This window comes from Ipomoea nil, unplaced genomic scaffold (genome assembly GCF_001879475.1).
Source record: "Ipomoea nil cultivar Tokyo-kokei standard unplaced genomic scaffold, Asagao_1.1 scaffold0865, whole genome shotgun sequence".
Classification (NCBI taxonomy): domain Eukaryota; kingdom Viridiplantae; phylum Streptophyta; class Magnoliopsida; order Solanales; family Convolvulaceae; genus Ipomoea; species Ipomoea nil.
In genome coordinates, this window is record NW_017617293.1 from 1,394,201 (window position 1) to 1,455,148 (window position 60,948).

Below are 60,948 nucleotides of genomic sequence, written 5' to 3' on the forward strand. Positions count from 1 at the left end.
CGCCTGAATCCGTCCCACCTTGGTTTCCATCAAGAACACAAACTCGGGCTTCTTACAGGACACAAAGTCCACCACCTGTCGAACTGTGCGTGGATTACCCAAGCCACGACAGTTCCAGCTTAATGTACTCATGAGGATGGGCGGGGCTGGACACCAGTTCCCGCCATAGGCAAGTTTTTTGAACTCTCGGTCATTGCAACATCTCCTCCTCCCACCCCACTCCCACTCTCCATTCCTTGCCTCCAGCGTTTCGCCGAAGCCACTAGTGCTTCCTCCTCCGACAAGCGATCCGGCCATGTCTCATTCGCCCCAACCACACTATCATCCACCCTTTCGGCCACCACTGCTCTAGTATCCATTGGACGTGGCTTCCCGCCAACCGGCACGAGCCAGCTATCCCCAACCGCTCTAGGAGCGCTCCGAGATCCACCAGCTCGCATATCCGGCCCATACGGGTACCTTTCCAACGGGATTCCAGCTTCCCTAGCTCTTAGGCAGAAAGTGTGCAAATGCCCCATAAAACCACAGAAATAGCAAAACCTATGCAACCGCTCATACCTGAAATTAACCCATGTCGTGGTTTTGTCCCTTTTCATCAACTTCATCCTTCTCCTTAGCGGCCTATCAATCGGAACCGATACTCTAATACGATGAAAAGTCAGCTAAGGTGCCCCTTCGAACCTATCATCATGCTTAATGAATGAGCCCAGAAAATTTCCAGCCTGCTCCAGAATCGCCTGAGATGTATATCCTTTGGGCATATCATGTAGTTGTACCCACATATCAATCGTATCAAGCTTCACATCCCCCGGGTTCACCCCATCCACAACCTCACGACATACTAGAGCATTGTTCTCAAACGCCCATGGACCACCATTCAAGACATACTCCATATCCGTTTTGTGAAAGAAAACAAATAGGAATAAGTCTCTCTGGATCTCCGTTACCTGCACCCCGCGTACCGGCTGCCATACAGAAGCCAACACCTGACGCATAAAATCAAGTTTAACCATCTTTTGCGCCAGGAATCGGCCCACGACCCTCCATGTTTCCTCCTCCTCCATAGCACCGTCGGCCTCCACACCCCCTGCCGGCAGAAACGCCGCCTCCTCCTCCTCCTGCAGTGCCCAATCCGCCCACCGGTCTGTCAGCGTTGCCACCTCAACCTCGGCCTCCACCGACTGGTCAACCATCGGCTCATCGCTCCGACGCCGTCCCCCTCCATCGCCGTCTCGACTCTCCATTCGCAGCAACCCATCTATTCGACGGCGTCCCCAACCACCAGCGTCCCCGGCCTCCTCTCGCAAAACAGTGGACGTTCGATGCTGCAAAGCGTCGCTTGCATCGCCATCCTCACCATTCGTAACCCCAGCCATTGACCGGATAAACAAGAACCTTCGTTGTTGAAAACCTAGGAAAATCCTAGTAGTAATGGCGAAAACCCTAGAGAGAAAATTCTGCTTAATATTATCATAGGGGGTGTATTCAATCATAACTTTCATAAACAATATATAATTAGTTAAGAATATATTGCACTATTTTATTTCTTACCGTAAAAAGGGGATTTTGTATTGAGCCAGTACAATGCATGTATAACGTATTCAAACATTCCAAAAGTAAAAAGGATTTTCTTTCCTTCTTTTTTTTTGGCGTGTCCGACAAGAAACACTCTTCCCTTCACTCTTTTCACTACGTTGGCTTACAAAACTGATTCAATATAAAGTATGTCCGGAATTGCGACTGTGTTTGATCTGTTTCTGAAAAACCCAAGCTTCAGTGGCCAGACCGTCTACTCTTATGGCGTCTTCTCAGCTAAACTCGTCACCTCTGCTTCCGCCGCTTCTATTGCCATAACCACTCCCTTTGCTTATAGGGCCTTTTTGGGGTAAAAAATTCACTGTTCCGCACATATATATGTCCATATCTAACATAGATAATCTAATTGTATTAGTATTGTGTTATTTGTATGCATTGAATCCAAACTTCTGAGTATTTTTTCTGTTTGAATACGGACACATGCAAATTGGGCTAGTCATGTTCATACGAACTAGTCCTTCTTAGTGTGATATGTCATACTATATTTCGTGAACCAAATTATAGATTAGTGTGTGCTATCTGGATCAAAGGAAGCAACTATATTTCCAAAGCCACTGCCCTAAGGTGAACAATCGCCTTGTGGCTCCAGTCGAGAAAGAGATAAACTAGTCTAGGTTGCTCATAGTTGATTGCATGGGGCGGAGCCACCTACTGCTCTTAGGGGGCCTCTCCCAATTTTTTTTTCTTATTAGTATTGTAATATGATTTTTGTGGCCCCCTCATCAAAATCAGACAGCAATAGACCACAGTTCAAGAGGTTTGAGAAGCAAGAGCAATAGTTGGTTTCAGTTTGGCTTTTAATCCCTTCTGTTTTCGGTAGAAAAGAGAGACAAGGAAACCATTTTTCATGGCTTTTTATCCCCTTTTCTTTTTCAGCTGAAAAAAAAAAAAAAAAAAAAAAAGGAAACTTTTGTTTTTAGCTTTCCTAGTTTCCTTTGCCATTATTGCTTTTGGTTTCGGCGGAAAGAGAAACCAAACAAATTATATTTTATCTTTGCTTTCTCTTTCCGGCAGAATAAAAACTCAACCAAAAAAAACCCATTTCATAGCCTTGGTTTTTCCTTCATTTGTTGCAGTGTGAGAGTCAAAGAGAAAACAAGGAAACCTATTTTGCTTTCCTTCATTTTAGTTCGGCAAGGAGGGAGAAAGATCATTTCCTTTAGTTTTTCATCCCACTCTTCTTCTTTGACTTTCTTAAACTCTGTTTAAGATTTTTTAATCTCCATATCATCCGGGATGATTGGTATACCGATTAAAGAGGTGAAGCATTTTGTTGCTCATTTGAATTTGAGAATACATCTTTGATAAAATCAAGTAAGGTTTGTCTTTATTTTGTTTTAATTAAAAATCTATGATCATGAATATTTTTTAGTTGGTTATGAAATTAATATAGATGTTTGAATTCGGTAACGTTAAAACAGACGTAGTGACACAAATATTTATAACGCAGTTTCGGGCAAGCAGCCCTAATCTGCGAGGCACTTCTCAAATTGAGAATTTGCCTAAATCCACTAAAAGCTCAATATTTAAAGTACACTTGGTTTAGCGAACGGGGATTACACAATATGATTTCCTATCAAGCTATTGAGACCTAAACACTTGTACTACTTTTCAAGGGGATTTGGGTATCTCTCTCAATTACTCTCGTGCTCACGATTAGGTGCTGAAAGCATAAGAAGAGGAATTGTGATGCATCTTCTTTTATAAGCCGAGAGTTATTGATTGAATGGGAATAGGGTTGCTAATCCTATTTAGATTAGGAATTGAATTCCTAATCCTTGTTTGACTTGATGATCCCCTTTTGTCTAGAATTTGACAAACTTGTCAACAATCTCCCCCTTTATCAAATTTTAGCAAAAACATTGATCCATCTGGAATCTTCTCAAGAGTTGCCACGTGTGATTTGTCTCCCCCTTAATTTGTGGATCTCTTCTTCAATTTTGATTATTCTCATGGGTTGTCTAAGCAATTTTTCTCCCCCTTAATTTGTGGGGTTATTTTGGTTGATGGTTTTGGATTCTTGTCTTCAGGGAAATGATTTGAGTTGATGCCAAAGACTGGGGTTGCATAAATAATATGCTAGGCTTTCATAAAAGAAGTTTGCCTTTTTTTTTTTCATAGTGTCATTTGTCTGAACCAAACAGAAATAGAGATAAAAGGACTTGTTCTGTTTCAGCTGCTGTCTGCCTGCCTGCTTTACAAAAAAAAAAAACTTCCTTGTGTTTCATAGTAACAGATTTGCCTGAACCAAGGAGAAACAAAAATAAAAGACCAAAAATAAGGGGATTGTTCACAAAAATAAGGGGACTGTTCAGTCTGCTGATGCCATTGCTTCCACATTGTCTCCCCCCTTTTTGCTAAAAGGTTTAAGGTCTGTTTTCTGATGTTTGCTTCAACATCCTTGTCTTGAGAGTGTTCCTGGCTTCCTTCTTCTGATCTTTGTTCTTCTTCTTGTTTTTCTTCATCATGCTCTTTTAGAACTGTTAGCCATTCTGATATCTCTACTTTTTCTTCCTTGATGTTCATATGTTTTCTTAAGAGTTCTTTTTCTGAGATTTCTAACTCTGTTAGTCTTCTTTCAAAATATTTGATCAATGTCTTGGAGGCTAGTGGATTTTCCTTTGGAGCTGTGGTTTTTAGATCATTTTGATGGTTCCCCTTTCTCAGCTTGATAGTGGTGTTGATGTTCTTGACACTGATTTTTGGACCATGTGTTTTGAGACCTTGTTCTGTCAGGATGGCAAAGATGAGGTTTGGAAAAATCAGGGAGGTGTTGGATTTGGTGTCCTCTGCTAGGTTTATGATTTGAGAGTGAATAATGTTACCCATATTTGATTGAATCCCTTTCCCTATCTTGTACAGTAACTCAGCTAGGGTCCATTTCACAGTAGATTCATGTAGAGAGGGCATCCAGTTGGCAAGTGCTATTTTCTGGAGGACTGCATATTTGCTTGTAAGAGATGCTGCCTTGATCTTGTTCTTTTCAAAGATGACATTTCCAGCTGTGAGTTCTTGTGCAATTTCCTCACTATTTATCTCCATGTTTTGTTCTGCTTCTGGGGTTCCTAGGTACTTGTTGATAGTGTCTGGTGTGAATTTATAAAATTTACCTCTCAAGTATGCCTTTCCATACATAGGACTGCTAGGTGTAGAGATGGTTTTTGTAAGATTGCAGTAGAACTCTTGTACTATCTTTGCTTCATAGGGCTCAATATTAGTCACTGTTCCAAGAAGCTGGTTTGTGACTAAGATATCTTGAATCTGTTCTTGGTTTTCTAGCTTACTTATGTCAAGCAGTTTTTGGCTTATAATCTTTCTTCCCACTATTCTTTTCAGTAGACTTGCTGATTCTTTTTTCAAAAAGACTGTACTGTGGGGTTTTGGCAGGTTTGACATGTCAGCATTAGTAACTGCCTTCTGTTTCCCTTTTTCCTTTTTAGATAGTTTAGGTGTTTTCTTTTGTTGTTTATCTTTTCTGGTAGGTACCTGGGATTTCATTTGGGCTTGGGTCTTTACTCTAATAAGGCTTTCATTTTCTTCATGTGGTGACCAGTCCGGTTCATCCTTTGTTGCTATCCTTCTTGATTTCTTGCTTGTTGAGGGCATAGATGGGATGTTTGGCTTTCGTTGAGGAGGACCTACCCGTATTGGGAAGTCGTTTGGCCTTTTTGCCCTAGGATCAGCTCCTTCAAACGGGTCGGGTTTCTTCCTTTTTCTAGGGTTTTCATTTACTGGAGAAATTGGAACAGGGGATTCAATGGGTGATTCAATGGGTGTGGTGTGTTCTTCGTTCTGTGGTGTGGGGGAACGGTTTGTCTCCTCGGAGTTTGCCTCTTCTACGAAGCTGACATAAGATCCTAAATCGGGTTCCCAACCGCGATTTATGGCAAACCTAAGTTGCACTACAAGGTCGTTTGGGTCGACAATTCGATTGTCCCCAAAGTCAGCCGCAATGGGCATGCATTCAGGTTGTTCAACAGGATCAATTAGGGGAAGATTTTGGTTACCTGGTGAATTGGCGTTCTGTTCTTGTGGTTTTTCGAACGGTACTCTGGCTATCGGAACAGGGTCCATCGCAATGTTGGCGGAATCCTCTTCTTCGACACACACAGGGTTCGATGATTCTCCAGTGCCGGTGTGTTTTGAGGTGCTGTTGGTTGTTCCTCTTCGAGGTAACTTTCCCATTCTCTGATTTCTGGTTCTCACCATGGTTACTGTTGTATGAAGGTTGAGGATGGGTGGTGATTTCTTAGGTGGAGGTTGAGTGGAATCGGGTGAGAGTGATGACTCTGTTTTGGATTTGGGGCTTTTGAGGTATGGATCCGGGTTTGAGCTTTTGTGAAGGGGCGGAGTGATGGTAAGACATGGGCCGGTTATGGGTTGATGGACTTGTTTTGTGGATTGGGCTCATGTGTTATTTGTTTTAATTGGTGAGTATTATAGGATACACAGGCCCATTTCAGCCCTTAATTTTGTGTATCTATTCCCATCTAGCGCTTTGGTTAAAATATCTGCTAGTTGTCTTTCTGTACTTATGTGAGTAAGACTGATGATTTCATCTTCAACTAATTCCCTTATGAAATGATGTCTGATGTCTATGTGTTTTGTCCTTGAGTGTTGGACTGGATTTTTTGAAATGTCTATTGCGCTCTTATTGTCACAGTGGATTGTCATGGTTGACTGTTGCATTCCATAGTCTTCTAGCATCTGTTTCATCCAAAGTAGTTGTGTGCAACAGCTTCCTGCTGCAATATATTCGGCCTCTGCTGTTGATAGGGAAATAGAGCTTTGTTTCTTGCTGATCCAAGATACTAGATTAGTACCTAGGAAAAAACATCCTCCTGACGTACTTTTTCTATCATCTATGTTACCTGCCCAATCAGCATCACAATAAGCTGAGAGATGATGATTGGTGTCAAATGAATACCATATTCCTAGATCAGATGTCCCTTTTACGTATTTAATGATTCTTTTGACCGCTTTTAAATGTTGCTCGGTTGGATTTGCTTGGTATCTTGCACAAATTCCTACTGCAAAGCTTAGATCTGGTCTGCTAGCGGTTAGATACAGTAACCCTCCTATCATGCTTCGATACAGGGTTTGTTCAACCGGTTTTCCCTCTGTATCCCTTGATATTCTCTCTGTTGTTGGAACAGGTGTTCTGACAATTTTGCTTTCTTCTAGACCGAATCTCTTGACTAAATTTTTGGCATATTTGCTTTGAGAAATAAAGATTCCATTGTCTAGTTGTCTGATTTGTAGACCAAGAAAGTAGGTTAATTCCCCAACCATGCTCATCTCAAATTCTCCTTCCATGTTGATGATGAATTGGTCTTTGTGGTCCTCGAGTGTTGAGCCAAATACTATGTCATCAACATAGATTTGGGCAATGACTATATTTTGACCAAGTTGTTTGACGAATAGGGTTTTGTCCACGCTGCCTCTTGTGTAACCCTTTTTGACTAGGAAATCAGTGAGGCGTTCGTACCAAGCCCGTGGTGCTTGTTTTAGACCGTATAGTGCTTTGTTGAGTTTAAAAACACTTTGTGAAAAATGGGGGGCTTCAAATCCTTTTGGTTGGGCAACATAAACCTCTTCTTTTAGATATCCATTCAGAAATGCAGTTTTCACATCCATTTGGTAGAGTTTTATTTTGAGTATGCAAGCTACTGCTATGAGTAGCCGAATTGATTCAATTCTGGCTACTGGGGCGAATGTTTCCTTGAAGTCTGTTCCTTCTACTTGAGTGTATCCTTGAGCTACTAGTCGGGCTTTGTTACGTATGATGTTTCCTTGTTCATCCGTTTTATTTTTGTAAATCCATTTTGTCCCTATGATATTAGCATGTTCCGGTTTGGGGACTAGCTCCCAGACATTGTGTCTGTTGAATTGCTGTAATTCTTCTTGCATGGCTTCTACCCAAAATTCATCTTTTAGGGCTTCCGTGATGTTTTTGGGTTCAATTTTTGAGGTGTAGCAATAGTCATAGTCTCCTTCTTCCATTTTTTGATAGTCTCGTTTCTTTCCTCTGGTCCTGATTCCTTCATTTAGTCCTCCTATGATGTTCTCTATTGGATGATTCTTCTGTACCCTGGTTTCATCAGTGGTATGGATTTCTTCTTTTTCTTCAAGGTCTACAGCTTCTTCTTTTTCTAATGTTTCTGGTTCTGATTTCTGATTGTGTGATGTTGGAACTGCTGTTTCAACACCAGTTATCTCTTCATCATCTTTGGGAAAATCTTCTGTTGTGTCATTGACCACAACATTGATGGACTCCATGACAGTGTTTGTCCTAAGGTTATATACTCGGTATGCCCGGCTGTTTGAGGAGTATCCTAGAAAGATCCCTTCATCTCCTTTGATATCAAACTTTCCCAATGGTTCTCTATCTTTTAGAATATAGCATTTGCTTCCAAACACATGTGTGTGTTTTAAATTTGGTGTTCTTCCTTTCTAGATTTGATATGGTGTCATGTTGATTTCTTTTCGAATGAATACTCGGTTTATCAGGTAGCATGCTGTGTTAACTGCTTCTGCCCAGAATTTTGATGGAAGCCTTTTGTGATTTAAGAGGACTCTTGCCATTTCTTGGATGGTTCGATTCTTTCGTTCAACTACCCCATTTTGTTGGGGTGTTTTTGGTGCGGAGAACTCATGATGAATTCCATTTTCTGTACAGTATTCTTTGAATTTTGAATTCTCGAACTCTCTTCCATGATCACTTCTTAGGCGAATAATTTTTCCTATTCTTCCTTCTTTTTCATTCTGAATTTTGATGATGAGGGTTTTGAATGTTTCAAATGCTTCTGATTTTTCTCTAAGAAAGTTTACCCATGTGAATCTTGAGTAGTCATCAACTGTTACATAGACATATCTTTTTTCCCCCTATGCTTTCTGTCTGAGTTGGTCCAAACAAGTCCATGTGAAGTAGTTCTAAGATTCTAGAAGTGTATAATCCTGAGGTCTTCTTATGGGCTGTTCGGGTTATCTTGTTTTCAAGGCATGCATCACATTTTTTGCTATCATCTATGTCAAGTGTTGGAACTCCTCGATAGACTCCCTTCTTTAAACCCTTTTTCATGTCATGAAAGTTTATGTGGCCCATCCGTTGGTGCCATAGTTGTGTTTGATTGATAGTTGTTTGTAGGCAAGATAGATCATCGTCCCATGTGTAGCATTTATTTGTGGATTTTCTTCCGATCATAACACATTCATGATTATGATTGAGAACATTGCAACTATTTTTTGTGAATTCCACTTTAAGTTCATCTTCACATAGTTGACTTATACTAATCAGGTTTGCTTTTAACCCCTGCACTAGGAAGACTTTTGACAGTTTTGGTAGTCCATGTACATTCAGGATTCCATTTGCAACGATTTTCCCTTTTCCTCCATCTCCGAAGGTAACATATCCTTCATCTTTATAGTGTATGTTCTCTAAATTTTCTGGATTTCCAGTCATATGCCTGGAACATCCACTATCAAAATACCATATATCTTGCTCCTTGTTTGTTTTGGAAGTGTATGCAACATTTTGGTCTTTTCTTACCCAGATTTTCTTGCTATTATTTCTGTTGTGTGGTGATCATACCCTGTTGTTTTGTCTGTAGTAATAGTCGTTTTGTCTTTTGTAGCAATGTGCTTTGATGTGTCCTAGTTTGTGACAATATTAGCACCTTATTCTTCTTCGATGTCGGAAGTGCTGTTGCGACACCTCCTGTATTTCAGGTTGGTTATTCTCACTGGTGTCCGTGCTTGGAGTCCCGGGTCTTTTGGGTAAGCTCCTTAATTTCTTGTAGCAGTTTTGTTTCTCTGTTCTTGAGGTCTAGGAGTTCGTTCTGGGCTTCTTTGTACTGTTTCTCTATTCGCTCTTTTTCATTCTTTAAATAGTGATTATCTTCCATGAGTTCCAAGTTTTTCTTGATGATTTGCTCCCATTTGGCATTTAGTTGAGAGTATGCCTCTAGTAACTCTTGCATGTCATCACTATTGTTGTCTTCATGACTAGCAGTGAATGCTACGAAGTTCGTGTTGTTATCATCTTCTTCACTATCTGAGTCATCGCTCAGAGTTGTTATATATGTTTTATTTTTCCTTTTCAAGTATGTAGCACATTCTGATTGAATGTGTCCAAAGCCTTTGCATTCATAGCATTGTATTCCTTCAGTAATTGTATTATCTCTTCTTTTTGGATTGGATGGTTTTTGATTTGTAGAATTTACCGGGTTGTTTGAGAAGTTTTTATTTCTGGACTTGTTAAACTTCTTGAGAACTCGGTTAAAATTCTTTGTTAGTAGTGCAATTGACTGTTCCATGGTTTCTGAATCAGTTTCTGAGTTCTCTTCTTGTCTGGACTGTAATGCTATTCCTTTACCATTGTTTTTCTGACCTTGTAGCATCTCTAGTTCATAGGTTTGAAGATTTCCGATTAGGTCACTTAGTCTGTATATATTCAGATCTTTATGCTCTTGAATAGCGGTGACTTTCATTTGGAATCTTCCCGGTAGTGAGCGTAGAACCTTTTTGACGATCCTATGTTCGGGTATAGGTTCGCCTAAGTTGAATGCGTCTCCAGATATACTTAAGACTCTGGCACTGAATTGGGTGATGCTTTCTTCCTCCCCCATTTTCAGGTTTTCAAATTCGGTTTGTATCATCTGAAGCTTCGATTGTCTTACAGTTGTGTTTCCTTCATGATGATCGCACAATATACTCCACGCAATTTTGGCTATGCGTGTTGATGCAATTAGTTTAAAAGTGTCTTCGCTTACTGCCCCATATATTGCATTCATAGCTTTTGAGTTGAAGTCATATTCGGTTTTCTCTTCTTCGCTCCAATCAGTTCTAGGTTTTGCATTCCGTTTATCATCAACTGGAGTTTTCCATTCGTTTTCTATTGCATTCCAGACGCCTTCTCCTTGTGCTAGAATGTATATCTGCATTCGAGCTTTCCAGTAGGAGAAGTTTGTGCCGAGTAGAGCTGGGGGTCTATTGTTTGAAAGACCTTCTCTTGGGAACTCCATTTGGATCCTGCTGGTAACTTGAGCAGACCCGCTCTGATACCAATTGAAATTAATATAGATGTTTGAATTCGGTAACGTTGAAACAGACGTAGTGACACAAATATTTATAACGCAGTTTCGGGCAAGCAGCCCTAATCTGCGAGGCACTTCTCAAATTGAGAATTTGCCTAAATCCACTAAAAGCTCAATATTTAAAGTACACTTGGTTTAGGGAACGGGGATTACACAATATGATTTCCTATCAAGCTATTGAGACCTAAACACTTGTACTACTTTTCAAGGGGATTTGGGTATCTCTCTCAATTACTCTCGTGCTCACGATTAGGTGCTGAAAGCGTAAGAAGAGGAATTGTGATGCATCTTCTTTTATAAGCCGAGAGTTATTGATTGAATGGGAATAGGGTTGCTAATCCTATTTAGATTAGGAATTGAATTTCTAATCCTTGTTTGACTTGATGATCCCCTTTTGTCTAGAATTTGACAAACTTGTCAACTGGTTAATTTGATTTACATGAGATCAAATGTTAATTGTGCTTCTGCATTTATGTTATTGCGCATTTCGTAATGATTGTTTGTTAGTATAAATTGAAAAACAATTTAGTATAGATGTTTTTTGTGACATGTAAGAGATACGTTCTAAATTTTAGTAGATTTGTAATATAATGATAGTTGTGAAATATGTTAGATGTTTTTTGTGACATGTAAGAGAGACATTCTAAATTTTAATAGATTTGTAATATAATGATAGTATTTTGAAATATGCTAAATGAATATATATTAATGTATTTTATTATTATCTTGAATTGTGGTTGGCCCCTGCACTAACAAATCCTGGTTCCGCCCCTGGTTTATTGGTAATAGGCCGCTCCGGTGGCAGTGGAACTTGTAACTTTGTGATTACTAAGTCAACGTTCTGACCAACTTGGCTAAGGTTGCCCCCAAAGTACTACCCTTGTTTTGAATATTGCTGGTCGAAATGTGGTTTTGCTCATGTCATGCATTGATTAGATTTTATAATTTTACTACAATAAATTGTAGCTCAATTGACTGGAATCCCCTTTAGCAAGTTAGGTTTAATTTATAGGCATGTTTCATGTTTGATCCTCTTCCCCATTGTTCTGTTTTTCCTTTTTAAATTTATTTTTGGTCGAACTAGTGTATAAAATATTGATACCTAATGGTCTGATACAGTAACAGTGGGACAAGAGTTACACTTTGCGATGCTGGCACTAGACCCTCTGAAGATTACATATCTAGCTGCTTAAAAATTGGTTGAATAGTTAACCTGGAACCATATAGTTCCAAAGTATACTTGATTGAGAAAAAACCATTGCTTTCGGCATTTTATTGGAGAAATTTTGCCTTACATCCTTGAAGTCTCTCCTATATTTTTACTTGCCTCTTTTGAAGAAGCACCATGCAAAGATTCTTCCGAAGCCCCATGCAAAGATGGAGGGTGATGACGAAGACCACAAAGACTTTCTACAAGACTCTCAGGAAGAGCAGCGTGTTGATTTGATTACTCCTTTAAAGAAGTCACTTAAACAAATTTGTCGTGAGGTAACCTTTCCCAACTATATTATATTGTGATATTATAAATTAATTGAGTTGTGTTGATTTGATTACTACACTCATTTTAGATGTTTTTTGCTTAGTTAATGTGAACTTAAATAATTCTTTCATTGCATTAATCTTGTATATATCGACTTGAGTTTTGAATTATGCTTGAAATTCTCTGACTTGTTATCCAGTTTTATTTTATATACAATATAGTTTTATTATAGTATAACAGTTGCCATTTTTTTTCATTAAAAGAAACAACGCCGTTTTAGACTATGATCCACACAACTGTGGACCATGGTTCACTGTATAACGATGACAAAGTTTGTGGTGTGCTCACGCTTGATTCAATAAAATATTCTCAAACATTATTACATGGACCATGGTCCGTACAACTGTATGGACCATAAATTAAAAAAAAAAAAAAGTACATTTTTAGTATACATAAAATACATTATTTATGTACATAAAGTACATTATTTTCGGATTGAAAGTACATTATTTTATATACTATTAAATAATGTATATTCAGTACAAAAATAATATACTTTTAATATACTAAAAATGTATTTTGTATTTATGATCCACACAACTATATAGACCATGGTCTACACAATAATTTGTCAAAAATTCTCTTATGGGCTCAATCCTTAATCTCAACTCTCACATATCAAGCCTAAGCATATTTAGCCAAAGTCGAACCCAACTCGACTCATTTCTACCCATAAGTTTAGGCATGGAAAAAGTTCGTAGAGTTTTCGGAAAAAAAAAAAAAAAAATTTACATAGTTTAAGCATGAAAAAAAAGTACGTGATAGTTTAGACATGAGTCGAGTTTATGAAAAAAAAAAAAAGTACGGAAAAACTTTTTGTAGAGTTTAGGGAAAAAAAGGGTTTGCAGAGTTTAGGTAAGAGAAAAAAAAAAAAAGTTTGTAGAATTAAAAGCAAGAACAAATGGGAAATGAATTTGCAGAATTAAAGACAAGAATAAACAAATTTTCGAGTTTAGACATGATAAAAAGTTTGTAGAATTAAAGGCAATACTATATTACTATCAAATAATATATATTCAGTACCTAAATTATGTATCTTTAATATATTAAAAATGTACCCTATATTCATGGTCCACACAATAATTTGTTATTTTTGTATATCCATGTTGCTCTAAGCCCATCCGATTATGCAGCCCATTTATTAGAAGAGAACTTTTGCAATGTCTTATGTCACAATACTTCATATTTGGTGAAATAAAAATACTGTTTTTCTTATAATTGAAATCGCCCCACTCTAATACAACATTGTCTATAAAGCTTAAAAAATATATGTATTTTCATTAGTTAGTTACAAATTGGTCAATCCCTTCATAAATTAATAAAACGTCCATGCACCCTAAAAGGAGTAGCAAGTTAGTAGAACGTGATTTTCATACATAGAGGTCACAAATTTGATTCTTTTCAACCTAACATCCTTTTACCTCTTTGATTTTCCTCATCATCCAAGAATAAAATGTCCACGGTGTTGTAATTTGGCCTATCAACTAGCTCAGTTTTCGCGTGATGTTTGCACGGTACTGCTTCTTGATTGTATGTATATGAGTATATAGAATAGATAAGTAAAAGGGAGATGAAGAACACAATGTATAGAACACAATTTCATAAGACTATCTTTTCATTAAGCCTTCACCCTCAATTTATAGGGACCATTACAACCTTTCACATACTTATCATAAACAAGATATTAAGTAGAAGGCAAATGAAGAGTCTCAAGATTAATGGCCACTAATTGAAATATTTATAACACTCCCCCTTGGCCATTAAATAACTATACTCATGCCTCGTTAAAAACCTCGCTAGAAAACCCAATGGGAAAAACTAGACGAGGAAAAGAGTACACGAAGTATATTAAACCATTTTGTTGCACCGGTTGCCTCATTAAAAACCTTAGCCTAAGAAAACCCAGTGGGAAAAAAACTTAGCTAAGGAAAAGAGTACAACCATAAGCCTTCCGGGCATAATCTTCAAGATTTCAAGGGCCTTCAGGACTATCCACTCAAGTGCACCAACATCGATTGCCTCATTAAAAACCTTAGCCTAAGAAAACCCTGTGGGGAAAAACTTAGCTAGGGAAAAAAGAGTACAACCATATGCTTTCAGAGCATAATCTTCAGGATTTCAAAAGCCTTCTAGATTGTCCATTCCAGTGCAATTAGGGGTTGTCGCTCCCCATGAAGATAACAATCTTCTAAGCCCACGCATCCCAATTTTATGAACATATTACTCCAAAGTGGATGTAGGCAGAGACTTAGTGAACATATCTGCAAGATTGTTCAGTGGGGAAAACATTCTCAACAAGAATTTTACAACTCTTCTAGAGTTCATGTGTGTAGAAGGATTTAGGTGCAACATGTTTTGTAAGGTTCTCCTTAACAAAATTATTACTTGCTTGTGCAACACAATCTTATTTGTCCTCATATGGGACATTGGGGGTAAAAATATAGCATAACCAGATTGGGACTTGGCATCATAGGGATCAAATAAAAGAGCCAGTACCCAAGTAGCCATCAAAACCACATGTTGGTTTCTCACATAAACGTCAAAATCTTTATACCTCGAAAATGCTGGAGGATATGTTAAACACAATTTCAATATTTCATTGTAGAGAGAGCACTAAACTTTGCTAGCAATTTCATCGCAAATTCAATATCAGGCCTGATGCGACTATAGAACTTCTAGTTCTATAATAGTGCTCCAATAAAAATATCAAGTAATGGACTTCCAGTCCCAAAATATCCTCATTATCATCTTCGAGTCTAAATTGTCCTTTATCTACTTCAAGAGATTATTGGACAACCGTTAGTGTGATAAGTAAATAATACTTATCCATATAAAACATCTTCAAGACATTTTTCAAATAGGCTAACTGGTGTATAAAACTTCTTCAAGGAGAAGCTCGATCTTCAGGTCGAGACAATACTTGGGTTTCCAAGTCTTTTATTTCAAAACTCCGTCTTTCGGCATGAGCTGATATCACCAAGCTCTCTATGTGTTTCAATGATATTTAAACCATCAATATCGACTATGATAATAAACAAATAACTCCATTAGCAATTCTTTAACGAACACGTAATGGTACATATTTGCATATTCCTTCTTCGGGAGGAAAAATACATAGTCAACTCAATCATTCAACATGCATTCCTTCTTTAGGAGGAAAAACACTCAGTAAATAATATTCAATTCTTACAAAGAATTTTGTAATTTAATGATACACGTTGCGATTTTCACTTTCCACATCCAAAAGTGTTGAATCCATCGGGGATTTACAAATAAATATTAGCGTCTAATGACCAGTAAATTACAGTCATGACGTTCATCAACTGCATATCTAAATTCATAATTCACTGCCAATAATGTTAATTTGCGGAACGTAATGCCATATGTTATGGGAGAGAATATTTGATCAAAATTAATTCAGGGTCTCTGCGAAAACCCTTAAGCTACCAGTCTCGCTTTATGTCATACCACCATATTGTTTGTATTTCTCTTTCGTACAAACACCCATTTGTAACCTACAGGGTTAACATTAAATGGTGTACGTGTTAAAAAGAGAATACAGTTTTAGCGAGCTGAGCTGTACATGCCTTAATTGCTCTGTTATACATAAAAAATACCAAGGCACAACTGGTGCCTAGCTCTGGATCCAGATTCTCATATAACGAGAACAATTTGTAAAGGCAATTCTGTAGTCGACAACTATAACATTTTTCATAATTTTCTCCCATATATATAAAATAATGACAATTTCTAATTCAACCAGACTCTAGACATTTCCCAAAGATATTTTTATCTGGTCGTTCCGCATCCCCAGTATTATGATTTTCGGTGCACCTAAAATTTTACTGGGATTTTCGCCTTCTGGACGAATGTCTTCAGGACATACTTCTTTAAGCGATTTCAAGAGTGACACCATTTTCTACTAGATTTAGCTTTCCGCGGATTATACCAACATGTCTCCATGCTTCTGGCGTCAAGGAGCATTGGTAGATACATATGGTCCAAGTTTTGGGGAAAATATGTAGGACCTAGTCACTCTTTTTATGATCAATATATATATTGACAGATTAATTATCTTCTGAACTTCTAGTTCAGTTTACTTCTTCTGAACTTCTAGTTCAGTCTACCTAGTACGTGGATTTAAATATTGAAGATCTTTTTCATCAATCATCCATAGAATTTCTCGGCATTCTATTAAATTTGAGCTCTTATCTCCCCCTAATGCCGTGAAATGATCTTCATAAAGTGTGCAATCAGCGTACCTAATTTATATTGATCCCTTATCATGGGCTCTAAGAATTTAAATAATAGACGGAGGTTTATAATCAATATATACATGCCCACAAAGGTACGCTATGGTGGTGATATAGGAAAAAGACTGCACACTGTGAATAAAACGCAGATGGGAAATGTTTGGTTTTATACCACGTACTAGGTTCTAGGGGAATAATTATGATATGCAGTAAGTGAGATTGTGATAACCACAATAGCATATAAAACTGATGTCCCCAACAAGAAAATATATAATCAGATATGAAAGCATACATATCAAATGATATTATAAGGGTACACAACAATCATAGGGAAGCTATGAAGCTTGTCAAATAAAATAGATCTTCAAGATCTCCCAAAAATCCTTATCCTCAACTTTACATTAGTTCACTCACTGGTTTGGAAATTGCTTTGTGCAAATTCACATGATATAATTCACTCCCCCATTTGCTTCGAGCAAACTAACATGAAATGATTTATTCCTTCGTTTGCTTCGGGCAAACTGATATGATATCATTTTCTTCTATCTTTCAAATTAATAACATATAAATCAATCATATCATGTAAGGCATAAGTCAAGGATCATTTTTATAAAGGGGTATAGTATACTACCCCTTAAATAACACAAAATTGTACTAAGCCATACTCGGAGATGGATTCGACATTTTGACATCTTAAATTTAGTCAAAAGATTATTATCATAATTTATTGATAATAGTAATCCTTCTGGGATTGATAATAATTCAATTTTGAATTAGCAACCAGTCAATTTCATACGAAAATCATGTTGCATGCATGAGAAAAAATTTTCATAAATAAGCATGCAAACTAAGAGGAGTAACTCCAAGAAGTAAACTTCCTCCGAAAAATAAAGTTCCAGAAAGTAAAAAACATTCGAAAAGTTAAATTTCAAGAAGTAAGATTAGAAAGTTAAGCTTATAGAAGTAAACTTTCCGAATAGTCACTTCGAGTAGTAAAATTAGCAGGGAAAAAGTGAAAAACAGCAAAGTAAAATAACTTTGCATTCATAATAATTTGCGTCAAAAAATAACTTAACTTTCCGAATATTGCGGTCATGAATTAACTTTTCGGATGCTTCAGGCATAAACTAACTTCTCGGATGCTTCAAGCATAAGCTAACTTCTCGGATGCTTTAAGCATGAGCTAACTACTCGGATACTTCATGCTTCAGGCATGAACTAACTTTTTTTTTGGCCATGAATATATTTTCATGCATTGTTCAAAACATTATCATGACACCAATCATTTCTTCATCAATACCTCGTCATTTCATTATCTTCGTTTATCGCAATATTTGCTTCAGGCAAATTAGCTAGAATCATCAAGATGAGGTTCATTCTCCGATGACCAAATGCTTTGATGCGTGACACGTAGGGATCAATGCCCTTCAGACCCAATTGTTAGCAAACCTGCTTCTGGCTAGGATTTTGCCTCGATGGGTTTGGTCGTCCTTGAATATCTTGATCACTTTGTTTCTTATTCTAAGCTCGAAACTCATACCACACCGATTATAATCTCGACTGCAACCCCTTATAAAGTTACTCAACTAGGTAACATTATGTGCTTCAAGCACCTGTGCAAAATCAACCAGACATGCACTTTTGATCCTTCATCAACAACTAGTTATGATTCTTAGCCACAAGGAGTGCTAAAATCAGCTTAGGATACTTCGCATAATTTGTTGTCTTGTACTACTGCTGGAGTACAAATTACTCGCATGAAAAGTTGGCAATGTCTTTCCAATTAAATATTTATCTGAAACTTCTTGTTTAGAGTTTCAATTGCGAGATTATTTTGTGCATAGCTGAATTATAGTTAATCATTGACTTACATTATAATCTCAAAATTAAACATGAGATTAAACTAGTCAAAATGTGTCTTGGGGAAGAACATTTGATGACTTTTGGTCGGAATAGTCCTTCAGGGACTTCCATTAATGCAAGGGGTTCTTTTTCAATCAGATACTCATTTTTAAGATCGTGGTTCAAGTGGTGACATATGAAAATGAGAGTTTGTGCCTTCTGGGCATCTGTGCTCTGTGACTTAGCAACAAAAGCTTGGCTCAATTCTTTGGATGCCAAATAAATTTCAATATCTAGGACCCAGCAATTGCTTCCTTCATAAGCGAGTTCAATAAATTCACATTTGACAATTGAATACATAATCTACAAAACATATATCATATGTTCTCATATACATTCATAATATCACATGTTTATAGCAAAATAAGGAATTTAATATCTTCTAGATGCAAAATGAACTTTCCGAGATGAAGTCAAAAGATAAAATCAGAAAACAAATTGATCTTTCGAATATACACAAAAACCGAAATGGTGCAACACGAATTGGTGAGGCAAACACCAAATTGATGCAACAAGCATCGACTCGTGTTTATATCATCAACTCGTGCTACAAGCAACAAGGCACGAATCGGTGCGAAAACACCGAATTGATGCAGCAAGCATCGACTCGTTTTATAGCATCAACTCGCGCTACAAGCAACGAGTGGTGTTTCATTCTCCAATACACCGAATTGATGCTCCCAAGTCATCAATTAAACTTTAAAGTCTTACTCACTCTTAAGCTTCCACAAAATAAACTTTAACAATCTTAATTAAAAATCATTCACAATTTTCTATGAAAGGCATGATCTACAAGATCATCATTTGATGCAACTTTAGGAAGCAATATGACAACTTGGAAAAAAAATCAATATTTTGAATACATGTTCAAGCAATGGATGAAGAAACATCTTTTACATAAATATGCATACATGTTTCTTAGCATTCTAATACAAACACAGCAATCCGATGCAAACATATAATAAGGACCGATTATGCATTCGATATCCATAGTCATAGAACATACATGGATACATATACATACAATTTGGCATATAACTACATGTATTTACCATCTCAAAGCACCATGGATTCGTGGTTCATATAGAGCCTAACTCATATACAAGAATTGAGAGAATAAATAAAAATAATATGTATTTACAAATTCATGTATTTACCCAAATTCTTAACAATGTCTTGATGAGGGGTTCATCACTCAAAAGTTGTTAACAAACCAGAAGAATAATCACTCATTTTATAGAAACAATAATTGAAGGTTCCAAACCAAACTCATAGCCATATATATACATAATATTTGTATATAAACAATGGCATATGATTAAAAAAAAAAAAAACAAAACAAAATGCACGGGAAAATGAACCAATAGTACCGTTCACCGGAGATTACAATAGAGACTCGTGCTGATAACGTGTTGTAATTTGGCCTATCAACTAGCTCAGTTCTCGCGTGATGTTTGCACGGTACTGCTTCTTGATTGTATGTATATGAGTATATAGAATAGATAAGTAAAAGGGAGATGAAGAACACAATGTATAGAACACAATTTCATAAGACTATCTTTTCATTAAGCCTTCACCCTCAATTTATAGGGACCATTACAACCTTTCACATACTTATTATAAACAAGATATTAAGTAGAAGGCAAATGAAGAGTCTCAAGATTAATGGCCACTAATTGAAATATTTATAACACACGGAATAATAAATCAAATACTATCTCTATCATATTAATTATTCATTTGATAAACTATTATTCACTTGTATTCTTTCTATCATATTAATGTTCTAAACCTTGTAGTCCAATGTGACCAAGTTACTCTCTCATAAGGGAGGTTGTGGATCGAGGCTTTGCATTGTAATAGAGTCAGTAGTATTCATCATAGCAAGACAACCCGCAACATAAATGAGCGCAAATTATACTGTGGAAACGTGTTCATCATGCGCATGATGAACATAGGGGTAGATTCATAATTTCTATGTTGTAGATCTATAATTTTTATGATGTAGAAATTATAAATCTACAATATAAAAATTATGAATCTACAGCTTAAAATTATGAATCTATCTCGTGTTCACCATGTGCATGGTGAACATGGTTGCACATCATAACTATTGATAAATGAGCTGGTAACATTCACAAGCCCAATTTGGCTTAATAACGGGCTTTCAAAATATATACTCCATTGGACCCAAAAGTAATAAAGATAGCTTCACTAATTGGATGTTGGGCTGCCCATTTTTTTAGCTTAAAATTGCAATTTTTTTTCAGTCAATTATTATTACTTTGACCATGATTCATACTATTGTACGGATCATAAATAAAAAGTACAATATATTTTTAATATATTAAAGATACATTATTTGTATACGCAAAATATATTATTTGAGGGTACATTAGTGTATAGTATTAAAAGCATGAGTAAAACCAAATTCCTAATTGTGAATTAGGAAATCAAATTTCTTATTATTATAAGAGGCGGCAAGCTATGTATGTTGTGAAAAGGAAAGAAAATTCCTTTTTTTTGATTATTTCATTAGCTATATATATGTTGCGGCAATAGGCAGTGCAAGGTAGTGAAATCTTTGTTCTTCATTCTTTCGTTCGGTAGAGAGGAGAGAAGAGTTGTGGTTTGCCAGGTTCGTTGATGTTTTCTTCATTAAATATTTTTGAGAGGTTAGTTTGTTTGGGTAATCTCGTAGTATTTGTATTTTTCACCTTGTTTGTGATAGTTGAATATTTTAAGTACGAGTTAGTATTCCTTTTAGGCCTCTGGAAAAGTTTTTGTTTGGCCTTGTTGTATTTGATGATTTGTGGATGTTTGGCTGGTGTGGTAGCCTGAAACTTTGTACCCAAGATTTATTATAGTGAAATATTTTGTTGGTGGTGGTTTTGTGGTTTTTTCTAGATTGGGGGGTTTTTTCACGTAAATAGTGACATTTATTCTAAGGTTATTGTGTTATCTCGTATTTTTTTAATTTGTCACAGGAGGTGAGATTTTTCCCAACAGTATATATATATATATATATATATATATATATATATATATATATATATATATATATATATATATAAAGTATGTCTGGGATTGCGACTGTGTTGGATCTGCTTCGGAAAAACCCAAGCTTCAGTGACTCGACCCTCTACTCTTATGGCGTCTTCTCAGCTAAACTCGCCGCCTCTACTTCCACCGCTTCTATTGCCGCAACCATTCCTTTTGCTTATAGAGCCTTTTTAGGGTAAAAAATTCACTGTTCCGTATATATATATATATATATATATATATATATATATATATATATATATATATATATATATATATATTTATTATTTATTTATTTATTTATATCCATATATAGCCATATCTAACATATATAGATAATCTACTTGTATTAGTATTGATTGGAATCCCCTTTAGCATGCAAGTTAGGTTTATAGGCATGTTTGATCCTCTTCCCCATTTTTTTTAATTTATTTTTGGTCGAACTAGCTAGTCTTATAAAATATTGATACCTAATAGTTTGGTCTGATACAGTAACACTGGGACAAGAGTTGCACTTTGCGATGCTGGCACTGGAGTCTCTGAAGATAGCTTAAAAAGTGATTCAACAGCTAATCTCCAACCATACAGTTCCAAAGTATACTTCATTGAGGAAAAACCATTGTTTTCGACATTTTATTGGAGAAATTTTGTCCTTACATCCTTGAGGTCTCTCCTATACTTTTACTTCCCTCTTCTGAAGAAGGCCCATGCAAAGATTCTTCCAAAGCCCCATGCAAAGATGGAGGGTGATGATGAAGACGACAAAGAATTTCTACAAGACTCTCAGGAAGAGCAGCGTGTTGATTTGATTACTCCTTTAATGAAGTCAGTTAAACAAATTTGTCGTGAGGTAACCTTTCCCAACTACATTGTGACATTATATATAAATTAATTGAGCTGTGTTGATTTGATTACTACACTCATTTTAGAAGCTTTTTAGCTTCTTTCATTGCACTAATCTTGAGTTTTGAATTATGCTTTGAAATTCCCTCCTTGTGATGTATCATGAGTTAGACCACAGTTGTAACTACTAGACGTGTGTTGGAGAGAGTTGCAGTCCATTATGTCTCGCAACGTATGGCATGGAAAAGGTACATACCTAATTTAACTGTGTTTTGTTACTACTCGATCATTATCTTCATCAATTAACATGTGATCTGATGTGATGAATAATATATATATTATGCGGGCAGATGTTCCCAGGTCAACTGTTCGCAAGGCTGGTAGAGGAATGCCAACTTTGATCTACATATACAGTGTTGCCCGAACAACTTTCAAAGGTCATTGCCTTGATGTCCTGGTATCTTGGATTGTCCAAGTTGGGATAGATACATGGCGACTCTTTAAATCAAAGGATGAAATGGAACAAAAAGTTAGGATGCTTGGAAAGAAGGTTTACATTGCTACGGTTAGGTGTGGTGCATCTCTTGTTTTCATGGCAATCGGGGCCGGAATAGGAGCTTCATTCCTTCCCCCTTCAACCGGGCAGAGTATAGGTGAGTTTAATTTGCAAAAACATAACCCGCCCGATTTATGTTAGTTAGTTAGTTAGTTAATTCTTATATTTCAGGATGTGCAATTGGGGGAATGTTGCTGGACTACCTGGACCCATCATTGTTTCAATGTGCTTCCAACATTAAATCATTCAAGTAAGAGAGAGATTCAAGACATGATTGCTCAAATCTAGGCCGGTTTTCAGAAAATGCATGTGTAATAGATTTCCCATTTTAGATGCTTTGATGACACTATTCTCTTCTCTTGCTATACGTATATTGTTTTTGACAACTTAACACAAATATAGGATTTGATACACATTTATAATTATAATCTTTTTGGTAGTGTGGCAGTTGATTAATCAACAATGAGCATGCATTCATGATATAATCCACAAATCGAAAACTAGTTGTTCATCAAAATAAAAATAAAAATAAAAAACCACAGAACAACCAATGTCCATCAAAATAAAAATGACAATACCGTCTACCATGGGAAGAAATCACCAGCTGCAAATGGTATACCTAAGGACTGTCAAACAAAAAATATGTATCATAATTCACAACATAGCAGGCAAAAGAACAGAAAAATAATTATTGATGTTGTTCTAAGCCCATCCAATTATGCAGCCCATTTACTAGAAGAGAACTTTAGCATTGTGAGTCTCTCCCATGTATAACAATCATTATTGTGTAGACCATGGTCCATATAAGTTGTATGGACCATATTTGTATACAGTAAAATAATATACATTTAACACAAAAATAATGTACATTGTAATTGGGGGATGTACATTAGTTTTGTACTGAGTATACATTATATTGTATAATGTACATACAATACAAAAATAATGTATATTTAGTATATTAAAAATGTACATTTTATTATGGTCCACATAACACTATGTAGACCATAGTCCACACAATAATTTGCTCATGTATAATTATAAACAATAATAAAATAAAATATAATTAAAAAAAAAAAAAAAAAAACCAAAACAAATATATATGTCAAACACAGGGTCTGTTTATTGCCCTGCATAATGCTGTTCAGTATGCTCCCTTCCATGTAAATAGAGTATAGATTTATTAAACTGATAATGTGCTTTTTCTTTGAAAAAAATTTAAATAATTATGATGTTTCTTCTATCTTCTTTAATCATAAATTCCTATATATAAACAAACAGATTGGCAATGACAGTTGATTTCACAAAACAAAAAACACAGAACAACCAATGTAGAAACAAATAAAAACAGCATGCAAAATTATTAACCACTTTGATCTTCGACTACCAAACTTGTTCAATTGCTATATTGCTATATTTGTTCCATCTGATTTGGTTAAATGGATAAAGAGTTATTACTTGATTTGGTCCCTCGACTATTAGGATTTCACCACTTTGATCTTCGACTACCAAACTTATTCAATTTCATCTCCAAGGACCCCAACTATGCAATTATTATCCAAAATGGTCCTAATCAAGACTATTTTGGTTTGGACAAAGGACTGTTTTAGGTAAAATTGCATATTGGAAGTCGATAAAAATGGTGAGATCCTAATAGTCGAGGGACTAAATCGAATATTAACTCAATGGATAGATATTGAATTTGTTGTTTTGTTGGTTGCAGTGGAGGTATAATATTTTGGGCAGATTCAATTGGACCAAAGTACATATGTTCAAGGCTAAAGAGTTGGTGTGAGGCATATGGTAACTTCTTCAAGTCATCACAGTTCTTGGAAGACAGAGCTGCCAGAGGCATTGTAAATGGTAAGGTCTCATGTTTCTATGTTACTAAACCTATTTGATTTGTTTTAAGCAAATGATGTTTAGTTAATAAATTTAAGGAGTAAGGATTAAATATCGAACGACTCACGATAATGCAATTAGGTCAATGAATCTAAAAAATTTACAATTTAATCTCTAAACTAATCTATTTCGTGTAATTAGTCCAATTTGCAGGTTTATAATCGGTCACCCTAAATATTTTTTTAAAAATAATATTTTAAAAATAATTATTAAATTTAAAAAAAAAAAAACAACTAGAACTTCGTTCTTTTCGTCTCTGGTCATGGAGACGAAGGTAGGGACCTTCGTGACTTCTTTTCCATGGTCAGAGATGAAGATACAGAACAAGGTTCTATTTTTAAAAAAAAAAATTTTAATAATTATTTTTAAAAAATATTTGGGGTGACCTGTTAAAAATTTGAAAAAACTATAAATTTGACTAATTGTATGAAATATATAGGTTAATTTAGGAATTCAATTGCATGAAATAGGTTATTTTAGGAATTCAATTGTAATTTTTTTTTTTAGGTTCAATGACTTAATTGCATTATCGTGTGCAGTCCGATGACCTATTTGACCTTATTACTAAATTTAATTTAATGACTCTCCCAAATGAAAGATCATGATTGATCCTAGTGGGAGCGATATTGACTCTTTGTGCTTCAATAAGTTGAGAAAGTAGATGAACAGATACTACATTGTAACAGAGTCCGTAGTACTCAAAAAAAAAAAAAAAAACATGTAAACATGGATCATTATTTTGTAAATTAATTGATCCATTAACGAATTTTCAGGCCATTAATTGTTTTAAGAGAATTTACTTCTCATGCACATATAATTAGGTGATACAGACTATTACAGAGTAGATTTGTAAGTATATATTTCCATTATTTACTATTGCAGGGGCACCGTGCAGTGGAACTTTCGTTGAATCCTCTATCATTGAGACCCCCAGAGTAAATTTCTGAGTTTGGTCCTTCAAGTTTTATTTTAGCTTCAATTTGGTCTCAAAAGTTTCAGTAATCCTAGTTAAATCTCAAAGCTTTTTGGGCCAAATTTTAAATTTACTCATATATGGGGGAGGGTTATGTCCCGTTGTTCTGTAATCATTCTACTCTACATTTTCTGGTTAATAAAAATATAAAATCACTTCAATTTCCATGAAAGAGGCATAATCTCGCCTTTTCGTGTTGGTACTTTTATTTTAGAAAATACTAACTATACTTTCAGAAATATATATTCTCAATTTCTCATCATATTATTAGTATTGATGAGATAGAAAAGAGATTTAAAAAAAAAAAAAAAAAGAAGTGAACATCTTAAAAGAATAAACAATACAATAATTTTATTCACTTTTACGTGAGTAAATTAATAATATTTACAAGTTTGAAATGTAAATATTGCACCATATTGTTCCTATTACACCTAGAAATTCTAAAACTTTTTTGTCCACAAATTATCTTTTAACTCTTAATTTATGCGTAAAGTAATGAGTTTAGTTCTTGAAAGATCAAATTTAACATTTTATTAAGTGACATATTGGTGGCATAAATAGTCTCTGAGGGGCTAAAATTGCTATTTCTCAATTTTCAAATAACTTAGCAATTAAAGATGGTCACATATGCCAAACACATTATACTCAAATGGCATATAATGACCTCTTTTATATGAGATGAGAAGTCATGAGATCGAGCATCAAAAAAAAAAGATGATCACATATAATTCAAGAATTAAATTTCTACCACTTGAAGTATAAAAAATACTTCAATAAACTCTTATTACTCAAGTAATGTTTCTTAGAAATTGCCAGGAAAGTTTAGCACTTGGTCCCTCCTTTTTGACCTCAAACAAATATTCTTTCCGCTATAAATGTTAAAAAAGGAAGAAAGAAAGAGAGAGATTATAAAGTGTTTGACTTGGTCCCAACAATATTAATCTGCACACATTTTCGTACTGTATTTCAGTTGACGTGACATGATGAGTGTATACCAATTTCTGTTACTTTATTCTGTGTGGTGCCTAGCTAATATAATAGCGCTGCCTACTCGTAGCCTTGTAGGCTTGACTGTAAATCTATCTTTTAATCAATTCAAGCTTTGTATGATCCCAAGTATTATGGAAAAGAGACTAAAGTATTAAAGAGCAATCATAATAGTAAAAACTCCAAAATGAAATTTTTAGTTAGATTTAGCATCAACTTTAGAGGGAGAGAAAATATTTTTTTTAAAAAAAATAAAAATTCTAAGGTTGTTATAAACAGGTGATCATCCTAAGAGCAACAGCAGTAGAAGTTGTTTTTTTCTTTTTTTAATGATTTTTGAGGTGCCAAGTGTCAACGAGAAGAAAGAAGATGGAGAGAGAAGAAGAAAAAAGAGGGAGAAAAAAAAAAGTAATTCTAACACAAAAAGAAAAAGAAAAAAAAAAAAAAGCAACGCAATTAACGCGCCAACTGAGTATAGGCACCCAACTGGGTATTGTATGTGCGCGAAACGCGCACAAAAGCAGTAGTCTTCTGCATTCTCTCTCTTGCGGAACCCACAAAAAACTGATGTCTTGCAGGAGCTCCTCACGATTCTCTCTCCAAGGCTTTCTCCTCCACATGGATCTAAAAGTTGCAAAAACCTCTCCAAAATTCATAGATGGTGATGCTCTATAGCACTCAATGAGTGCATGAGTGACTTCAGCTTAGCTCCCCAGCCCCCTCCTTTTCTTAAAAACTCTTAAAAAACATAACAGTTATAAAATATGGATTTTATCACTCTTCCCTTTCACTAATAATGTTATTGCTCTAATAAGCATATGTTGTCTAAATACATGGAAGCATCAGAAAGAGCTATATACCATTTATTCATTTAAGCATATGCTTGAAGCAGAATAAAATTAAATACCCCCTATAAACTTTTACTAGCTAGCTAGATTCATCCTAAAATCATGGTTAAAAGAAAGCAATATATGCTCGTCCCAAGGAAAGGATAAAACAGGTGTCTCAACATAACTTACTGGATAATCAATCAACAATAAGATTTACCAACCATATAACCATAAGGAGGTTAATTGACCAATATTCAATGTTAAGAGAGAGCTTTTTGTGCACAGTAATATACAACTAATTGATAGGAACTTGGGTCACAATTTACTATCCCTCAAGGAAGAGCATCCTCAATAGTTGGGGATTTTACTTCAGAGTTTTGTGAACCCCAACATCTACATCATCATCCACTATCTCACCCAATCACAAAATCTCTTCTTTCCATTAGTTTTAAATTTTTTTCACAACTTTTTGAGAACCCACCATTTTACTATCTTATATTTTAATTATTTATTTTTTATTATCATTCTAAAAATTTATATTGTAATTATAATTATAAAATTGATGAAATGTTATTGATAATTATAAATTTAATAACATCATTATTGATAATTATGAATTTAATAAATAAAAAGAATTAAAAACATAATAACACTGTATGCGGTCAAATTGCCGCCTGGGATGGGCAATCTGAGGGTGGGGTGTAATTTGCGAGAAACGGATGAAAGAATAGTCAATCAGCAGGAGAGAAACAAAAGGACGAAGCAATCTGACAAAGTCTTCTCATTTGCAGGAGAAAGAAATTTGAAAAATTTTCAATCTTCATTTGTCAAAAGCTAAGGAAATTTTACTGTTCTAAAATTTATGAATAAACTTTTTATTGGGGTTGCCCTAAAAGCATTCATAATAATAGTTGGAAATATTTTATGATTTTTGAAGAGTTTTTATAAGTGTGATTAGGAAAGAGAATATGGGAAGGGAGAGAAAAAAGGGAAAAAAAATAGTAAAATTGATTTTGAAAAAAAAAAAAAATAGTGACTGCACGCGCCTGTTGGGCACAGGCGCCATTGTGACAGCCACGCGAGGCTGTCACAATGCTCCATTTTTTTGGTGGGTCCCACTTCTCTGCCGTTATCCCCAACTCTTGCAGATGAACTTCTTGCTTCTCTCTCTACTTAGTTGGCTTGTTTTTCTGACATTAACTCCAACAAACCACTGGTAGTGATGCTCTAAGGACGGGTGTCTAGAAGGGTTCAGAATAATTTTGATAAAGCTAAAAATTTGGTACGAATAAAAAAGAAAAAGAAAAGAGTGAACAACATACCTCTTTGCCTTAGAGCATCTCAATAGTGCAGTTTGCTCAATTTTTGAGAACATAGCTTATGTGGAGGAGATAGAAGATTTGGGGGCTTTGCTGAAGAAGCTGGTTTTTGACAGATCTGTGGCCCCACCAAAAAATAAACAAAGCTACACAAACTTGCCTAAGGCGCAAATCTCGCGCCAAACCGAGAGCCTAAATATTTACCTTTTTAAAAAAAATTTGTTTTTTTTTTTTTTTTCCTTTTTCTCTTCCCTGCCATTTTTTCTTTCCTAGTCACACTTACAAAAACTACAACGGTTGGGGATGCTCTTACTGCTTTCATTGATCAGTTCAGTCTCAATCCAGGTAATCACAAATTTCAACTTCTTGACAGATCCAGAACAGAAGTATATAGTTCCTGCAGTCACATTCAGATTGTTAAAATGTACTAACCACTAAACCATGTTATGTAAAAGAATTATATTAATCTAAATTTGGCAGACTGCTTATTCACCAATTGCTGTTTAACTGTTTTCCACCACTGTTGGAAAACTGAAAAGGGAGGGGGGAGGGGGCAATTGAAGTTGAAAATTACTCCTGAAGGCAATTCCTTGAAATTGGGAATTTCCCATTTTCATATTCTACCACATGTCACAAGGTAGGGTAGTGAAAAGCTGATGCAAGTGAAGACAGTTAAGTGTTTGAAACTTTTTACCTTACTAAAGACTGGTTTAGGAATTTCCCATTGCATTACAAACTGCCAGTGGTGTCGTTTCAGGTATCACAGAAAGGGAAACTGTAAAAGTCATATACACACCCAAATATATACTGTAACACTTCTCCAATTTAATCTCCAGATAAAGAGCTGTTGTTTCACTTTTGATGAAGAAACACTTGGAAATAGAAATAAGAGACAGAATTTGGATCAATCCATGTTAGTAATGCCATAACAGACCATGAATTCATATAATATCTACCAAAATTAAACCATTATTTGCAAATGAATTGAAGGCTGATCAGATTATTTCTACTTTTCTTACCAAAACACATGATTTTTCTGAAAAAAATTGCTAGCAAACCTAAAAGATAGATTTGAATTATTCTGAAACTTCCAAATAAACATATAGTTCAAATGCAAGTATGCAACCTCATACCTTCTACAAATTAATAAATGCAGCCTATCTAATTCCATTTATTTTTTCATAATTCTTCTCATTCAATTCATTGTCTGATCTTCTTCTCTTCTGATCTGCAGATGTTTAATTTACACTCTAGCAACCACTTTCACATTCGATTTAAAGCAGGAAAGTCAAATCGCACACATATTTATTAATGTACGGAGAAAATGCGGATAGTAATGCGTGTTTTGTTATGATTATTTCACTATATATATATATATATATATATGCATTTGGAAAATTAATTAGTTCGAATTACGGAGTGCGATGAAGAGCTTGTATGTGAAGTTGGAGATACCTTCATATGAAACGATTGCGGAGGAGCTCTGCAGCGGCGGCGCGGCGGAATCAATAGTTGTTTGCTCCGCCGTCGTGGTGGCCGGTGAGACGAGTGGAGATCGCCGGTTTGGTGACAGTAGAAAAATGGAGATTTGATAACTTTGCAGTTACAGCACTTACAGCGCGAGCTGCGTGTGAGCTCGCACGTGCAAACTATATTAAATGAAAATTTTTACTTACACAAGTATATTTCATAAATTAGATACTTTTTATTTTTTAATTAAATTATGATACTATACTTTTGGTCCTTTGCATCACTAGGAATGAGAGATCCTAATAACAATAATCAACTCAAAATAAGTATTAATTGGCGGGTCTAGGAGACCCCTAACTCGGTCAAACGGTACCATTTGGCATTTGAGATGATATACATCACGGTAATTTACTGGCACACTATCGTTGCTGAGGTTCGAACCTTGGTATCTCCTCTCAAATACTGCCGAGTGAACCTGTGAGTTAAGTCTATACGGACTAATATTTTACAAACTTGTATCTACATAATATTGACCAATCTACTTAATTATTAGCCCTAATTTTAACCATCAACCCCTTTTGGTTCATCAACTTATAAGACCTCATATCCCTCATGTCTTTCTCTAGTGAATGAAAAGTTCAAACTTAAAGCTTACTTCTAGCAACAAAGTGAGTGTTCGATTCCTACCGCAAATATTAGAAGCTTGACTCAATTTTCCTTTTCATGTGTTTGAGGAGTTGGTTCATGGGCCTGGGTTACTTAAAAGAGAAAAAAAAAAATCCCTTAACCTATAAGATCGAAAGGCATGTTTGGTTTGCTTGAAAATGTTTTCCTTTGAGTCTCGTTCATGGAAAACATGAAAACATTTTTCTCAAGAATGGGGAAAACGTTTTTCATGGCCCCCTTGGTATTTTATTTTCCATAGAAAACAAGTAGGACAATTATCAATTATGCCCTCACCAGATTTTTTAATTATAATTATTATTGTTATTGTGTAGGGGTATAATTGTCTTTATACTCATTATTCCTTATAATTTCAAACTCAACCAAACAATGAAATTCATATTCTCAGTAATTTCTTTTTCACCAACCAAACAATAGAATTTATTTTTCTATAATTTATTTTCTATAGAATTTCAATTCCATTTCATTTTAAATATTTTTCAGCGAACCAAATAGGCGGTAACATGTTGATTGTGATTGAACCTATAACTAGCATGCACTTCTTAAAACAAAATTTCCCAAATGAAGTAAGTCACAACTCCCAAGGTTTGAGGGACTCTTTTTGTTTTTTTTTTTTTTTTTTTTTTTTTTTGTTTGGTTGATGAAGCAATATGATTGAGAAACAGTGTAAGAAACTAAGAAATATAATCATGAAAGAAATTGTACAATATGTATTTTGATTTTGTTTATATACTCTACTATAATGTTTTATATATTGATAATTGAGCTTGGTTGGTCACAATTCAAAAATCACTCTTCTTAATTTTCCTCTTGACATGATATATACTTTTCATTTGATGATTTAGTATTCGATAATAACTTAGTGTTGTTACAATTTATGACACCCAATAATTGTTATAAGTCATATTATGATGAATTTCATGTGGGGGAAGGGATTTTTTAGGTGAACAAAGTATATATATAATTATGATCATATGTGAACTAGGTTTCTCGTGATAAGTGTGGACTAATTTGATTCATTCATCTAGGATGATCAATGAAAAAACAAATGACGGGGTCAATTTTATAAATATTAAGTATAAGGGCATCAACTTAGAGATTCAATGCATCTACTTCAATGTATATATAGTAACAAAACTAATTAGATCAAATATGTCTTTTTTTTTTGCAAACTAACACCAGTAATCCAATTGCACATGAGACACTACCAACAAAAATGAAGCGGGCAAGTGATGAAGACGAAGACAATGACAAACCTATCTAAAAGTGAATTAACAAAACTTAGAATAATTCCAACGAAAAGTAGTATCTACCACCTAATACCATACCAACTACTATAAGTATGTACATAATTAATTATTTTTTAAAAAGTGCAAAATAACATTAATTTTAATGTCATTTATAATAAATTTCTTAGTTTCTATATAATCTTACGTTGATGATATATTTTGAATTACTTATTACTTATTTAAATACAAACATTTTGCATTAAATCAGTGTAAAACTAGTAAGAACAAATATAAGTCTTAGTGTTCAAGTTTGCATAGTGAAATTGGTGATAATTACAAAAATATCAGAACACTTTTTTTTTTTTTTTTAAATCAGATCTAGTCCATCTAATATTCTATATATAAAATTGAGATTGGTTCTTAGTTTTTCCCAATAACTTTTTCTCATATGATCCAATATATATATATATATATATATATATATATATATATATATATATATATATTGGTATATTCTTCGAGTATTTAATTTGCTCCAAAAAAAAAAACTTGAATTGTCTTGTAATGGGATTTGAAAGATAATGGACTCCACCACAACCACTATGTTATGAGGACTCACCTCAACTTTGACATACATACGTACACCTTTAATTTTATTCTAGAATCGGCAGTTATGTAATTCCTTTTCTCTCTCTCTTTTGGAGGGTGAGATGATGAGAAAAACTGTCATCATTATTTAATGATATGTATTGGATAAGTCCCGTTTTAATTTTGTGCGATGAACACACTTGAGAGCATATTGGTGAGAATAGAACGATTGACCTTTTAGTACAATAATTATGTTTCATTCACTCAACCATCTTTTTCGATGTTATGTAATTCCTTAAATTTCTTAATTGGATAAAAATTATTTAGGGCAAATTAATTAAAACTCTAATTGCCAAGTAACTTGTAGTTCAATGATATCTCTATGGTTCTCTTATATGAGAGTTCATGTGTTTGAATCCTACTGAGGTGGCACTATATTGTAATATAATCAGTAGTACTCAAAAAAATTATAGCTCCAGTCTATTTCACCATTCTAATATATATAGTCGGATTTAACTCTTTTTTTTTTCACCTCTCCACGCCTTAATAACTCATCCAATAAATTATTAAAGAATAAATAAGATGACTTGTGACCCCACAAAGAGGTACCCAAGGAAAAAAAGTAAAACTCCTACCTTGCGATTCTTAAGATTCCATCATGCAATTTTTTTTTTCCTTTTGCGTGATTATTTTTTACTCCTTTACTACTTTTTATTAGCAAAACTGTCACCATAAACAACAAAATATAATCCAACATTAAATAATTAACATGCAACTTGCAACCTTAATAAATCTCACGTTCTCTAGCTAAACACAACGACCTGGAAGCATTTCCCATGCATGTTCTTGAATGGATACTTAACGATCTGGAATCATTTATATATCTTAATTCTCATGTTCTCAAAACTGTCACAAAATTAAATGATATTTGCGACGATATTATTCTGTACGACATGCTCCGGCACGAACTATTCCTCAATTATAACGTTCATAATGTTCATTGAATTTGAATAAATATTATTCATTATTTTTATCATGATATATATAAATGAATGTTTACCCCCCCCCCCCCCACTATATATATATATATATATATATATATATATATATATATATATATATATATATATATATATATATGCCATCGTGTGACATCTCAAACCAATAATAAAGACTATATTTGGACCTGGCAATTATAGACACGACACGAAACCGGACACAAAAATAACGGGTTAGTATTTAGTCTTAACGTGTCCTGGGTCGTTAACAGATTGACCCGTTAAGACCCGTTATGTTTTGTGTCTTAACGGGTCAACCCATTAAACCTATTAAAAACCCGTTTAACCGGTTAATATTATCGTATTAACCGTTAACACGAACCCGTTTACCAAACCTGTTTATAACCCGTTAAGAACTATTATCATGTATGAGATTACAAAAGATATTATGAACATGACTAAGGATGAATTTACTACATTAGGCCAAGATCCTACACCAATTAGTGATGTTCAACAATTTGAAATTTGAATTTTTATTGTGTTCAATTTTATTTCTAATTAAAAACTAGTATCGACTCCTTTAATTATGATTTTTGGATATTATTTTATCATTTTATGAATGTTATAATTGAATATTTGTTAGTTTGTTTGATGGATTGAACTGTAGGTTTTATTTATTATTATTTTTTTTTAATAAAACTTAACTTTACATTTTAGTTTTTAAATATATTAAAAGAAATAGCGGGTTTAAACGGGTTTCGTGTCATATGCTGTTGACACGACTTGAAACCTGTTAACAAAATGTGTCAATCGTCTCAACCTTTTTAACTCGTTAACAAATCGTAATCGTGTTCGTATTAAAAATTTAGACCCGTTAACCATAACGTATCGTGTCCGTATTTAATCTTATTATGTTCGTGTCGTTATCATATCGACCCGTTAATGGACCTGTATACACGAATTGCCAAGTCTAACCATATTATAAGTACTTATGTTGTTTAGCCATGGAAGTTTTAACCAGATGTATTCGCATTCTTACGTATGTGTCGAATAAAATATTATCTTTCACGTTCAACGAGACTCTTGATAATTTGTAGGAGTCGTAGCAAACGACATAAAGGACTTGTACTCACACTTTAACTAAATTATTCGTTTATTATAATATATAAACGGACATGCATCACACATGAACTAAATGTTTATTTAGTGGCGGATCTTTTGTTAGCTAGGGTCATAATACAAGACTTACTTAGTGTACACCCTTGAATAATGACTATGAGTTTTTCTTTCTTTTTTCATTTTTTTTTTTTTTACATAAGCAAGTGTATAGTTTTTTTTTTTCTTTCTGTTGAGAGGGAGATACCCGTAAAAAAAACCATAAGAAAATCACAAGTGGGAGACCCGTCTAATTGACGTCGCTCCGATCCGGTCTAACTCGATCAACTCCTCCATCTCACGTGGCGGTCTATCAAGAATGGCGCCTCCGCCTTGATGCGTTGCTGCCATGTGAGCTAGCCTGTCCGCAAGTCTATTCTGCTCTCTAAAAATGTGAACGTATCTCAACTCGGAGAAACCTGCTGCTTCTCGGTAACACATGCAGAGGATGTTATTTGACATGTCCCTCAACCCTTCGCCATTTCAAAGACTGTCCATCAAGTGTTTCGAATCGCACTCAAGGACGACGCGTCTATAAGCAAGTGTATAGTATTTCTCCTTTTTTTTTTTTTTTTTTTCAAACAAAATGTTTATTATATTAGGGCTTTGTCTAATCCATATCAGGGAGTTAGGTAAGATTTCCAATTTGGGTTACTACTATTTCAGCCTTTCTTAACAAACTAAATTAAAGTAAATTAAAGTCAAGTTTGGTGTAAAAAAAAAAAAAAACACAGAGAGGAAATTTTTATTACAGCAGAGGAAAAAAATTAAAAAGTTGAATCGATTATCGGATGGAAACACTTCAAAACTCAATCTCCCGACAACGAATGGATAAATCAACCTTAAATACTACGAAGGGTACGTCAAACCCATCCCAATTTAATTGTTCCCAAAAAAGGTTGAATCCAACCCCAAGGCTTCCTAGTCCCAGCCTAACAGAGCATTTAAAAGGATGTAAATTAGTAATCAGTTGAACACAAAGACTAGACTTTTGCTTATTGTGCACAAAAAATCATCTCACTTTGAAAGGTTACTCTTGCACTATTACCGATGAGACTCAATCCCCGCTCATTGTTCCCAAACTTCACCCCTTTATATAATTTGATTAGAATTATAACTTTACAACCAATTATTATTATTATTATTATTATTATTATTATTATTATTATTATTTTTATGAAATCTTTGAGTCTAATAACTTCTGAAATAATATTACGAGTAAATACCCAAAATGGTCCCTCGACTATAGCTAAATTCACAAATTGGTCATCAACTTTCAATTTCAACCAATTAAGTCCTTAACTTTGCAATTTTGACACAATTTGGTCCTCCATCTATTTGACTGTTTGTTGACCGTGATCGACGATCTCCAGAAGAACCTTCAGCTCTCGTCGGAGCACGTGAAGGCCTCCAGGATGACGTTGCACCAGTTCGGAAACACGTCATCTTCTTCGCTCTGGTACGAACTCAACTACATTGAATACAAATGGAGGATGAAGAAAGGCGATCGGATTTGGTAGATTGCTTTTGGCAGTGGATTCGAATGTAATAGTGCGGTCTGGAAATGCAACCGGAACCTTAAAAAACCGATGATGGACCATGAAATTACATATATATTCTCAAAAATCACAGTCAACAAACGGTCAAATATACAGAGGACCAAATTGTGTTAAAATTACAAAGTTAAGGACTTAATTGGTTGAAATTGAAAGTCGAGGACTAATTTGTGAATTTAACTATAGTCGGGGGAACATTTTTGATATTTACTCTAATATTACACATAAGACAAATAGTGACTAAGGAGTAAGGACACCCATACTAAGGAGAACTAGACTTGAGAGAAGGGATGATTAAATAACGGCCATAAATTTTTTCGTAAATAAAAAATGAAATGTTTAATGGCAACTCAAGTAAATAGGTTAAATAGTAGCATCGATAAAATGATGTTTCCAAATGAATATATAATATTGGTTTAATACTAATTACTATGTGATCAATTATGCTTAAATACGAATATCAAGAAAACTGTTCTCGATAAATACAACAATGCATGCATGCATGCAACATATATGGCATTTTTATATGGATTGGGTATTTAAAAATTAATCCCTATTGTTGGACGGTTGTAGCTATACTAAAAACTATAACTTATATATAGGCCTGTTTGGTAAAATAGTTGGCTTATAAGTTAATTTTGATTTTTTTTATTATTATTAATAATTTGATTTGGTTAAATAATTTTTTTTTGAAATGATTTCGTTAAATAATCAATATAAGTGTTTGGTTAAATAGTTTTTTGTGCAGTGATTTCAAAATGTTAAAATTCAAAAAATTGCTCAAATTAAAGCAACTTTTTCAATTAATTTTTTGAAAAAAAAAAATTATACCGAACAACTATCAGCTAACGGCTAATTTGCCAAACACATTTTTACAATCAGCTAATGTTATCAAGTAGTTATACCATCTAATTAACCCAATCAGTTACCGGCTAACAACCATTTACCAAACAGGGTCATAGTGAATGTATAACTTTATTTCATTTAATTTGCTGGTCAAAGGTTTGGAGAGCGGAGTCACATTCAACATCCTATCATCAAAACGTGTTTGACTGCTATATATATATATATATATATATATATATATATGCAAGTATAAGGAAATAAAGTTGTGTCATTCCCTATTAGCTATAACTTTTGACCTAATAATAAGTGCCTAATCTAGTAATAGCATGACAAGATGATGGAATGGCCCCCTCCTATCTTCAGCCTAACTACCGTAATGAGAATAATGAAGTCAATGATCTTACAGTCGAGTGGTATAAGCATGGTTGTAACTTTAAAATAGAATGTCAATAAAAATAAAATCAATTCACGATTTTTGTATAAATTTGACAGCACGTGTTGATTATTTTACTCTTCACTTTTAATTAATTATTTATAATTAATTAAAGTCGACGTCATATCGTAGCATATTACTTGCTATTGTTGTTACCTAAATGTAACACTACTTACTACATACGTATAACCAAAAACATTGTACATATTTTGATTATTAGTTATAACTTTTGGCATAATTCATATAAGATGAAACTTAAACAAACAAATAACACACGATATATATATATATATATATATATATATATATATATATATATATATATATATATATATATATATATATATATATATATATATATATATCTGTGTGTGTGTGTGTGTGATATCCTGTTTGGTAATATAATCTATCAATCAATTTTGACTTGTTTGACGACGACTACTAACCGTTTGACTTGATAAAACAACAACCAATATGAGTATCTGATTAATTAGTTTTTTGTAACGACATATTGTTCCAAAACGTTAAAATTCAAAAAACTGTTCAAAGTAGCTTTTTTGATCAATTTTTTGAGAAAGTAATTTTGCATGTAATAAGTTATCAGCTAAGAAGTAACAACTAATTTACCTCTATAATTAGCTAATGCTATCAACTAGTCGAACCCACTAGCACAATCATCTGATAATTATTTACCAAACACCCTAATAATTTTTTTCTTTGGTATTTGTAAATAAAAAATTTAAAGAATTTGACAGCCGAAAGTAACTCCATTTAGTCCAAATACATGATATATATATATATATATATATATATATATATATATATATATATATATATTAATACACCATTGCATGTTCTGATACAGTAAATCCATTTAGTATGAATCATGATACACACACATATCTGAACTCTGTAAAGTTTAGGTCAACAATAACATAATTAGTTAATTACATGCCACTGTTTCATGCTACTTAATATATATATATATATATATATATATATATATATATATATATATATAAAAGAAACCCAACAACGCATGAACTCACAAAAAGACATTACAATTAATATATTTTATTGTTTCCACATTGGACAAGAAACCAACCTCAATCTCTACGATCAAAGAGTTACGTTGAAGTTTCAGGAAACAAAAATAAATAATATAAATAAATAAATTTAAAAAAATTTAGGAGTTAAGGAGAATGGAATTATCCGATCCTATCCTATCCCATGAATATACATAATCCTATGTAATTAAATCCCGGCCAGTTTCTTAATTAGGTAAGTTCACTGCTGTGTAAAACCTTATTATTACGTCTGAAATAAATATTCTTACTGTATTTACATATATGGTATGATATTTTAAAATTATTAATATTTTAATATCTCTCACCCCGTCTCGATCTCTTCCCTAAAATAGTGAGAGCATAAATAATTTTGTCACTTTAAATAGTTAAAAACAAAGATTTTTTTGAAAACTTTCCTTCTATTTCCCTTTATAGTTCCGGCCTGGACAACATAGTTAAAAAAAATTTGGAAACTTTCTCTATATTTATAACCCTATGAGAAAACAACAAAATATTTACAGATTTCACCACATACTAAATATAGTTGCGGCTTAAATACCTATGAGTTTCAATGTGTTAATTATTTAAAAAAATTTGTTAGTAAATTATATACCTAGAGGTTTAAGTAATTTACCCACGAATTTTTCAATGATAAGTTTGATTTTTCTTGTAGTATAAAGAGCTTTTAAGGACATCCCTAATAGGGTTTTTTGTTGATTTTTGGAACATGAAAAAATTGAGTAGTTGCGCTGATTTTTGTCTAATGAGGAGCATGGTTTTTTGCTAAACTTTTCTTCAGCCGGAATTGTGCGTTTGGAGCGCACTGCGCACGTGTTCCGGGCGCGACACTCTGACATATTACCGATGCTTTCCTTTTAAAAAAAAATTGTCAGAATCTTTTTTTTTCTTTTATTTTTCTCTTCCATTTCTCTCTCTCGATCTCCTACATGGCTTCCTAAAATGTTGTACAAAAATCAAACAATTGAAGATGCTCTAAAGTGCTGGTCGTTACAGTGCGAATTTTTATAGGTAGAACACAACTATCCATATAGTACGCCGGATTGCATTGAGTACAGTATCTAGGTACAAATTATTGATAATACCTAGTCCAGAGTATCAATCCGTATAATGTTGATTTGTAACACGAATAACTATCTATAGTAATTGTGGTTGTCTCAGATATTCTAAGATAAATTGTTTATGAGATTGATACAACACAAATATCATATATAAGATTATACCTATACAAATCAACATCATATCATATTATTGATCACAACTTATTTCTCATATATATATATATATATATATATATATATATAATATAATATAATATCATGGAGGAGTCCCCACCCAATATTATTTTGCACCTTTCGTTTTTTGCAAGTAGGCTCACCCACACGTCTCTAGGTTATCCCCTACTTTACCTTACCTCTCCTTTATTATTAATGCACCACAGCAGCAATTAGGGTTTTTTTGGTTTTTCCCAAGAATCGGCCGCCCATCCCGCTCTCTCTCTCCCCACGCTCCCCGACGCGCCTGTCCCACACGCACTAATCGCATCCCACTTTAGTGGAGGCATCTTCGAGGGGACGGCAACTCACTTACTCACCCAATCTCGCCGCGTCTGCCCCACGCTCCCCCCTCTCTCTCTCACTAGGGTTTCTAAAATACCTAGTTGGGGCGGTGTCGCGTCTCCCAGGTGGCGCGTCCTCATTGGCCCACCACCCCCCGTTTCTCTCTCTCTCTCTCTCTCACTTCCTTATACGTACCATCCTGTATTTATTATTTTACCTATATATTCAATGTATTATTCATTATGTATAATGAATAATGTTACACATATGCTCGTAAAAAATCTCACTCGACGTGACACGTTATGATTAATTAATTACTTAATTTAGAAAATTTATAATTTGATAATCAATAAATCAATTAATTAATTACGATACAATCGTATACACGTATTAAATAAGATCTTTACCATTTAAAGTAATAATTCTATCCTTTTTTTTTACGGATTATGGTATCACAATTTCCTATGTAGCGTAATAATAATTATTTTTAATTAATTTAAAACCAAACTATTATCAGATTCTATCATCTTACTCGCAAATTTTAAATTTTGGTCATGAATTATTTTAAAAATTTTATTTATGATTATTATAATTTGCAAATGAAACATTTTTTTAGATGAGAAAGACACTAACATGCGTAGTAGACATTATCTAATTCTTCTCAAGATAGCCCCGCCAGCATCAGCATAGAGGAGCGTCAGTATATCCTCAGGAACCTCAGTCGCAATAAAGTAGTAGGTTTTGATATAATATATATAATAATATAATATAATTTTACTAAATCTAGGGTACTATCATGTAAAAAAAAATAAAAGAATTTCAAATTATTTATTTCTTTGTAATATATATAATTTATAATAATAATAATAGATAATAGACATGAATACTAGCTCCAAGACAAAAAGGATAAAAAAAAAAAAACATAAAACTTAAAACCTCACTCTTTTCTTTTCTATTACACCACCGCTATTTCTCTCTCCAACAGCTCCATTTCCTCTCTACGCCCTCACTCTCTCTCTCTCTCTCTCTTTCTCTCTCTACAAATTTCAAACCTAAAAAAAAAAAAAGGAAAAAAGGTCTTAGGGTTTGAGCTAAGTTCGCGCTCGAATTGATGAGGAGCAGCTGGATGTCTGGGGTGGGAGTTAGCACATCTGCGTTGATGAGTTTGAGCTGAATCGGACGGTGGTGGTTTCGGCGTGGGTCGTGGAGGGGAGGTATCTGGGTCTACACAGCAGGTGTTTCCTGATCTGAAAATTTCGAATTTTTAGTTTTATTTTCTAGATATTTTTGCTGGGTGGGTTTTAAGGCCGAGGTTTCCGATTGGGTCGCGTGTGATTTTTTGGTGAGGTTCGGGCCGAGTTTGAGCTGATTCTTTCCTTTGATATGAGTCGGATAAAGTTGAGTTTGTTGGGTTTTTCTGATTTCTGTCCTTTCTGGGTTTTTATTTCCATCCATGTCCTCTTCTTCTTCTCTTCGCCTCAGCTCGATTCTTTTCTTTGTTCTAATGCGGGTTTATCATCGGATGCTGGAAATCGACAGCTGTCGAAAAAGCCCTAATTTTGGTTCATGAATTTGGATTAATTTTGTCGGGGGGATGTGTGTGGAATTAGCTGGAGGTATCCTCCAGCTTTAGCTTAATTGCCTAAGTGGTTCATATCTATATCCTTTTTTGTTTGTGTGGCTGCTAAGAAATGAGTAAAAGGGAAACCCTAAAGTCGATTTGCCATCTAGGACTGAAGTTCACTGTTCATTTTAGGATATTTTGACCTTGTTTAGCTTTGAAGCTGATATTCTACTGCAGCTTGTGAAGTAGCAAATGATCGAATGGTTTGATGCAAACAGTTTCGGTTTCTTGTTGCGAATTGAGAACTAGGGTTTCCAGCATTTGCTACCTTGAATTGAAGCCTTTCGCTAATTCCTTGTTTCATCCCTATTGTTGCGGGAATCTTGGGATTGTTAAAGAATGAGATCGTTATTGTAACCACAAACCGAAGATATATACAGTGATGATCGATGATGTTGTTTTGTTACATGAGTTTGTGATCGTATGTGTAGGATGTATTGTTGATTAAACATTCTACATCTGCATTTGGTCTACATAATTACTACTGCTTTGGATTATATTCTTAGAATGGTTTGAAATAACAATGTCCATTTTGCACTGAAATGATATTTTATGTAGTGTTTTTTTTTTTTTTTTTAAAAGAATCTTAATTGGATATTTATTGCTGTTTGTAGTGTTAGTCTTCTCATTCTCTCATGGAGAAGAGTAACACGGCTATGGGAAATGGAAATCATCAGATAAGTGAATACGATAATACGGTTTCCAGACCTTCAGGATCACTTGTAAAGATTGATTCGATTACAATAGACCTTGGTCATATTGCCATGCAGAAGATTGAGGAGGGAAACTGTCATCAGCACTCATTTTCAATCCGGTAAGCCTTTCATTCATACATACGATATACATGTTGGCCACTTGAACTGCATGCTTATCAGTACGTGTTCTTTCAAATGGCGGGAATGTTTGGCTAATTAAAATGGTTTTTCTTAAGCCGTTAAAAGACTTGTTGGACCTTTTTTAAGCTTAATTATGTCGGCTAATTTAAGTTGTTAGATTTTATTGAAAATGTCTGACCAGAAGAGTGAGTGTTCAAAACACTTAACAAGATTGAGTTGATCATCCAGTGCTATGAAGGCATAACAGGTTTAAAGTGTTCAAATGCGTCAATTAACTGTTCAAACTTTTTCCTTTATACTAATTTTCTTTTCCTCTTTAAGTTTAACAATACTAGATATTGTAGTATCATAGAAATATCAGCTGATTGAGCAAGACTAAACTAAGCCTAGCTATTAAGTGGATGTATACCTCATCACTAAGTTGTTGATTCTAGGTCCATTTTATCCACATTTTCGTTTGTAGTGTGGCTTTAGTTGACAAATAAAGATCAATAGGACTGAAAGAATATGTGATATAAAAAAAGTTTATATAGTTCAAAATCACATGAATGATCCTATACACTAACTTTGCACTTGATGTTCCTATGAAAATTGCTTTTGTTCAAAGACAAATCATATGGAACTAAAGAAAATAGTGGCTCCATGACTCCATGAAAATTACTAAACCTTTTTGGCAAATAGACATGGCCTATATAACCAATCATAAACTCTAATCTCTTTGTTGGAGTAGACAGAAGTTTCCCTTATTGGTTAATAGGAATTTGTAATAATTATTTTGTTTTGCTAAGAGGATTGTAATTGAAAAGTTTCTACTCAGCTTCCAAGGGTAGATGTGAAATATGAATTCTAAGTATTCATATGGGAAACAATGGCAAGTTTATTGTAGTCTGATGATTGCTTGTGGGAATTATTGCACTTGCTTGACTCTATCTTGGTACTGTATAATAGATACGAAATTTAAAAGAGGATTTCTATATTGGAGATTATTGACTCGATATTTCTGCTGTGGATGCAGTGGATATGTTGCTGGGATGAGAGAAAAGGACAAGAAGATCTGCTCACCCTTTACAAAATCCAGCGACAATAGTGATCCAGAGGAGGAACTTCCTCCTCTAGTGGTTCGCAAGTTTAGGTGGTGGCGCTGTGAAAACTGTGTACAGGATCTTCTCAGTGAAAATGCAGGAAAGGATAATGGAATTGCTTCTAACAGTTGCAGAAGTACTCCATTTATTTGTAATCCATGCATCCCAACACCTTCTAAGGGTAACACAGAAAAGCTGCCATTGGAGATGGAGCATGCTCCAACTTCAGGGAAAAATGAAAGAAATACAGCTGTCAAAGATGCATCTGCTGCTTTGTGTGTCAAAAGATCTCTGTCATTATCCAGACATACTAGTGAAACAAAGTCTGGAATTGAAGGCACAAATGCACATGGTAGCTATCTTATACTTCCACTTATTTGGCATGTATGTTGTGTGATTCTGTGCTTTTGGATTTTTTCTTATTTTCTGTAAATATATGCGTAATTCCTGCCTTTTCTCCATCAGTTGATAAAATTGAATCTGAATGGGTAAGAAACAAAGAGAATAGCATTTCTGGATTATTTAAAATATTATAAGATCTAATCAAGACTTGAGTCAAGAAGTTCCAAAAATTATGTGTGGCTATTATAAGAATCTTCATTAATCATATATCACTTCAAGATGTAGTAGTGACAGGAATGCAATATTTCTTTGGACAAAAATTATTTGCTCTCAATAAATTCTGAGCACCCAGGTAACCACACACTTCCTCACAATGTGTTCTATGAATCTGCAGATGATAGAAGTGAATATATTGTCCAAGAAAGAGAAAATCATTCTGATGGTGATGGTCAGAGGATTGCTTCAACAACTCATGAGACAGCAAAACTGTATACTAACACAAGTGAAGCTCTTGATAATAGTGTGGAAGAAGCTAGAAGACTGCCTTCAATCAAACTGAGAGATGACGGAGAGGGATCATCTGAAAGTGATGGTGAAACTGGAAAGGCTCGATTTCGTTTGCTGACTGATTTGTTAAGTGGACAAGTCAACCTGGAAAATTCTTGCACCAACTCTGCACAGGCTTCTCTTGACCAAATGCCTATTGCATATTCTGATGGAGGGTCAGCTGATCTGGAGAAAGGTATCAAGAGTCCTCATAGGAAGAGGAAGACACCTCAAGAGCTTGAGTGCAAAGTTTCGGAGGCAGGTTCTAGAATTAACACTCTGAAGAATGCCAGGGCATCTAAGGAAGTTACTGAGAAAAGTCCCATAGCAATTGATATTCCTGATTCACAATCAGAGCAGGATGGATCTGCTGAAGGAGGCTCACATGCCAGGATCAAAATTCGACAAAATAAACGCAAAATTGATAGAGAAACTGGAACAAAGAAAAAGAAAAGTAAACAGGCTCACGTAGATGATGGCTGTTCTTCGATAATCCCTTGGCCAACGACACCCTCAGGATCTGGTGATTTGAAGAAATATGGCACTGCGACAAATGCTGGTATCATCCAATCCTCACATTGTGCATCAAGTGAAGGGAACGTGCAGCATTATTTGAAAAATTGCCGGTTGTTGATGGAAACCAGGAAGAGCTCTTGTGCATCTTCAAATAATAACAAATTTCCTGAAATTGGATATTATCCATCTTCTGTTGTGTATCCTGGCAATCACTTGTTGGGAGAAAGTTCAATCAAAAGGAAGAATGTAGAATCATGGACAACTCATTCAGAAGTGGGGAACTTTAGAATGCCACATGATGCATCTGCTAAAGTTGGGTTAGATTTGTCCTTGAACAGCTTTAGGGATCCTAAGGCCAGGGGTATAGAGATTGATTTTAACCAAAGTGTCAATCTGCAGAAGGGAGATAAAATTAGTGATCCTAGGAGGAAGGGATTAATAAGAGAACAAAATGCAGTTAAAGCAGACCAGTCTTTAAAGGGAGTATTGTGTGACCTCAATGCTCAAACTACTATAACATTCCAAGGGAAGCAAAATTTTTCAACCCTCGTTGAAGAAAGGAGTCTTCCTCTGCATAAGAAAATGGTACCAACTTACTCTTCTTGCTAGTATAATTGAAATATTTCTACTAAAATGCTTTTGCGTGCTAGCTTTTCTTCTATAAATGCTTGACCTTATCTTTTCCAAATTTTCTTCTCCCTGTGGTCCATGCTCTTCCATTTCTCCTTTATGTGTTGGAAATATTAATTCCCTGTTCGAAAAAGAAACTTGAACCGCTTTTAGTTTTTTGAAGTTTTTATTTGCTAAAGTGGTATTAATTTGCATTAAACCAAGTAATTTCTCAAGAGTTAAAGGAATATATCGCATTTGAGGAATTCATTGGTTCTTTTCCCACACATTCCTCCCAGGATTTTTCCATTCAGAAGAATGAAGCAAAAGAATTTCGCGGGAGTGCAGAAGCAAATAAGCATAAAAAAAGTCAAAGACGTGACGAGGAATCTGAGCAAGGACCACCAGATGACATACCAATGGAAATAGTGGAACTAATGGCTCAAAACCAGTATGAAAGGGGTCTTGGTGAAAAACCAAAATCACTGGCTCAGGCAAACAGCAATGCTGCTAAAGGGTATTCTGATGGATATGGAAATAAATCAATGGCATGGCAATCACCTGGCTTGAATTATTTTCAACATGATCATGCCAGAAGAGACTTAACTGTGGCCAGTAAAGTTGTGGGAGGCAATGGAGGAAGATTCACCAGCTCAAAGTTGAACAGAGGTCATTTCGAAGTGAACCAGATGGAAGAAAACCAACTTCAAATGTCTGGTGTATTTCCACTAAACCTGAAAAAACTATCAAATGGAGGGCAATCATCTGCCTGTGGCTCTGTCAGAAATGGGTTTCGGCTCAGTGAGCAAGCAAACCCCTTGTGGGCAGCCCCAGCAACCACCCATTTTGGACGTGGAACTATTCAAAAGTCTACTTCTCAGTCAAAAAATAAGGAAATTGATGCCCAAGTCCAAACCTTATTACATCATAAAGGGAAGACCATCAGTGACATAAAGGCCAATGAGCTGAAAAAGCAAAGTGAATCTCATCCATTTTTATCCAAACCACGGGAAGGCGAAGCCTCTCATAAAAATATGGTGTCTTTGGAGTCTTATGCAAATGAGGCTATACCAGCAATGCAATTGCTCAGTCTCATGGATAAGAAGGTGCCATCCAATAGGGGTTTCAATCTGGATACCAACAAGATCGTTGAGAAACCTTTCATGCCATGTGACTATCACCCTAATTTTAGCAGGGATGTGACTCAGAATTTCTTTGATAGATCTTTGTTTCCACATCAGCATTCCAAGCAGTTCTCTGACCTTAGATCTGGTGTATCTAATCCTGGTGAAAGCTCGGGGCAACCTCTGCCTTCTTTATACAGTAAGTTTTAACTTCTAAATCTTCATTGAAGATTCAAGGATTAATTTCACTTCTGATACCTAGATATTAGGGTGTCAGCTATTGTTTCAACGTTAGCATTTTATAATAGTGTGATAAGGTTCTGAAATATGTGGGTGGGTGGGGTGAGGTGGGATACTTCACACTATGGAAAGGGTTATGTGCGAGATATGTAATCCATAATTGTACATAATCTAAAATAATACTCCATATGTTTTTATTGGACTGGCAAAATAAAAGAAATGAACAGCTTATTTTATTTTTCCCATGTTTTTTTTAATTGCTAATTTCTAGTTAGTGGTGAAATTCTGAGAAAGCTACTGGTTGATAAAGATTGGGTAGTGTGGGATCTTATTTTGAATTAAAATGTCATGGATATTACACATGATTCTTTTCTATCAGATTTTACATTGTTAATGGAAACTCCTGAACTATCACAAAGATTTCCATTTACTGTTTCATGACTAAATGGAAATTTTAACAAATTGGGCCCTGCATTACAGATCAAATATCATTCAAGTCTCAAGAACAAGAGAAGTCAAGAAGATTGTATGCACCCTCACTGCTTGGAGGAAGCAAATTGCACAATTCTGCATCTTCAAGTGGGACTCCACATATGACTCAAGGTTCTTTTTCTGTTAGGGACATGCAGGGAGGATTTCTATGCCTCCCAGGACCTACCTCTTTTCCGTTGCAGGATCATATACTTGAACATCGGCCTAAAAACTTTGAGTTGGGGAGAGGCAGCATCCCTGTTACTGCTTGGCCCGTGAAAAGCACCGTTGAGAGTAACACCTGCAGTCTTAACCAAAACCCAGCAGAATTCACCGACCCCGAAGCTTGGGACATCTTTACCATTAGTGGAAAAGACTTGAAAATTGGCAAAAAGAATTCATCAAGAGAGAGATCTTATGCAGCAGCTAACATGGATGGGCGAAAGCGTCAGAGGAATACAAAGGTGAGAACAGGAAAAGAGCCAGAATATGGTAACTTGTGAGTGTCTCCAACTACCTTTAAGTGCTGCTCAAAGCATACCTCTTGCTTTAAACTGTAGCCATCCCAGGTTTTGCCTGAGTGAATGACTCAAACTTGCTACTTTATTCTTGGATATTTTTGATTTGTCGTATCTTCACAGAGGTCAAGTTATTCTAGCATAGATAAAGGTTCCGAACTTCATGGGCATATAGACAGATGGTTGATTTGTATTTTGGTTAACAAAATTAGGACAGGACTTTAAGCTCCCTCCCCGGACCCCGACTACAGATCTCAGTCTGGCATGCAGTTAAAAGATGGGTGCTCGGTGCACCTGGTGTGTTAAACTTGTGTTACAACTGTAAAACCTCTCTCGAGCTCCAGGTTCCAGACCTTGAATAGATAATGTGCAGTTAAGGTTGTTCCTGGCACTCCCCCCACCGTACCGTGTGTTAAACTTGTGTTTCAATATTAGAACCTTGAGCCCCAGATACCAGATCTTGACCCTGCATATGGGCAAGACTTGTCTTTAGGCACTTATTGTGTGGTAATTTTATGCTTTTTTACTCAAGGATCATAATAAACTCAAAAATGTATATAATTTTATATGCTTTCCATATACTGGGGAAACGGTTGAAGCTATTCAGACACACTTTGGAGTTGTACCCTTTGATTTGAATTTCTTCTTGTTTTGTGATATGTGGTTGATCAAATAACTGAATCTTCAGTTAGGCAGGTAGACACTTGTAATATTGCTTTTACTCTTTTTCAGATTCATACTCCTAAACTTACTACCTACTAAAGCTATCTACCATGCTACAATTTTGTTTTAGTTCCTAGTGTGGACTACATTATATACTTCTAGTTGTTCTATAACTCTATAGTATGTATATTTACTCCTGTTGATTGAATGAATCAGAACACTAGTTCCAATCTCGTATCAGAGGCTAGGTCTTTTCTATGACCATTAACTTCCGAGCGGACTGTCTCCGATACGGCTACCGTTTCTTCATGTTCTTGGGTATGTCTCAAAGGAAGCATACTTTGAGGATGATTGGTTTAAGAAATGCTTTTAGATAACGTGACATTTTATAAATGTGATATTCTATCTAGAATCAAATTTTTCATGTTATTTTTCGTTATATTTGGATTAATACATAATAATTAATCATCATCGAAACTACTAATATAATTATTAATAATGTATAACAATATTCTAAACTTCTTGTTTTTTTTTTTAAATACAAATTAAGTGTTATCCACTATCACATATAAAATAACCACCACAAATAATTTAACTTTATTATGTTATCATCATTTTTATAAAAATAATAATTTAATTTTTAGGGATTTTATTTAATACTAATATAAAAACTGTTTTTTTTTTCTCTTGTAACTAATTTTAATATTAGTATTAACGGTCAAAAGTACTTGATATTAACAGCATCAGTAACAATATACTTGTAAGAAATATTTTTTTCATGGATAAATAAAAAATAAATATTTCCTCTTTTGCTATTATTAACAAATACTCCGTAGAATAAAACTACTATTTTGGTTGCTTATCCGAACATAGGATGGAGACAATGTAAATTCGCAAAAATCGAGGCACCTTTCAGCAATTAGTAGTATGGGGCTATGGGCTATAAAAGAACCGATGCTGACTTATGACAGCTCATCACTGAGCTTCAACCAATACACTCACCTGAGCGCGCGTGGAGAGCACATCCGACAACTTGATGCACGCGCGTTGAGTGCGAGTGGGAGACATGATTCGATTTTTGTACTAACTTTGTTTATTGGGAAATAACCTAGGGCAGACGTACGAGGCACTAATAATACACGTCACCGTCTAAACTCGTTAGTTAAGTAGAAAATTTGTATTAAAAAAAAAAAAGTTATTAGTGTAATTACCTAATATTCCCGTATACTTAGCTATCATTGCCGACCTGTGATTTAAGAAAAAAAATAATAATATAATTTTCCGACAACCCACTCAACCATTATGTTGGGAGGACTGGAGGAGGTTCCGAAAGGCAAAATTAACATCTTATGAGGCGTTTGGTTGGAGAAAGAGAATTACGTGGGAAAGTAGTTATAATTCTATGGGAGATGAATTATTGGGAATAAAGTGAGAATTTAAATTTCAGTGTTTAGTTTACGGGAATATAATTACTGGAAATTTCAATTCCAATATTTGGTATACATGATAATTATTATCGAAACGCCCTGTTATTATCGAAATGTGACGTAAACTGTTATATAAGTATAAAAATTTAAGTTACACATTCATTATTAACTATAACTTTGACATAACATTAGTTACCACACAGCTTTTTCGGGGGCAATGTTATGTGTTCATTTTAAACCATGAATGTTGAGTTAAATTTATTAATATAAATTTATTTAACATTAGCTAATATATATATAGTTTGAACTAGTCAATTATGGACAATATTAAGATAAATTAATTTATCTTTTTATAATAATTTTTTAGCAAGGATCATAAAGTGAGAACGTTTTCGAATAATGGCGGTAAATTTTTCTAGATATTCAAATTAAAGAAAAAAAAAAGTGAAACAGAATAAGAAGAGAACTTCAAGTTATATTTTGTAATTTGTCCATTTAATTAAGTACATGAATTATGATCGTATTAAATTAAGATATAAGAAATATTTTTTTAAAAAATTAGCCAATGCTAATTAATTAATTAATTTCTATATTAATTTTATATATTATTTAATAGGTGAATAACATTATTTTTGTCATTTAATTTGTAATAATTTCTTGATGACAAAATCAAATAGGCATTATCAATGTTTTGACTCGATTACTTGAACAAGAGGGGTCTAAATTGCTTAAAAACATTAAAAGTACCAACTCTCAAATAGAAATAAGTCAAAAACTTGATTAAATTAATCTCATTTAATAATATGTGAATATCGATATAATATGTCATAAAATAATAGACTTTATAGCTTTTATCCACATCCTTTTGTCCCATTCATTTATCACCCCCACATAAATAAACCAATTATGGAAGAAAAATACTACATGAATTCTCACTTTTTATTCTTAATTTTATTTCTTTTCGCAATTCTTGATATAAACATTTTTTATAAGACCCACATGATAAAAATATTGGAAAATATTACTCCTACTTTCAAATTTTACTCACTCTCACAAAATTTTGATGTTGACATTTATATTGGGGCCCAAAGGATCAAGATAATCATCAATTGCCACATTAGGAAGTAAAAGTGAGGGAGTAAAAATGAAAAGTACATGTAGTAAAACTAAAAAATATCCTATCATTATTTGCCATATTATGGATTAAAAGTGGGAGTAAAATTTGAGAGTACATATAGTAAAACACTTATAGAAAGGAATTGTCAAACGGTTATCTAAATGAGCACTAATTAACCGTTAAGAACGAGCTAACAATGATAAAGACAAGGGTCCTGTTTGGTAAAATAGTTAGCCTATATGTTTTTTTTTTTTTTTTGGTGAGGAGTTAGCCTATATGTTAATTTTATTTTATTTGATCACTATTAATTGTACGACTTGTTTTAAATATCAATATAAGTGCTTGGTTAGTTAACTTTTTGTATTTCAAAATGCTAAAATTCAAAAAGCTACTCAAAGTAATTTTTTCAATTAACTTGTTGAGAAAAGAAATTATACTAAACAACTATTAGCTAACAACTAATTTACCAAACATCTTTTTATAATCAGCTAATGTAATAATATTATCAATTAATTATACCATTCTAATTAACCCAATCAGTTAAAACTAATAACCATCTACCAAACAGGATCTGAAACATGTTTTCATCGAAAACATTGACAAACGGCAGGACTTCTGATTTTCCTCGTACAACGCAACAACGTTAAAAATACATCAAAATATTCGTCACAATACATTACCACGTACTATAGATGTCTCGTACAACATTAAATAGAATAGATATTTACATTTATCAATGAGTGCTTCAAGGTACAATGATGGTGTGGTGTGACTTATTATGTAAGTTCACTGTGATTAATAAACTTTATATATTTTCGTAAATCTAAGATGATCAACGACTATATATATCATAAGAAGAAGAAAAAAATATAATGATATCAATTTTGTTAATATTTTAAACTTTGGGAGTGTGCATGCGCTGCACAAAGCTTTAGAATGCATATGATAATATGTTCAAGTACAACTAACTTGAGTGCACTGTTATACATCCTCGGATGCACTTCAAAACTTTATGTAGTGGTATGTTCAAAATTTATAGGCACCAAATAGGCCCATTTGCTACTGCGAAGTGCTCAATTTCCACCACGAACTAAATTAAGTGTCAAATAGGTCCATCTACGAGTTAAATTTGTTCAATTGACTTTTTTACAGGTTAATAACAGGTTACCTATTTAATTATTAAAATAAATAAATAAATAAATAAATAAATAAATAAAATAAAAAAGAATACAGCCACCGGCTGTATTCTTTTTTTTTTTTAATAATAATTTTTAAATTATTTTAAAATTATTTTTTTAATAATTGAATTGGTAACCTGCAAAAAAAGTCAATTACCTGCAAAAAAAACTAATTGAACAAATTTAGTAGGTAAGTGTGGTTAATTAACCTTTAATTTAGTTCATGGTGGGAATTGAGCACTTGACAATAGTACATGGGCCTATTTGACACTTCTCCCAAATTTATAATATTTATCAAAATGTTGCCACATTTTTCGCCTTAGTTTAGAGTTGTTGATTATTCTATATTGACGATCCCATAAGCATTAGTCTGCATTTTTTACATAAAGATCAGACTTGTTCCATTTAAACTTGTCTTTATATATATTAATTTTTTAAAATTAAATAATTATGAAAATATACTAGATAGCTAAAAAAAAGTTCATTTATTGAATATTAGAGATCATAAAAAATTAAATTATAAATAATTTGAGTGAATTCTCAATTTACTTTAAATTATATAAAGTCTTTAAAACTTTGATGCAATATGCCAAATTGCCAATATCGAAGTTATAAATTGTTAGGGTAAATAATATTCTTCTATATGGTCCACATATATATATATATATATATATATATATATATATATATATATATATGGTAGGTTCACATTGACTATTGAATATGACACACACACACACAATAATTGTGTTCAGGTGAGAGCCATTCGTCCAAAAAAAAATCAGAATGCATGACATTCGTTCACGTGTATAAATTTAATGAATCAGAAACACTGATTTAAAAAAAAATACGATGTTATTTTCGTAAATAATTGAACATTGAAGTGCAAGTGAAATGTATTACAAATGCAACTAGCAGTTTCATATAGTTCACCTAAGTGCAAGTAAATTGTACATTGACCATTAATATTAAGTGTCGTACCTAATGTTAAAATTAGTTGCACCTAGGTGCACGAATGTTAACAAGGTAAATTATTTGCACTTGTAAGTGATTTTATACTTGCACTTTTTACTTGTAAAGGTGCACCAATTACTTGCACTTGTAACACATTTACTTGCACTAAAGTTCAAGTTATTCACGAAAATACCACCGCGTTGTTTTTTTTTTTTTTTTTTTTTAATTACATCTAATTCGTTAATCTGAGCACGTAGACGGCTGTGAGTGATTCTTATTTCTCTCTTCGACGATCGTTCTCACCTGAGCGTGCCCATATATATATATATATATATATATATATATATATATATGTATATATATATATATATATATATATGTATATACATATATATATGTATATATATATATATATATATATATATATATATATATATATATATATATATATATATATATATATATATATATATATATATATATATATATATATATATATAGAATTAGGTTCTGGTGCGGTTAGGGTGCCCAGGTGCGATTGTGCGGTTTAATTTGGGCCATTCATCTCGCTTAAATCAACATCCAGGATTATCAAAATTAAAAAAAAATGCGGTGACAATTTTGTAATTTTTGCATCTAGGTCAAAATTAAGGTGAGCGGATCTGTGATTAATGTGCGTGAGTTTTGTATATAAGATGCGTGAGTTTTGTGCGTAAGGCGCGTGAGGTTTGTGCTTAATGTGCGTATGGTTGTGCTTAACGTGAGTAATTGTTAAAACTTAAAGTCTGTGAGTTAATACTTAAAGTGCGTGGGTTTTGTGCTTAATGTGCGTGAGGTTGTGCTTAATGTGCGTGGGTTTTGTACTTAATGTGCGTGAGTTTGTGCTTAATGTCAGTAGTTGTTGAAAAAGTTTGTGAGTTAATATTTAAAGTGCGTGGGTTTTGTGCTTAATGTGCGTGAGGTTGTGCTTAATGTGTGTGGGTTTTGTACTTAATGTGCGTGAGTTTGTGCTTAAAATCTAACACTTAAGGTGCGTCATTTTTAGCTTATGCTTCTTTCTTCTAGATACGCGTTTTTTTTTAAATTTTCATTGATTTGAGCCGTTGATCTAAATTTAATCAACGGCTCAGATCTAACCGCACAACCGCACAGGAAGCTATACCCGCACCTGAACCCTTCCCTATTATTTATATATATATATATATACAGAGACGGAGGCAGTATGGGGGCAGTGGGGGCAGCTGCCCCCACTCCCCCCACCCCACCCCTTTATATATATGTATGTATATATAGACATATATAGCATTAAATGTTATATAAAATTTATATTTATGTTTAATGTATTAGTAGTTAGAATAGCTTAGTTGGTTTAATTTTAAATTTGATTTTTAAAAAAGTGTATGGTCATAGGTTCGAATCTCATTAAAAACACTTTTCCTTATCTTCACTTATTTATTTTATATCTCATTCCTTCTCAAGATAAATATTTTTTAGCCTACTTTTATGAATCATTTAATTAACAAATTAAATGCTCTTTTAGTTTATTTTTTATGAATCATTTAATTAATGTAGTAATGTAGTATACACGTTTATATTATACTTCATTTTATTCAAATTATTTTATCTAATTGATTATGTTTCATATTTTGTCATAAATATTTCTACATTTTCACCTCACTCAAGTATATTTTTTGCTCCGACTCTAACTATCGTTTAATCTATCAAAAATATTCTATTGCAATTTATTATAATATATATTTTGTATTTTAACCTTATGACGGTTTGATATTTCGTAATTGATATTTATAACTGTCATTTAAACTTCGCCCCCGCTCAAGTATTTTTCTGGCTCCGTCCCTGTATATATATATATATATATATATATATATATATATATATATATATAAAGAACACATGGAAAATGATACAATACTATATTTAGTGGTAAGTTGTACTCTTTTTTATATAGTAAATTTCAGTATGAATTTATCTTGTGACATATATTTCTGTTAGTATATATTTATCCATTCAAAAATAAAAAAGAAAAAAAAAAAGAAAAAAAAAAAAAGAAGAAAAAGAAATGGTACTCCACTACTCCATATTATCATAGCTAGATCAGATAAGATTGGTCAAATCAACTTTTAATATTTGTTAGTTGCCAGCTTCAACTATATACAGTATGGGAGACATATCCGGATACTAATTGTTCAGATCAAACGCTTATTATTATATATACTAACAGTTATAACTAGTAGGGAAATTAAAATGAAGTTTTATTTTTTTTAATACTTAATAGTCAGTTTCAGGTATGATGTTAAACTCGGTCTTCAAGTACGTCTCCGCCTAATAGTACATAAACTTAAATGTATGTAACATGATACTTTACATACATACATACATAAACGATTAGGGCATCCTCAATAGTGGAGTTTTTTGTGTGTTTTTGAGGAGTTTTTGTAGGTGTGATTAGAAAAGAAAAAATGAGAGGAAAGGAGGTATTAAAAAAAATAAAATAGAATTGTCAGCCAAAAAAAAAAAAAAAGAAATAAAATAAAGTGTCTAAACGCGGCCGACTGGGCGCTTGTTTGCCTTGAACACGGTCAGGCAGAGAATCTTTGCAAATCTGGTGGGACCCACTATTTCTGAAAAAATCAAGGTCCTCATGCAATACCTTCATTCCTTCTCCCTTTTCCATCTTTCTCCTCCACCTATACACTCCCACCTGCAAAAATTTAGTAAAATTTCCCTAATGAGATGCTCTTAGTGTACTAAAAAGAATGTATGTATGTATGTACGTACATACTATTCATGATAAGATTGATATATAGCCTACTTTAGTTTATGGGGATGAAAAAGCTTATGAATATATTCCCAGCGTGATAACATTTGATGATGGAGCAATTGAATCCAAGAAGGTTTCAATCAGGTCTTAGCCTCGTAGTATAGTGTGTAATAATTATTAATAATGTCGGTCAAGGACTCAAGGCCACTGCTCATCACCTATATATATATATATATATATATATATATATATATATATATATATATATATATATATATATATATATATGTCATCTTATATCAAAATCTGTCAATATATTTCATACATGTTTCACTTTTCTGGTATCAAAAGCGATCAATGATTTTGTGGTGTAATGACATGACATAACTCTCATAAATGGAAAATCAGGGTTTGGATAAGGGATGGTATTGACTCTTTGTACTTTAATAAGTTGAAAAAAATAATTATAAACAAATACTACATTATAACAGAATCAGTAATACTAAAAAAAAAACACTTATCTCGAAAATTCCCACCCTGTAGTTGGGAATGGAAACTTGAAAGGCTAGCAAAGGCATGTGCCATCGTGCCATCGTGCCATCGTGCCATCTTATATCAAAATCGAGTTAATTATTGAAATGGTCAATATAATTTACTATAATAAAATTATTAATTTAATTATTAATTATTTTTTTTTTATCTAATTAAGTCTCTCAACTTTAAAAATCTTAACTAATTTGGTCCTTCGTTTGTTTACCTGCCAGACACACATTACTCAGGATTAAATTTGTAATTTTGCTATAGTCAAGGGACCATTATATTTCGATCATCACATGCATCATTTCCTCTCTTATTAAACTGAAAAGTTAATTACTGAAATGATCTCTTGACTATAGCGAAATTACCAATTTGATCATGAGTTAACGGACGTCTGACGGCTAAATAAACGAAGGACCAAATGAGTTAAGATTTTTAAAGTTGAAAGACTTAATGAGGAAAAAAATAGTAAATGACCAAACTGATAATCTTGCTATAGTCAAGGGACCATTATTTCGATAATTAACTCTATCAAAATCTGTCAATATATTGAATTATTATACTAGTTACCACAAACGCATTGTGCGAACAGTCCAATGCCCAATGTGTATTTTTAAATTAGTGTTTCTGAATATATGAAAGTATTATTCGGTATCCTAGCGTATATCAATGCAAGATCATCAAATTTTTTACAAAAGTAAATATTTAAAGAAAGCATAACTATGACTTGTGGCATAAATGTTTGATTAACTGGTGCAATAGCAATTGTAGAGGGAAGCATCATCACTAGATAGTGCTCAAGCATAATCTTTGCAACACAAAACTCTATTAATTGACGTGATCCATGCTTCCCCTTGTTGCCACTTCCGCAGAAAATAATAATAATAATAATAATAATCTTGATTTGATCTAGTCCCGTGGTGTGTTTGACTGCAATTTTAGTGTCTTGGCGTAGTGCACCTTAAAAAAACAAAACCAATTAAGTCATTTTCCCCCAAAAGACAATGATAATAAGCATAGTTTCTCATTTGTGTTGAATATGTACTATAAATTAGATGTACCGTTTCATCAATGCCCAATGCTTGATTCATTATTTATATTTCAAAGTTCATGTTAAATTTTATTTTATATTTTTAAATATATTTTAACATATTAATAGTATATGTTTAACAATTATGTTAATTTTGATTAGGATGAGGTTCGAATCTAAAACCTTCCTTATAAAAATCAATGAGTAAATTAATAATAATAAATAATTAACAGAATATTCCGTTAATAAAATTTACACTAGCGGAATGAAGGGGTATTTAGAAAAAAGTAAATGATATAATATAGTGTAAAATAGGAAAAATATTTTTTATTTTAAATGCTAAAATCAAAATAATATTAACATAACCATTCATTTCAACAAATAATTACACTAACATTTTTTAGTTTCCGTTGAAGCCTAACTTTATTGGCTCTTATTATTAGGTTTATTGACTAAAAGTTATAACTAGTAGTAAAATAAAAGTAAAAGTATATTTCTTTAGACTTGCATAGTAACCAACGCTATGTTTCAAATCCACATTAATTAACAAGAAGTTAGACTTAGACCTTCAGACCTCTGCTAAATATTTAGGTATTTTATTTATTTATTTGAATTACTTTAATTATTTTATTAAGATTTTCACTACAAATATATAATTTAGTTTGAATATAATTGTATTAGTAGAGAGCTTATTTAATTTATTCCAATAAGTTATAAGTTGAGCAAAATGTTTTTCAAGTTCGACCGCTAATAGGAGCAACTTATTGGACAATTGAGGTTAATTTTTTCTTCAGTGTGCACTCTCTAGTAATAAATGTGAGTTTCCTTCATTACTCAGAAAATGTTTCAAAATATATATATTTTTTTTTTTGTTTAATCTTGCCTCTTTAATTTGCTTAAAACATCATGCACTAGTGTTGAATTGGGCAATGAATTGGAGAGTGGAATTCATCATTTTGCTATTGAAACGCAACGTTGATTGCAATACAAATATATATAAAATAAAAAATAAAAAAATTGTGCATTCTTTACTAACTATAAGTTTTTTATGTAATAAAGAATGACTGATTTTGACTGCTAAAAATAATACTTCCTATGTCTTATTTTATGTCAAGTTCCGTTAACGGGTTTTGACTGAAATTATTTATAATTTTAATTTTTTTCATAATATTAATTAAGTTTAGAATTAAGAGTACTATTGTATAACTTATATTTTTAATCTATGTATACAACCAATATAACTCTTACACATTAATTTAGATTAATTTGCAATGTCATCTTTTATTTATTATTATAATTATTTGTTTTGTAATTGGTTATTGTTCTAAGCTATATATACTAGAGTGTTGAAACTGGCAATGACGGCAAATTATATCGTGCACCGCGGTGCATAATGATTATGCATCGAACTTCTAAACGATGTCGTTTTGTTTAATGAAAAGAAACGGTACTTATTTTGCGCTGTTTCGTTATTCAGTTTCATTTTGTATACATTGCAGTTTCATTTCAACATAACTACAATTTCATTTCGATATAACTACAGTTTCATTCGATATTTATACACTCAAATATGTGAAAATGTTATTTAATTTTATTTTATATACATTATAATTTCATTAAAACACAACTATATTATCATTTTAACTACAATTTCATTACACAATATTACACTCAAATATGCGAATTTAATTCACTTTCGTTTTATATACACTGCAATTTCATTTCAACACAACTACAGTTTCATTTCAATTCAATTGCAGTTTCATTTGATAATATAAAAATAATACGTGAGGCAGTGGCAGTTTAGATACACTGTAGTGTCAATTTAGATACATTATTGTAGTTTCAGTTGGTAATTAATACAACAAACATGCGCGCTCCGTTAACTGTAACGGCACGCCGTTTCTTTACTTAAAGAAACAGCGCCGTTTTTGGACCGCGTGCCACAAAGCTTTGTGAACCGCGGTCCACAATATAATTGCTGGGCAATGACTGAATAATTCATACATATAATTTGTGTTGCGGTCTAAGGCATTGATCTAATGAATAAGAAGCATTACTTAAGACTTGCTGCTAATAACAGAGGAGTCTTGAAGTGTACAGTTTGATAATGAAATTCAAGACATAGTCTGATGAAATCCAAAAACTTAGGCTTACTCACCTGTTTGATGAAATTAAAATATAAAAAGAATTTGTGTTACATATTAAATGTTTACATTTCAAATTGTGAACATTTAGTATGTTAGTATGTAAATTGTGTATCTTGAAACCAGATACACCTTTGACCTGGGTCCATAGTATAACTGCTGTTTTTGATATTGTCAGAAATAATTTGAACTGATAGATGTTGGGTCGCCTTCATGTCTATTACTGGCTTCTGACCATACGTTTATGGCCATACCAAAAGCTCATAACTATGGTGCTATACATAGGCGATATGTTCTACATCTTTTTTTTTTCTTTTTTTTTTTTTCAGAATTTCCAAGAATGAAGAATGCAATTAAGTTATGCTTATTTTAATTGATAATACTCACTAAATAAAACTACTGGAAAAAGTTATTGTTTTTTTTTTTCTCATACATTTGGTGCCATTTTCATTTTTCACAAAGAGTCAGTACCATCCTTTTAGGGATTGAACATATAACCTCTCATTTAGAAAAGTCACTCTGTACCACTAGACTACAAAATCATTGGCTGGTGCATGACAATAAAAATTTTCACTTTAAGTGCATGATTGTACTTCTATTTGTTGTTTCACTTTTGTCCTTTTAGATCTAATGAAATTTTACTAGATTTGTGATATGACTTGTGAGTAAACGAAATTTATGGGGAAAAAATAGGCATTCACATTACATGCTTTTGTAGAAAGTGAAATTTTTGCGCATAAACTTTTACAGGATTTCTCACTAGA

The 60,948-nt window shown here is 33.6% G+C and overlaps 2 protein-coding genes across 2 annotated transcripts; both read left to right on the plus strand.

The window, feature by feature from the left end:
- The first annotated feature begins 22,610 nt into the window (after positions 1-22,610).
- Positions 22,611-23,107, plus strand: LOC109178683. Its single transcript, XM_019328217.1, has 2 exons — positions 22,611-22,924; positions 22,999-23,107. Exons 1-2 carry the CDS (start codon positions 22,612-22,614, stop codon positions 23,079-23,081), a joined length of 396 nt encoding a protein of 131 aa, XP_019183762.1. The 5' UTR covers position 22,611; the 3' UTR covers positions 23,082-23,107.
- An 18,313-nt stretch (positions 23,108-41,420) lies between these two features.
- On the plus strand, positions 41,421-49,006 carry LOC109178709. Its single transcript, XM_019328247.1, has 6 exons — positions 41,421-41,676; positions 42,680-42,879; positions 43,917-44,335; positions 44,720-45,972; positions 46,296-47,319; positions 47,841-49,006. The coding sequence occupies exons 2-6, from the start codon at positions 42,701-42,703 to the stop codon at positions 48,332-48,334; spliced, it is 3,369 nt and encodes a 1,122-aa protein (XP_019183792.1). The 5' UTR covers positions 41,421-41,676; positions 42,680-42,700; the 3' UTR covers positions 48,335-49,006.
- The last annotated feature ends 11,942 nt before the right edge of the window (positions 49,007-60,948 follow it).

What these genes read in the sequence shown, in the direction of transcription:
- LOC109178709 (XM_019328247.1), top strand. Translation starts at nt 42,701, where the DNA reads ATGGAGAAGAGTAACACGGCTATGGGAAATGGAAATCATCAGATAAGT. An exon ending in CAGCACTCATTTTCAATCCG is followed by an intron (nt 42,880 to 43,916) that starts GTAAGCCTTTCA and finishes CTGTGGATGCAG; the next exon opens with TGGATATGTTGCTGGGATGA. An exon ending in TTCCTCTGCATAAGAAAATG is followed by an intron (nt 45,973 to 46,295) that starts GTACCAACTTAC and finishes CATTCCTCCCAG; the next exon opens with GATTTTTCCATTCAGAAGAA.
- LOC109178683 (XM_019328217.1), top strand. Translation starts at nt 22,612, where the DNA reads ATGCGGGCAGATGTTCCCAGGTCAACTGTTCGCAAGGCTGGTAGAGGA. An exon ending in TTCAACCGGGCAGAGTATAG is followed by an intron (nt 22,925 to 22,998) that starts GTGAGTTTAATT and finishes CTTATATTTCAG; the next exon opens with GATGTGCAATTGGGGGAATG.